At 48.5% G+C, this 72089-nt stretch overlaps 1 long non-coding RNA gene across 1 annotated transcript; it reads left to right on the top strand.

Moving 5' to 3' along the window:
• The first annotated feature begins 20121 nt into the window (after positions 1–20121).
• On the top strand, positions 20122–33479 carry LOC121830812 (uncharacterized). Its single transcript, XR_006074048.1, has 4 exons — positions 20122–20276; positions 20967–21213; positions 31778–31843; positions 33237–33479. It is a non-coding gene; the product is annotated as an uncharacterized LOC121830812 (long non-coding RNA).
• Positions 33480–72089: the final 38610 nt, after the last annotated feature.

Raw genomic sequence — 72089 nt, 5'->3', positions numbered from 1 at the left:
CTACAATCTGGGATGCCTTTGCCTACTCTGTTACCAAAAGGATGGCCTCTCATAGTTATTGATTTAAAAGACTGTTTCTTTTCAATACCCTTACAAGAAAAAGACAAAGAAAGATTTGCTTTTACAGTGCCTACTTATAATAATTCTCAACCGGTTAAAAGATTTCAATGGAGGGTCCTCCCACAGGGAATGTTGAATAGCCCAACTCTGTGCCAATATTTTGTACAACAGCCATTGGAAGTGATACGTAAAAAATTTCCTAAATCTATAATTTATCATTATATGGACGATATTTTACTAGCTGACTCAAATGCAGATACTTTAGAAATAATGTTTGAAGAAGTAAAGAAAATTTTGCCTCGCTGGGGATTACAAATTGCTCCTGAAAAGATACAAAGAGGAGATTCTATTAATTATTTAGGATATAAAATAGAGCTACAAAAAATTAGACCCCAAAAGGTGCAAATTCGGAGAGATAGACTACAGACTCTTAATGACTTTCAAAGATTATTTGGAGATATTTCTCATCTACGAACTATTGTTGGGGTAAAAAATGATGAACTGACTAATTTGTTCAAAACCTTAGAAGGTGACAAGGACTTAAATAGTCCAAGAGAATTATCACCTGAAGCTGAGAAAGAATTAGCCTTGGTAGAAAAGAAAGTGCATGAAGGACACGTGAATCGTATTGATCCAAAGCTGGATTGCATTTTGGTTATCTTACCTTCTAGGCGTTCTCCTACTGGAATATTAATGCAGAGGGAAGATATTATATTGGAATGGATATTTTTACCAAATAAACCAAATAAAAAATTAAAAACTTATGTGGAAAAAATCTCTGACTTGATTTACAAAGGAAAAATGAGACTTCGTCAATTAGCAGGCATAGACCCAGCAGAAATTGTCGTACCATTAACTAAGGAGGACATTGAAAAATTATGGACAGAAAGTGAACCTTGGCAAAGAGCTTGCAGTAATTTTTTGGGAGAAATTAACAGCAAATATCCCAAAAGCAATAGAATTGATCTTATAAAGAGAGCTGATTGGATCTTGCCTCGAATTGTACGGCAAAAACCCATATCTGGAGTTCGTACATTTTATACAGATGCCAACAAAGAAGGAAAGGCAGGTTACAAATCAGAAAATTTAAGTAAAGTGGTTCAAAGTCCGTATAATTCAGTTCAAAAATCAGAATTGTATGCTATTCTGTTGGTATTAATGGATTTTTCAGAACCTCTCAACATAGTAACTGACTCTCAGTATGCTGAAAGAGTGGTGTTACATATTGAGACTGCAGAATTTATCCCTGATGCTTCAGAATTAACTTCACTATTTATTCAATTACAAGATACAATCAGGAAAAGGAATCATCCTTTATATATAACTCACATTCGATCCCATACTGGTCTGCCAGGCCCTCTAGCACAAGGCAATGATGAAATTGATAAATTATTGATAGGAAATGTGCTGGAGGCCTCAGAATTTCATAAAAAACATCACGTTAATAGTAAAGGTTTAAAAAAGGATTTTTCCATAACCTGGCAACAAGCCAAAGAAATAGTAAAGAAATGTCCTACTTGTTCCTTCTACAATCAAACGCCATTACCAGCAGGATGTAACCCAAAGGGTACTCAGAGAAATGAGATCTGGCAGATGGACGTGTTTCACTTTGCAGAATTTGGAAAATTGAAATATGTACACCACACTATCGATACTTATTCAGGATTTCAATGGGCAACTGCTTTGAGTTCTGAAAAAGCTGATTCTGTAATCACTCATTTGCTAGAAGTTATGGCCATCATGGGTATACCTGCACAAATCAAAACTGACAATGCTCCATCATATGTCTCTGTTAAAATGAAACAGTTTTTTGATTATTACAATATAAAGCATATTACAGGCATACCACATAATCCTACAGGTCAAGCAGTTATAGAAAGATCAAACAGAACTCTAAAGGATATGCTAAATAAACAGAAATGGGTAACAAAAACCCCCAGAAATGGACTGCATAATGCTCTTCTAACTTTGAATTTTCTGAATGCCAATGAGAAAGGAACAACGGCTGCAGAGAGACATTGGATAATAGAAAAAACTACAGAATTAAATCAGCCTATATACTTTAAGGATGTGCTGACCTCAGAATGGAAACCAGGGTATGTATTACATTGGGGACGAGGTTTTGCTTTTGTTTCTACAGGAGAAGATAAGCTGTGGGTACCGTCAAAATTGATAAAGGTTCGATTTGAACAAGAGAGACCTCTTAATTGAGGAGGTGATAGTTCATCAACCAGCATGAACATCCAATTTAAACTAACTTGTATCAATAACACATGCCTTTTCATTTAATCAGATAATAACTTGTCAAAAGGAAACATCCCCAAAATTAGTCTTGGGGAAAGGTTTTTGTTTTTGTCTTTTAGGAGAATGAAGGTTAAGGAATCTGAAGAACACTGGACAAATGAGACAACTGAAGAAAAGGGACAAATCATCTATCCCAAGAAACAGAGTGAAACGGTGTATGGGTATATATTATCTAAAAAAATTTTATGTCTTCCTAAATGTTTGTTTCTGCTTTTCTCTAAAGATTTAACACTATTGGTTTTCTAATAGTCCCAGTTCAATTAAAATTTAAAGCTGACTTTGGAGTTGGAGAATGGCTCTCTCCTTCTTTAAAATCAAGCATGTTGTTAAAAGGTAAATGCAAACTCCCTGTATCATGCCAGAATAAGAGCCATCTTCTGCTATGGTACAGGACAAAAGCAAAATTAATTAAGGGACGATTCTATTACTAATCTCAACTCTTTGATTCTATTCTGATTCTTTAAACTTTTCTCAAATTATAAATTTTATATCAAAATTTACAAGATTAATATATATATACATTTTAAACTTTGTTAAGATATGAATGGTCACATAGAGTACTAATTCTAGAAAAAAGGCTAGCTGCATATATATGTTTTTGTGTTCGAGTCTCTTATCAGTTTTCTGCAGGAAATCATGGCCAGGCCTAACATCAACTGAAGTCTCCAGAAAGAAGATGGGGCCCCACAACAACAACAATTCCACGTGGACAATAATAATATCATTAAGCTGACAAACATCATCCATAGATCAGCTTTGAACTATAAGATGCTCAGAGCAATTTTGAGATGACTAGCTGAGATGATCCAGTCTCAAAGACTACTTGAATAAGGACTTGAGATAAACCCTGAACTTTGGCATTATACACAGACTGGATAATGAAGGATATAGTTACCTCTCTTAGAATTTGACAATTAACCTAAAATTTTTCTTTCAGGATAAAGAAAACTTCGCCCATACCCAGCAGGAAGCAATTTTGAGAATACGACGCCCACATTCCCAAAGAGGTGGTGTGGGGCGGGTGGTTTTTTGGTCTTTTTAATGGGTTTTGAGTCTGGGATAATTTTCAGTATTTAGGGGGGTTGGTTACAAGTTACTGTCAAGGGTTAGGAAAAAGGCTAAGCAAAGGAGATTAGATTTAAGGTTCTTGTTTAAAAAAAAAAGAAGAAAGAAAGAAAAGAAAAAGACAATTACTAGTTTTAAATACTTTACATTGGATTGGATTGTTTTATATTGTATACAAATTTGAAATTGATATTGTTAGAAAATGCTATATGTATATTTCTAATTTATACCATTCATTTAACAATGTAATGCAAATTTCTGATCCTTGAATGTTATTATTATCAACTATTAGGATATAAAGAAATGAAAGTTAGTAGTTAGACATTACAATAGAACTTGTAGTCATATTAGATATGTTTTAAAAATTGAGCAGAGATGTTTTAGACAGGTCATCTTCAAACCCTTCAGAGATCTACAGAATATGGCATTTAAAATGTTTTAATAACTCAGAACATTTTTCTTTTTTGAGACATGTCAGCTCCTGGCAGTACCAATCTACTTTAGAGAAAATATGGGCATTGAAGAAACTGCATATGGAGTCAACTTTCATTCTGGCAAAAGTTAGCCACTGGACAACAAAGTATCCTCGAATCAACAGGACAAAATGGACAGACAGATCACGAAACAAGGGACTACTGATTCTTGCCAAAACAAGTGTGGTTATGGCTTTATCAAAAGGCATCTTCTGAGGCCAGGACAATATGGCCCCATCCCTGAAGTGGCCTTCGCATCCGGAAAAGGTACGGTGCCCTTTTCTTCGAAGGCAGCTTAACAGGCAGAGGGCCGATGGATTCAGTTGTACAATGGAACAGCAGCTGAAAGCTCATGCCTCTCAAAAGTAGACTGGCATTTAATAGAGGGATGTGGAGAAGAAGGGGATGCTGAGATGAAGCCATATATACACAGCCAAGAAGAATGGACAGCTGAATTAAAAAACTGTCAACAATTTCCAGAATTTAAAATCCTGAATCATGACAGGACACTAGTGGAATTCAGGTGTTTCTGGTACGTGGACTGCTCTCACCCAATGTGAGGTTGAACTGTTGACCTTGTGTACATCCTACTTCACAAATGAGTCTGTCAGATACACTAAGCCTATAGGCTGAAGATGATGCCCCAACACTGCGGAGAAACCTCAGGTGACTGCCCAGGCAGCTGGCTGTTTCTGTCAACTCACAAAATTTTTTGGAAGTTGCTTGCATGCACTTCCTGTTTTTATTTTTGTTAGCTACTATTATTCCCTTCTTGGGTCTCTGAGGGAGTTGAAGATTAGTTAGTTATGGTTGAAGATTAGTTAGTTATAGTTGAAAATTAATTAGGATAGAAAGTGCATTAGATACATCTTGGATTTACCAAAATAGGATAGATAATGGAATTGTTTTCTCTGATTTGTCAAATACCTGTTTAGGTATTTATTACTTGTATATATTGTATATAGTTATTGTACTTTTGTATATAGTTTTTCTTTTGTTAGTTATAACCTTTTGCTTTCTTTTTCTTTTTATTAAAATAGAAAAGGGGAAATGTGGTGATAATCTAATTGTACTGAATTATTATTTTGATTGTATGTTAATAAATAAAGTTGTCTGGAAGTCAGAGCTATTAGAGCCATAGCAAGAGTGTGGCGGTGGTGGCACACGCCTTTAATCCCATAGATATCTGTGTGTTCAGGGTCAGAGCTATTAGAGCCATAGCAAGAGTGTGGCGGTGGTGGCACACGCCTTTAATCCCATAAGATCTCTGTGTGTTCAGGGATACAGCCAGCATTGGAGACATATGCCTTTAAGACCTAGGGGGCTGTACATTCAGACAGTGACGAGGCAGTCATGTGTTTGGGTTTACAACCAATGAGAAGGCAGAACAACATACTTTAAAAAAAAACGAACCGACAGGAAGGAGGGCTCTTTTCGCGAAGCTGGGACAGCAGGAGGAAGGGTGAGATTTTAGCTCTGAGCTCTGACTTCTTGGCTTTCTCTTTTACATTGTTTCTGTGTTTCTTATTTAATAAGACGGTTGGTTACATCTACAGAGAATAGTCTAATCGTTCCTCAGGGCACTTTCCCTCCTGGAGAAGTGTCTGATAATGCTCTGTGTCTTAGGATCAAATCCTGCTCTCCATTTCAGAAGCCTTGGGTCCCTGTTTTTACAGTAAGGACAGCCTAGACTCCCCCTCTTTTCCCAGAGGGGAGGCTGACGCTAGCCTACCTTGTTTGTTGGGTGAGTTCTTCCGGCTGGGGAGACAGCTTTGCAGTCTCTGGTTCTGTCCCCACACAGGGTACCACTGGCTGCAGCACCTCCTCCCTTGGGCATTCACACCCCTCCTGTGGCATATATCCCGTAAGTGACTTGAGCTCAGGGCTGGCACATGGTCAAGCTGTCACAGCTGTAGCCGCCTTGGCCATGCACCCCTACACCCCAATTAGGAGCTTTCCAGTCACTTAACTCCACCATGGGCTTGGAGCCAAAATTAAGAGTCTCTCGTGGGTCCTTAGAGCTCTCCTCCTACACCAATGCTTCGGTTGACTGTCACTCAATAGAGAAGGTAAGAGTTGGATAAATGACAGGCCCTAGACACTCCTTCCCTGCCCGCCCTTCCTCCCTCATCCCAAGTGCAGCGTGTCCCCCAGGAAGAAGCACCGTGGGCTCCGGGTGACAGGCTTTCTCGCTGGTGTCTGTGAGTGGTTACCCAGCACAGCCACAGGATACGGCCGTCAGCAAGACTCAGCTAGGAGACTCCTCAACCCGGCTAGGTCAGGTAGGCCCATCCAGGGGATGACCAGTGGCAGTCTAGCTCAGTGGTTATAAATGCCCAGTCCTTGGAGTTGAACACCCTTGGTCCTAAGTAGAGGCTTTAAAAGTAACTGTCTGGCTGTAGGTAGTTAGCACCCTCTCTGAGCCTTGGAGTCTTTAAAATAGATAAAATAATGCACTGTACCAACCATGTTGTTTGATGAGGACTTGATGAGCATGTTGATAAAAGTTAAGCGTTTACCAAGTGCTCCTTAAACAGTTGGTACTTAATAAGTGACGCTGTCATCATTATTCAGTTGGCCTGTGTGTGTTAAACAGCTTCCTATCATGGTAACAAATACCTGAGTCCATGAGCATTATACAAAACAGATTTTAATTTGACTCACAATTTGGGAGGTTTCAGTCCAAGTCAGTCGGCCCTGTGCTTTGTGGCTTATGGGAAGGTAGACTATTCTGGAAGGCGTGGATGGGAGCAAAGTTCCTCATCTCACGACCAAGAAGTGAAGTAAAGGATAAAGGAGCAGGGACCCCACATCCTCTGGAAAAGGAGGCTCGGAAGACTTCGCTGTGACAAAATGCCCAAGGAATCAACTTAGAGAGGAAGAGGTTCCATCTTGCCTCATGCTGTCAGACATCTCTGCTCAGGCCAGCGGATCTGTTGCTTTGGGGCCAGTCATGAGGCAGAATGTCATATGGGAGTGCTTACCTCAGCGTGGTGGGGGGCAGAGAGACCTGACGCTGTGACCCTTTAGTACAGTTCCTCATGTGGTGGTGACCACCCCCGCAACTGTAAAATTATTTTCGTTGCTACTTCATAACTGTGATTTTGCTACCGTTATGAATGGTAATGCAAATATCTGGTATGCGATCCCCTGATGGGGTCGTGACCCACATGTTGAGAACCACTAGCTTAAACGGAAGCAGGGTCCCAACAACAACCCCTTCAAGGATACCTCTTCATACATTCACCTTCAGAGTAGGATTTCAACGTTTCCATTCAGAAAGACCCAAACAGTCAGTCCGTAGCACATGGTGATAGTCGAGATGTAAGGAAGATGCTATGGCCCTGTCCTGAAGGGTCACGGAGGAGGAGGGGGCTGCTGTGTCACCAGGACAGAATGCGAAGGTCAAGTGTCAGGATGGGTTGAGGGAGATGCTACTGAAACTCATGGCCCACGCAGAGGCAAGCCGTGGGAAAAGAACACCAGGGCTGGGTCTGCATAAGCTGGTGAACGTGTAACGGTCTATGGAGTTGGGGGGGGGGTGGCTTTAGGGCATCACAGGAAGGGGCGTATGCTTTGCACTCTCAGGGACCAGCAAGTCACCCTTGTTCCTAGAGAGGAGTGGGTGGCTGGGGGCAGAACCAGCTCACAGAAGACCTTGTGTATGTACCCAGAAGCTAGGCCCTGGTACACAGGAGATTTTTGGTCAACACTGTGACTGATCTAAAGGATAGCACAAGCTCTGAAAGATTTAAGCCAGGGAGTCCCTCTGGATAACATGGAGAGGGTGCCCACAAGAGGATTCACCCCTAGAGGCTTGATCCAAGGTGATGGAACAAGACCTCCAGAGCTGTGGAGGAGCAGAATGCTGTGTCCTGCTCCAGGAGGTGTGGCTTTGGCTCTGACAGGCAGAGCTCTGACAGGCGAAGCCCTGCTAGCAAAACCCTCTCTGAGGTCAAGAGTTAGTTACTCATTCTGTAAAGAGGCACAGAGGTGAGGATGAAGGAGGTGGGGTGGTGGATGGGCCGCTTGTCCTCCAGCTGCTCCCTGTGAGGATAAACAGCTTGTGTGAATTCAAAGCAGCAGCTCATCTGACAGCCGGATGCTACACTTCAGGCCCCAGCCTCCAAGCAGAGGACTTCGGCCTAACAGCTCAAGGAGTGTCCTGTCCTTCCGGGGTCCCTAGGTTTCCTGTTCCCAGGAGACAGCAGCGGGAGAGGTCCTGGCTGCACCAGCCCTTCCTCCAGGTTGCTGACTGCAAAAGCATCCTTCAAGGTAGACTGTGGGGCTTCAGCCTGTGGCCCGACCCTTTGTGTCACTGTCAGGAGCCAGCATGTGGCTTCCACCCTTCCTGGGGCCAGGCAGGTGGCTGTGAACAGACAGAAGGTCCAGGTCCCAGCAGTGGGCCAGAGGGCTGGTGACCAGCAGGAGGATGACCCCCAATAAGCTTGAGTTGGGAGGAGTGAACTGCCAGGCAGAAGGGAACCAGGTTGCCCTCCTTTTCCCTCTCCCACCCTCCAGGTCACTGACCCCTTTTGGTTTCATAGAGCCTCCCAGGCATAGAGTCCCAAGATGGAGTCCCAGCAAGCCTGGTGTACCAACTCTTCCTTGTAAACACTGGTGTTCTGACAGAAATGATGGGATGGCCTCCTTTGAAGTGAAGTTGGAAGGCAGAAACCCTATTTGATACAACAAACCCTTATTCGTCCATTCATTCATTCATTCATTCATTCATTCATTCATTCATTCATTGTATTCTTAGTACCTACACATGCCTGGCCATGGTTTAGCCTCTGGATACACCTCTGGATACCTTCAGGAAGCATACAGAGAGGGTCACTGCATGCTGGGCGTGCATCTGACTCAGAGCTGAGCAGCAGGGGACCCCAACTTGTTGTAGACTTGGGCTTTCAGGAACTCACATGCCAGGATAGACAGGCTGGTCCTGGTGAGATGCGATCTGCCTGCTGGCATAGGGTCCCCAAAAACAGTGCCAGGAGTCATCAAAATCTCTATGCCCTGAAAAGGGGGCTGTCCCCTTATTCTCCCTGAAAACCCTCTCTTTTTCTAGTGCTCTTTGTACCAATATGGCTGTCCTGGTGTCTAGCCTGACCCTCTTTAGCAGCAAGGATTTTAAATTTTATTTATTTATTTGTTTATTTATTTATGTATGTATGTATTTATTTATTTAATGTGGGTGTGCACATATCCTAGTGCATGAAAAAAAAGTCAGAGGACCACTTGCAGAAGCCTGTTCTGTCCTTCTACCATGTAGATCTCAGGGAATGAACTCAGGTTGTCAGACTGGGCATTAAGTACCTTTACCTGCTGAGCCAGCTTGCTGACCCTCTAGCTGCGGTTTTTAATTTTTTATGCATGTGAATGTTTTGTCTGCATGTGTATATGTGCACCATGTACATGCCTGGTGCCCATGGAGGTTAGAAAACGGGCATTGGATCCCCAGGAAATGGATTTACAGATGGTTGTTAGCCAACGCTTGGGTGCTAGGAACGGAACCTTGGTTCTCTTTTGAGCAGCAAATGCTCTTAACCTCTGAGCCATCTCTCCAGCCCCCTTAGCTGCAGTTTTAAAACAATACCATGCTCAAGTTAGTTGCAATGACCATCTCCCCGGAAGCTTTCAGTCATGCATTTGCTATGAGAGAAGATGGCTGGAGGCTGGATGGAGTCCTGGAGCTGGGACCCCATGGATCCAACCAATGGGGTCATACTTTTATTCACCCAGCCCTCCTTCCTCCATGGGGGACAATGACATCTACTATATGCAACACGGTGTTGCGAAACCTCTTAATAGGTACGAATAGGTCACAGTAATAACAGCCAGGTCTATCTTTTATTATGAGCTTGCTGCATACCATGCTAGGTCAAAGGGTCTCGTACCTGTTATCTCTCCACTGAGCTTGGAAAGACTGACAGCTTGCCCAAGGCTACATGGATAGGCAATGACAAGGTCCAGATTTGAACCCAAGCTAAGTGCAAGGACTGCCCAGCATTGGCTGCCCCCAAAGCACCTCACAGATTTATGAGGCGAGGTGCCCACAGCCCAATACGGTAATGGCCTTCCTGCAAATACGGTCCTGCGTGGAAAGTTCTTCAAACCATGAGTCCCAAAGCTTGTGCCCTTCTTGTCTCACCTCCTTCTGCTGGGGCCCCCCTCCTCCCCCTTCTACTTCAAGAAGTGGGGTGCACAGGAAAGCCGCACTGTTGTTGCAAGATTCATTTATTTTAATAAAAGTTAAATGTCTCCGGCACCATTTCCATCCACAAACCATCAATATTTCAGGACTATTGCTCAGCCCAGGGTGGCAGAGATGGCCCCCTCCATGCCTGAACGGCAGCTTCTAGTTAAAAGTTCACCACAGAAAATTTGATGCCTAATAAATTGGAGCCTTCCCTGCTTTAAATCATTTTTAAACCACGATTGCCGCACAAAATATAATTATTACAAACTGGTCATTTGTAACAGAGAAATCTCATTAAAACGATTCCGTGCTGGAAAGGCAAGTGGGAGGGGGGAGCGAGGAGGAGGCGGCGGCGGTATGGGGAGGAGGGGGGACTGGAGGAGTGGGAGGCTGGGGGAGGGTGGGAGAGGGCTGAGGGGTGCTCTTAATTACAGATTGATTATTTCTGGTGATTGAGCATGGAATATAATCAACTCAACATCTCCAGGCTGGAACAGAAGTGAGGACAGGCAGAGGGGCGATGATGGGCAGATCCGGATTGTTTTCTATTCTCAGTCTAGCGACCAGCTAAGGAGCAGTTTGGAGGGGCACATGTCAGCCTCCCTCCACCGCCCTACTCAGCTATCTGGCAGGTCCCTGGCCTGGGGAGGTGACTGCTATGGATCAGGGGCTGTGGAGCTGGCCCTAGTCCTGCTTAGTCCCCAACAGAGGAATGACACTGAAAACATTTCATTGTTGCTAAAAGTGCTGGGTTTCTTAACAGGGAGGTAGAAGGCAGGGGTTCAAGTCCTACCTTTCGTCCTCTTCAGCTGGTACCTTGGGATTGTTTTGCCCAAAGTATATGAGCTTATGTTTCCTGATGACTGAAACAAGCTGAGTTCTGGACGGACACACACACACACACACACACACAGAGAGAGAGAGAGAGAGAGAGAGAGAGAGAGAGAGAGAGAGAGAGAGAGAGAGAGAGAGAGAGAGAGAAAGTCTGTAGACAGTGGGACCCTCACCAAATAGAAGGTATATGTATATCACAACCACTTGTACAGAGGTAGTTCTGAGAGAACTGCAGGATTAAAATTCCCCGGCAAAGTAAGAGACTCGGAAAGCAGCTATAGTAACACATGGTGAATCCTCTTCCAGGGAGGAGGTTTAACACAAGCTATCTTTCTCCCCTTGGGGAGTGTCAGGTCCTGTGGTGGGGTGGGTGTCCTTCTTCCAGGTAAGACAGGAAGGCTGTTGAGCCTCCAGAGAGCAACTGTGCTGGGTGCCTGGCCACTGCTGAGGAGCAATGGGCTCTGGGTGTGCACATGAGGTAAGCCAGCATCCTTGGTTTGTTGATTTGTCCTTTATCAGCATGGGGGATGGAGCCCAGGGCCTCACACGTGATAGACAAGTGTTGCATGACTGAGCAATCCTCACATCCCATATCAGAGTCTCCACTCTCTTCCATTGCCCATTCCGGAACTTCAAACAAATACCAGGAACATCATCCAGGATCATCCCCCATCCTCCATGGGAGGCTGTGGAGGAAATCTGCCTGCAAAGTTACTAAGAGAACTCTAAGCTTGCCTGGGCATGGTGACGCACGCCTTTAATCCCTACACTCAGGAGACACAGGCAGGCCGATCTCTGAGTTCGAGGCCAGACTGGTCTACATAGACAGTTCCAGGCCAGCCAGGCCAACACAGCGAGAGCTTGTCTCAAACAAAACACAATTCCAGGCCTGTGAACATAAGTGCCTAGAACTCCGTTGACATGCCTCCTCCCAGGTCACCGCCCTCCCACGTACTTGCTTCTGCATCCTGCACACACCGCACCACAACACCGCTCACTTTGTTTCTTCTCTCTCCACTTGCTCAGCGCAGCGCACTTCTCTCAAGTTCTGGCTCCTTGCCAGCTCTGAGGAACACCTAGTGGGAATAGCTCCTGGCCTCCAGGGCAGTGCTGGAAACCAGTTAACACAGGTGGCCTTGGTCTCCCTCGGAGGATTTTTGGGAACTGGGGAAAGCCATCCCCAGGGGCATCTACCTCTGCTGCTTCAGGTCCCAGCTGCAGACCATCAATCAACCCACAGAACAAGTACAGGCAGCCTAGACGTTTCCTGGAGGCAAGGACACGGTTGTCTCAATTCTCCCTGTTTCTGCCTTACACATAGAAAAATCAACATTCACGGGGCATAGATCTCCCCTCGGACACCCTCAAACCAACCATTGCACCACACACTGGACATGGGACCATCATGTCCAGCTGTGGCCTTGAGTAGGTCATGTACTCTCTCTGGTCCTCTCTGGTCATGGTCTGGAAGCTTCCTCTTCCATAACTTGGATATGACAACAAGAGCTGTTCTGTCTGTTTCTAGAAGACACGGTGGCACGATGGGACCATTAGGATTAACAGCATCATGACCCTTCGTCACGATGGCCCTGAGTCATGCTTGAGGGAAGAGGGCATCTTTGTTAGTGTTCTTCCCTCTAACTTCTCAATCTTCCCTTACAGACAGGGGGAGGTACTCAGGCTGCGCCCACAGTGAGCCTTCATCCCACACTTGAAGCATCTCTCTGTGATTGGCTAGCCAGCTTGGGCCCCCTGCAGGCTGGGCTAGTTCAGGGTGGGTGGACACCCGGAACCCACAGAGGAGACACCTGTGTACATGTTCACAGGATTGTGGGTGGCTGGGAAGAGCCACCCCCCTTTCCTCCCAAATAGCTGTGCAGCAGTGGGGGGGCAGTGGGGACAGGCCACTCATGTGGCTGGAGGTGGGAGCGCCTGAGGGTTGCCAGGGAAACCATGGCTGCGGGAGCCCCCAGCCATTCGCCTCTTTGCCATGGAGACAGTGAGCTGTAGGCAGCAAGGGTAACAGAACAGGTGGCCCCCACCACGGGCTCCGGGAAACCACAGTGCAGCCTCGGCCTTTTACTAGGGGAGGGAACAGTCTTGGGATCAATTTTCCGATTACAAAACCGTGTTCAAATGTCAATTTCTTCCCTCCTGCTTGTGAGTTTTCCCCTCCATTTCATCAATCCACTCCCCTCCTCTCTTGTTTCCAGGCTTGCATTTCATGTCAGTCCAACACTGGTCTTTGAAGAATGAAGTTTGGCAGCAATTGCGGGCCGGCTATGACCTCATAGTGTCTGGCATTTTCAGAAAAGATGTCTTCTAGATTGAAGGAGGGAGGCTTGGGGTGAGAGGGCTTAAAAATAGGAGCCGGGGCGTCTAGATGCAAAACGGGCGTGCTGCCCAGTGGGAGCATCTGGGTACTCCTGGTTCAACCCCTGGCTCATTGCATCTGGCCATCAACATGAGCCAACGGGCAGTTTCCTGAAAACTCCCCCAACTTGTCCCATGGCCCACCCCTTCGCTTCCAGCCCGTCCTCAGGTACAGGTAAGGGACAGGTTAAAAAAATGACTGACGTGGACTTGCAGGTAGAGGGCAACAGGGTATAGGGCTTCACGGTGCTCTGGACAAACACTGCCGCTAGCCTTCTCCATAACTCAAGCCCTGGGCACCCAGGCTCGTGAAATGGGGAGGCACTCAGACGGCTCGGGCAGGATGCCCGTCAGGGCTGCGGCTTATGGAACGGCCCCTTCCCACCCCTCTCCTTCTTGCCCTTGACCCTGACCTCACCCTTACTTTCCAGGCCCTCTGACGAAGCTAATGCGTAGATGTTGGAGTTTGTCCCTCTTTGTTGACTTGAAAGTAGAAGAGGGACTCTGAGGTGAGGAGGAAGGAGTCTAAAGGGAGATGGACGCCAGGTGTGGAGGCGTGAGCCTTTAGTTCCAATACTTCAGAGGCAGAGGTTGGTGATTTCTGTGAGTTCAAGGCCAGCCAGGCTACATAAAGACCTTGTCTAAATTAATTAATTAATTTAAGAAAATCTAGAGAGTGAAGTTGAGAACAAGAGAGAAGAGAGACAAAATGCTATTCGTCTTTTTCCTCATGGTAACTCTAGATTTAACTCTATGCCTGTCATATATGTGTGGGCAAAAGCAGAATGGGGCTGGGGGGAACCCTCAGAGTTGAGGACAGAGATGGGAGAAAGCAATGGGGGGGTGACTGTGAATAAAGTAATATTATATATGTAATATAAAAGTAATATGCATATATATATGCATGTCATAACAAAACACAGTATTCTGTACCCTGACTAGAAAAAGAATGGCAGAACAAGAGTCCTTGACTATCCCACCAGATAAGCAGAGGACTAAGAGCTAGAGACCCATAGAACCTCGGGTTCATAGGATCCAGTCCCGGCTGCTACCATGTCCACTCACACCCCCTCTGTCACTGACCAGCCCCACACCTGGCTCCTCATCCCACTGACACAGCTGCTTCCTTCTACTCTGGGTTCCAGGTCGTCATCTAGCACACCCTTCCCACTCGCCGGGCCATCTGTCCATCTGCCTGGTCGTCTAGCTTGTCTCCTGACTGTCGGATGTTCAAACCCTGGGCTGTGACAATCATATCTGATCATTAATAATGCAATAATGGAATAGTGACTGGAGAGACACTTGGCTAATCAGCTAGCACAGCCTCATTAGTGGCACAGAACAATCACAGCGATGTAATAACAGATCCCAGGAAATTTCAATTAAACCTGGAACTTTGTTAGGGTTTCATTTCGTTTTCGGCACGGTGCAGGACGGAGTAATTGCAATCAGCTAAAGCCACCGCAAATCTCTTCCAAAAGAGCCCCTTCCCCGGGGTGTGCACCGGGGAATTAAGCCGCGCTCTTCTTTAGCGCCTGCCCATCTGAATCCCGAGCTGGTTAATGAACTCCTTCTCTGCCCTGAAGAATATTCCACCCGAGTCTCTGGCTTCCCTAAGCACAGGATCACCCTGGCTTCTGGCTGTATGGCAGATGATGCTATGAATCTGAACTTTCTAGAAGCCTGAGGTGTGCTAACTGTACTAACTTCTTTATGAGAATTATTACCTTTAAACCTTGCTACAGCAGATTGAGATTCTGATTCATAGCATCAGTTCAAAGCAGGTACAAAACTGCTTTGGGTTATCCATACCTAATATTACTGGTGTAGTCAGAACACAAAGCCAGACCTGCCTAAGTCAAAGCCCATGATTACTAGCTTTTCCATTTGGCTTCTTTTCTTCCATTCTCATTATCTCATTCACTTTTTTTTTCATTCTCTCATTCATCCATTCTCTCATTCATCCATTCTCTCATTCATCCATTCTCTCATTCATTCTTTCATTCTCTTATTCTCTCATCCTTCCTCTCCCCCTCTCTCTCCTCTTCCCTGTTCCTCTCTCTCTGTATTGAGCACTGAGTGGGCCTCATAGATGCTGCAGGAAGTTGGGAAACCAGATGGTTCATGTTAGGTCCTTAGCCTTCAGTCTATGGTAGACAACTAAGGAAAGTTTTAAAGGACCACTGGGGGTGGGGGTGAGGGGGTAGATCAGTTGGCAAAGTACTTGCTGCACAACCATGAGGACCCAAGTTCAATCCCCAGAATGTACATTTTAAAACCAGTTGTGGGGCTAGAGAGATGGCTCAGAGGTTAAGAGCATTGGCTGCTCTTCCAGAGGTTCTGAGTTCAATTCCCAGCAACCACATGGTGGCTCACAACCATCTATATTAAGATCTGGTGCCCTCTTCTGGCCTGCAGGGACACATGCAGACAGAACACTGTATACATAATAAATAAATCTTTTAAAGAAAGAGAGAGAGAGAGAGAGAGAGAGAGAGAGAGAGAGAGAGAGAAAGAAAGAAAGAAAGAAAGAAAGAAAGAAAGAAAGAAAGAAAGAAAGAAAGAAAGAAAGAAAGAAAGAAAGAAATTGAGAAACTGGATTTAAAAAACTTTTAAAACAAAACAAAACAGTTGCAGTGGCATGCTCTTGTGATCTCAGTGATCAGGGAGGCTGAAGCAGGTGGATCCCTGAGGCTCACTGCCAGTTAGCCTAGCTTATTGGGCAAGCTCCAGACCAATGAGAGATGCTATTTCAAAAGCCAAGGTGAATGGCTCCTGAGACCTTATATTGACCTCTGGTCTCCACATGTGCACACATATACAGGTGTGCCCACACAAACACGTATAGAGCAGCTAGCCCAGCTCTGATCCCCAAATCAATATGCCTCTCAGAATCCCTGGGGATGGAAATTAAAAATTTTCAAAGGTCTTTTGGTAATTTTAAAGTCCACTGTCCCATTAGTTTGAGTATCCATTTGGAATAAGAAGTGGCCCACAGGTTAAAAGCACAGCTTTGGGGCTAGCCCTGCCTTGAGATTTATGTCACTCATGGTAAAGTATGAACCTATCTCAACTTCAGTTCCTTATCTCCAAGCCAGGGAAAGATTGTGTGGGGTCAAAATGTCCAGTGGACTGTAGGAGAAAGCTCCAAAAGCATGTCCCATAGTTGTTTGGGTTTTCAGTAAAAATTCTAAGATTGAGATAGACCTTGATTCAAACATCAAATCTGCACCTACCATGCATGTGACCTTTAGTGGAGCTTCACGTTCCCATTGATACGAGGGTGATAATTGTGGCCAGTCAGGCAAAGATTCCAAAGGGTGGTCCCTAACTCTCACATTCATCTGCTGCCTGTGTTTGAGCTAAGGGGCCACACACCCAGCTAGCACGCAAGGGCCCAGGCCCATAGTATTCCTGCTTCCATCGACTCTCCCCAGCCCAGGGTGACCCTTGTGAGGTGCTCCTGTGTTTCTGTGATCACTTTTACCATCCTGAGTCCAATGTCTCTGAAAGAACAGGACCAATCCCCATGCTAGATCAAGGCTGGCCACGCCCTGAGGACAATTGTCTCTGGCCATGGCGTGGGACACGTGCAGAGGTGCAGTCTGGAGAGGTATCAGCAGCTTTCCCATCTGAGCAGAGTGGAGGGAGAGTGGTGAGGTGGGGGTGGGGGTGGCACAGAAAGCACCCTCCCTCCTCCTTTTTACCCCTGTCCCTCCCAGCTCATCTGCCCCTTGTGTAGCTCTGTGCCACTCTTCAAGGGGCAGTGTGGCACTGAGGCCAGAGCTTCTCCTAGAAAGTGTGCATTTGAATTCTGTTTCTGCCGTTTCCAAGTGAACTTGGACCTGCGGCCTCGGAGCGCATCAGTGAAGGAGGCTGTTGTGAGCTTGGAAGCTGGGGCTCTGTTCTTCCTGCCTTCCTCCGCCTTGTACCCGCAGCCTCTCAGAAGCTGTAAAATCTCTCTCCTCCCTACCACCTCTGCCCACCCCTCTGCCTCTCAAGTTGGGACACCCTCGCCATCACCCACCTGAGACATGTAGAAGCGCATAGTTTCAGGCACCACAAACATCCAGCCATAACAATGCCTTCTTTGGGTTCAGGCTAGAGCACCTGTCATAGCCCTTCCTGCCATGATTAGGCAAAAAGGCCATAATTCCAATCCTAAGAAGACCCCAGTTAGAGTGAATGAATGAAGATCTGACTCCACCCTCAGAAAAGCTCTAGAGCCCAGAAAATGCCTGTCTCCTGTCTCCCCCACCAGCGTTTCTAGCCAGAGTCGCCTGTCCTTAGTGGCCTCTGCAGCGCCCTAAGCGTAATACACCTAAGAGCCTGTTTGAAGTGAAAAATCCTGCTGCAATTACCTGTAGAAACAGGAACGAGAGAGCAAGCCGTGAACAGAAAGAGGAGTTTGTTTGTTTGTTCTCTGGGCTTTGCATTAGTTTCTAAATTGTTCTGTAGATAAAGGTGTTGCTCTAGCCACTCAGCCCCAGATCTCGGCGGCTGATCTGCATCCGGTAGATGAAAATAGCCTCCAAACCAGATGGACACCCAGAGCGCGCTAGGAGCCCGGCGCCGGTTCTGAGCGCTTGAGCGGGGGTTTAAATAGAGTTGAGAAGCTTTCTTGGGATTTTTCTGGGGCAAGGTGGGTGGGTGGGTACAACAGGGATTTCCAGGAACAGATACAAACTGGAGGGAGGAAGGAAGCAGGGAAGGAAATAGCGTTTGCTCTTGGCTCTCCATGGTGATTTTCTTCTTCCCAGCCTGAGAGGGAGCCGCAGTGTCAGAGAGTCTGCAGGGCTCCAGGGCAGGGGCGTGGGGAGCAGGAGATTAAAGTTTCCATTGAGAATGTGTTTCCTAGTGAGAACCCAGGCTGGAGCAATTGTAGGCAGTGCTGTGCAGCCAGATTCTGGTGAGATCATGGGCTTCGGGGAACCCCAGCTTCAGGGTCTGCAAATGGGGCTCATGCTCCTTTATTCTCAGAGTTTGTTGACGACTGAGATAAAGAACACGAAGACCTGTGCATGGTATAGGATGGGGATTTAATTAGAGTTCCCTCGCCATCTTTGAAGCCAGGGCCTCGTACCTGCTAGGCAAACACTCCGCCACCGGCCTGCATCCCTAGCTCTCTGCCCAGTCTTGACACAAACTTCACTCTCCTAACTATCCAGACAGACCCTTCTGTGCTATCCCTGGACTGGGGGTTGCTTCGAGCTGACAAGGGACAGGTCCTCTAGGGAGATGGATGTGTCTGTTTTGCCTACCTCTGCATCCCTAGGCCTTGCACTTAGCAACCAACTCCTGATTGGAGGACTGACTGACTGACTGAATGACGTCACCCACTCCTCCCTGTGACTGGAGGAGAGGGATAGTGGTGAGCATGATCTCTGACTCTACTACTGCTGGCAACAGCTTTGGAACAAGGGAGGGGCTACTTGGTTGCATCACTAGAACCTTGGGGGCGGGGGGGGGGGGGGGGAGAGGGGCGGGGGGGGGGGGGGGGACACGGACGACCTACTCCCATCCGGCACCTCCCTTAGCCCCAGACTTGTCTGTCTCTGGCTTAGGCGTCACTCGAAAAAGAGCCCCGGCCAGACTGGCCTGTCTCAGGCAGTTTCCTCTCTAGTCATCTGCTCTCATCATGAAATCACAGGCACCTACTACGCACAGGCCCTGCATGGTCAAGGCCACCTAATACACACAGGCCCTGCATGGTCAAGGCCACCTACTACGCACAGTACAGCCCTGGGGGTGGGAGAGCTCTCCTCCGCCTAAGTGTCTTCTTGTCATCGGGGACAGGCCATTATCCCCTGGCCTCCAGTGGGCCCTTGGGAGTCCCTTGACCCTTCAGATTCCCTTGGTCTTCATGAAGGCCCTTTCTTTTTGCCTAGAATGCCCGTCTGTCTCTGTAAGTGCTCACATTTCACGTGAGCTAGGGACAATGAGAGAGGACAAATGGGATGGAAGGCAGGCGGGAACTCAGAAGGAGACGACATCGTGTGAGGAGTGGGGACCAAGAGAATAGCTGCTTTCCCCCTTCTTTTCTCCCTCCCGCCATTTCCGTCACACATCCCTCACCGCGAGCGATGCTCCTCGCCTGGGGTTGCCAGGACTAATCCATCCAGGTGCTCCCTTCCCTAGGCCAACTGCCTGATGGGGCAAGGAGAAAGGAAGTGGAAAAATCAACAGGCCCAACAGCTGCCAACCTCATTTTCTACTTTGTACTTCAGAGACCAAATCGTCTAAAATGTTGCCAATGAGTCACTTGGAAAACAAGAGCGAACACCCAGGGAAACCGAAAGGTGACCTCTAACCCAGAAATAGTTTCCGTCGTCCAGGCCCCACCGCCCTGCTGGGGACTCTCTGCTTCAGGTGGGGCACAGTCTTTGGAAGTCTGGCCTTGGGTGCCCCGTGCAGGGCCCAGCAGGGTCTGTCTGTTGGGAGGGATGGTGGGATGGTGGTGGGGAGTCTGTGAGGGAGCAGGTGCTATATCCTGTTGGTCGTGAACTAGTAGCCGATCCCACACGTGGCTGCTGCAGCCAGGCAAAAATGACTCTAGCACGGCCTGCCTGCGTTTTGACCTCCCCATCCACCTAGTCCTGATCCAACACACTGCCAAGTAGCAGGCTGCACCCCCTGCAGTGGGCAGTCCCCCAGGTCCTGGCCTGGCCTGTAATGCACATGTTTATCCTCTGGCCAGTCCCCTGGGGCAGCCTGGACTTAATGAACTGCCGAGTTGCCCGGGCAGCCTTTGATCCTCGCAGTTCAGCAGAGGAAATCAATGACATTAACGGCGAAAATCTGGGCTGTGATGTGAAGACTGAGGACAGGCCTTTGGCCCATGTGACTGCCACCTGCTGCTGATGACACTGAGAGGGTATGGCGGGAGTCTGGGCCTGTCTCCAGGGGCTGAGCCCTGATCTGGGAGCTGAGGAAGGTGATCGGGACCATTCCCAGGCCAGGATTAGGTAAGGTTTGGGGAGCTGAGAGAAGCCTGGGCAGGCAGGGATGCTGGGAACAATCATCATGCAGCATAGTCAACACAGCTTAAGATCAACCAGGGGAGGAGACACAGGGAGATGAGAAGGGGCCAGTGGGCAGCAGGAAATGGCGGGGAGCTGCAGGAAGGGTCAGAGGGAAGATCTAGCATGGAGGCAGGAGCAGCAGGTGGCACAGGAACCAGCTAGGGCAAGCTGCTTGGTGTCCCTTGGCGTCAGCAGACAGGCCCCATGCAGACAGGCCAGTCTAAAAGGCCAGCTCCAAAGAAACCCAAGAGATCCGAAGAAGGTAGAAATGTAGTAAGGAGCAGGTTGGGGTCTGCTTGGTCACCCCGTACACCCCACAATTCTGTCTTGCTTAGACTCACCCCTGTGTCTGACTCATCCCCCTTGAATGATGCATTCTGTCACAACCAAAGGGCACCCACCCACTGCCAAGGCCAGGGTAGCAACTCAGTCAATATTTACAGAAGTGCCAGCTGGTTGTGTTCCCTGGCACGGAGCTCTCTCGTCTTCAGGCTCAGTGTCTCCCCGCTCCCTTCTCAGCATGAGGGTGTAAGACCTGCAAAGAGTTCCACATTTCTACTTGATACTGAGCAGCAGGCTGGATGCAGCCCCCTCTCCACCTGGCCTCTCCACTGGACACCACTGTTTTTGCAGGTCTGGCTAGCCTACACAGCAACAGGCTCCTCCTCCATTCTGGAACCTTCCTGTGGTGCCAGCACCTGCAGATCCGCAGTCACAGGTCTCCTAGTTCCAGGCTGGCCCCAGACCCCACCCTGAGAAGGAGGGAGTCTGTGACTGCCCACTGTACAGTGGCCTGTGCTCCTGTCCCAGCTCTGCCTCACTCTCACCATGGCCGGTCAGTCACTTCACCTTCGAGTTCCTGGGTTTCCTCATCTACAAGGTAAACGTGGATCACAGCTCATGTAGAACACTGGCGTCAGAGTACATGTGTGGAAACAGCGCTGAGGGCCCAGACACACACAGAGTGAAACTTCAGAGGGGAGAGTTGGACGACCCTGATTTGAAAAGGGCATGCTGAGACTGCAAACGCCCTTGTTACCCCAGCCAGCAGCACTGAGGTATAAAGACAAAAGCAGAATCCCTTTGTCCTTCTTCAGGCCCCGGGTAATAGCGGCAGATCCTTAGGTATGGGCAGCACACTTCCCTCCGTCTGGGCCATAGTCCCATCTAGGAACACCTAGGAGGAGCCCCACCCTAGTGCACACAGTAGGCCAGCTTTCATGCCTGGCAGAGGCGAGGAAGTGCTCAAGTAGGGCACACCTCACCGCCACCACTTGAGCAAGGAGTCTGGGTCTCCTAGTGATCTCCCATCTCCGTCATCCCCAGCTGGGCCCCTGGCTAAGAAACAGGAAGCTCTGAGCCCTGCTGGGGAGGGGTGAGGCAGGTATTCTGATGCCCGCAGCCAGAGAGCTGTTGTCCCTGAAGGGGGCAGAGCAGGGATCTGACGCCAGCCAAGAGGGTGCATGCTGGTGGGACTTAGCAGAAGCAAGTCCCAGCAGGGCCGCTTGCTCAGCCATCTGAAACCAACACCCGTGGCCTCCTCCCTGGCTCTGACCTAGAAAGATGCTTCCTCCAGGGTTTTGGCCAGGCTCCTACCCCTGACCTTTCTGAGATCCAGAGCCAAGCAATGTCCACAGAGGAGCTCATTCAGCACACTCACCAGGTGTCCTCACAATGGCAAAGTGGCCTTCACGGCTCCCCCCCCCCCCCCCCCCCCCCGCTCCTGTTAGAAGGTCTTTCAGCTTCTAGCCAGGGTGTGGAGGGGCTTCTGCTGATGCTGTGTGCAGGGAACCTGCTTGACAGATCTTGCAGAATCCAGATTTCACAGTGAGAAGGCAGACGATTCCAAAGATGCCAGTTTCCCACACTTCACCACCAGAATCAGGATGAATAGGGACCCCAACCCTGGGATGATGGTCATGCCAAAGCTAGAAGGATCCTGACAGCCATCCATTGCTCATCTTCATTCATAAGCCCCAGGGACAAGAGCACATTGTTGGTGTGACCTAGAAGGGAGCCCCTCCTGTCCCAAGCCTCTTCCTTGCTCCAAATGCCTCGCCCTCTGTCCCTCAGACTCCCAGGTTGAACTTTGGAAGGAAAAAAAGGGTTGGAGGCTAAGATGGATTCTACATGACGTTTCCAGGAAATGAGATTCCCAGAGGACTGTGAAAGTCCCCTGGGGAACCAAGGACTGTGACAAGACTGGCAGAGGAAGCAGCTGGAGCCAGCACGGCCTTGCCCAGGACTTCCCAGGTCATGTTGTACCCAGGACTGCCCAGGTCATGCTGTGTCCAGGACTGCCCAGGTCATGCTTTGCCCAGGACTGCTCAGGTCATGCTGTGTCCAGAACTGCCCAGGTCATGCTTTGCCCAGGACTGCCCAGGTCATGCTTTGCCCAGGACTGCCCAGGTCATGCTTTGCCTAGGACTGCCCAGGTCATGCTTTGCCCAGGACTGCCCAGGTCATGCTGTGTCCAGAACTGCCCAGGTCATGCTTTGCCTAGGACTGCCCAGGTCATGCTTTGCCCAGGACTGCCCAGGTCATGCTTTGCCCAGGACTGCCCAGGTCATGCTGTGTCCAGAACTGCCCAGGTCATGCTGTGTCCAGAACTGCCCAGGTCATGCTGTGTCCAGAACTGCCCAGGTCATGCTGTGCTCAGGACTGCCCAGGTCATGTTGTGCCCAGGACTGCCCAGGTCATGCTGTGCCCAGGTCTGCCCAGGTCATGCTGTACCCAGGACTGCCCAGGTCATGCTTTGCCTAGGACTGCCCAGGACATGCTGTGCCCAGGACTGCCCAGGACATGCTGCTCTGTGTGATGTCAGATCTGGAGGCCAGATCTGCTGCTTATCTTCTGTGGCCCACACAGTCATGGGATCTCCCAAGACTCAGTTTCCTCATTTGGAAAATGTGTATGCTAGATACACTGCCTAGATTTGCTGTGAGAATGAGCCAGAGCTTGGTGTAACCCATGTGGCTCCTACTAGACACCTTCCATGGTTCTCTTCTCCATCTGCTTTCTCCCTTCTCTTTCTGAACTTCAATTTAGTGAATGGAAAAGGTCAGACAAGCTGTCGTGGATTCTCTCACATTTATGATCACCATTTCCAACTGCAAAGCCACTTTATAATCTCTACTAAAGTGAGGGCATACATTCTACAAAACACTCATTTATCACACATGCATGTTCACACATGCACACACACAGCATTCAGATACAACACACATGCACACACACACACCACACACACTATTCACACATACACACCACACTCCACACATATGCATATACACACATACTATTCACACACACACACATACATACACATAACATGTCACAAACACATACATAAAACATATCCCACACACATACCATACACATATATATACACATACCACAAACTGCACACACCTACCATCCACATGCATGTACACATATACGTACATACACATAAACATACATATACTACATACATACCACACACAGTCACATATGCAAACACACAACATATCACCACACCGTACACACACTCACCTCATATTTCACACACACAAACACCATACACATGCATACACCACACACACACACACACACACACACACACACACACACACACACACCACAGACCTACCAGGTATGCCGACTCAGCTTCACAAAATAGTCTCAGCCTGGATGATGTATGTCCTGTGAATACAGCATTGATGGGTTTTCGGAAGTGGTTCTGATTTACACCTGTTTGTCAGCTTAACTCTGACATTTTCAGAATGAAAGGGTTGCCAGGACAACAGGCATAAACCAGGAATGCCCTGGGAATCCTGTGAATCCTCATCCAGACCCCAGTCTCAGGTCAGAAGTTCCTGCTGTGTGTTCCTGCTGGGGATGCTCACAGTTCCTGGGCTGGCTGTCACTCTGGGGAGACCCTTGAGCTCACAGGCCAGGCTGTGCTGGGCTCTGGCTCTGACCACTTCTGTTTGTAATGACTGCTTCCCCTCTGACTGCTGCCCCGACATCGCCTCTTCACCCCCACCCTCCTCCACACACACTCATCATGAACAACCTGAAGACAGGAACCCCATCCTTGACACCACCTGGCACATATTAGATGCTCAACAAATGAGTGTGGAAAGAAAGAGCCCACGAAAGCCCTATCCTGAGAACACTGGACAGAAAGTAGGGGGTTAATGCAGCTCCTGCAGGAAGCTAAAGAAGCCAGCTTAGCAATACAGAAGAGAGCTGTTGTTTCCTGCCAGGCAAGCCTGAGCAGGCATCTTCACGCCACCCCTCCCTCCCCCGCCCACCCTCCCTGCACACTTCTTTGCAAATGGCACCTGGTGGTTGGCCAAGGAGCTGACATCTTCTTGCCTACAGGTGACAAGCCCAGAGACAGTGAATCCTTTGTTTCAAGACTGTCAGGATTGGCGAGTCTATACTCAAAAAAGGGAAGGCAGTTCAGGCCCCTGCTCAGAGTTCTCCCCTCCTTTCTTACCCAGCTGCCCCCTCCCTGGGCAAGGCACACCCCAGCCACAGCATCCAGAGTGGATCCCCTGTGCACTTCTCCCCGGCAGCCTGGGTCCCATCGCTTGTCACTTGACAATGGAGAAGGATGTTTCTCTATTTTCCAGCTCAGATGAGCTTTCGAAGATGCTATCTGGCTGTGATATAAATCCATTGAGAGAGCCCTGAAGGGAGCCCCTGCAAAGCCCTAAATTGGACACTAAAAACAGATAAAAGCCGATGGTTTAAAGGCTTTACGTGAGCTCCATTTGGGGGGAAGGAACGAAAACAGGGATTTAGTTTGTCCTCTCCCACCAACGCACTCTGGGCAGCTGTGGCTAGAGATTCTAAGTCTTTTGTGTCCCAGCTGCGGAGATGGGGACCGACCTATTAGCCAGTGTTATAGGGGAGGGTCTCACGTAGCAGACATTCTCAAGGGGCCCTGGCTCTGCTGGCACTGAGCTGTCACCCTCACTCTGATGGCCAAATGAAGGGATCTGCACTGCAAGACTGCCCACCGAATAGCTGTCTCCAGGTCCAGGTAAACGGCCCTTCCTTGCTGTGAGTAGCTCACACCCTCATCCTGCTGTGGTTGCCCTAGACCTGGTTGGTGGGTGGCATGTTGCCCACCTATCTGCCACCTTCCTTTATATCTGTCTTTCTTAGGCACTGCCCTAGAGCCACAGAAAACTTGGCATTTGGGGAGATAGACAAACATGAAAATTCCAGAAGACAAAACGTTTGCTGGGTAAACATGAGGCTCTGAGACCCCGGAACCCACATAAAAGCCAAGCACAGGCAGTGTGTGCCTATAACCTCAGCACAGAGGCAGACACAAGAAGATCCCCTGGAGCCTGCTGGCCAGCCAGTCCAGCCAACTGACTGAGCTCCAGATACAAAAAAAAAAAAAGACCCTGTCTTCTCGGTGGGTAAAGGTTCTTGCTGCCAAGCCTGATGACCTGAGTTCAATCCCCAGGATCTATTACAATGGGATGGAAGGTGGGAACCAACTCCTGCAGGTTATTCTCTGATCTCCACAAGCGTGCTGTGGTTTTACACACACACACCCCCAAATAAATGGTTTTCTTTGTTTTTTAAAGATGGATACTTGACATCAACCTCTAGCTTCCATGTGCACATAAAAGAGCACACACACATTTTTTAAGAACCATGCAGTTTGGAAGGACCCCACTATTCTTCAAAAAATGCCAATGCCCAGGCCAATTCATCAGCATATTAGTGGGTAGACATGGTCATTAGCATTTTTCAAATCTAGCTAATATTTTCCAGGTGATTACACTGTGTAGCCACAGTTGAGTCTGAAAGGCTACATCTACTAATAGAGGTGGGGTGAAGGGTGCTCATCTTTCTCAAGTTTCTTACCCAGCTATCTTCACTCCCTTTCTTTGTTTTAGACATGAAGTAGGAAGTCACAGGGATGGCCAATGAAGGATGTCAAGTTAAGGATTGACACTTCACTCCCTGCTAGACAGGGTGAGCCTGGCTCAGCTCTAGTCTGATCAGGATTAATAGGGCATGGAAGCAGCCCACAGGGGCTTTGAGGCATGCCAGATCTCGGAGGGATTTTGAAAATCATAAAATCCAGTGTCACTTCCATTCTCTACTTGTAGGAGGAGAGTGTGGGCTGCTTGGTGGAGTCTTTGATTCCTTCATTTCTTTAGCAGCTCCTTCGTGGGTCTTCTCACTCATCCACTAATGCTGGCACAGCAAGCCTTTATCTTCGGACAGCTCCTCACTGAATGCATATCCAGAGAGGAGTCATAAAGCCCTATGTTGTATACAGCCATCTACAATATTGGCTTTGCCATGTTGAAGCTCTGTGCTCTTGAAGGCTGTCTTGGCCCTTCTGGGCTTCCGTTCTTGTTTGTAAGAAGAGGGAGGATTGACTGTCTGCCACATAAGGTTGTTAAGTAATGCTTAAATGAGACAAGTGTGTAAAGTCCCAGTACTACATCATCAGTTTAGGAAGAAAGGGTTACTTTCCTCTCTTCTCTTTCTTCTTCCTCGTCTTCTGGATCTAGGTGGTACTTCCTACCCACATGACCCATGACCCCAGGAGATATGCTGACCTGCACAGTGTCTCCCCAAAGGATGGGAGGTTAGGGACTTTACTCTTTTCTCTTAGACAATCCCTTGGATTACAGTAGGCAGAGCAGGGCAAGGTCCTTCAAGTTTCATTGGTGTGTTCCCAGGAGGTCACATCTCTATGTAGAAGGTTCAGGGTTCCTAACTGGAACCCTACCCCACAGGTGGCACCTTCCATGGTCTCCATCCCAACTGGCTTGGAATTAAATGAAATAATTAGTTTTTGCAACAAGTACCAACTGAGCACCTCTTTAGTGTCATGGGTACAGGGTGAGTGTCAAGTGTGGCCCTTGCTTGCTTCCACGTGAAGACAGAGTCCAATGGCATTTCATCTGACTTTGTGTCTACCACAGCATTCACATGTTAAAACTCTGCTTCCAAGTGATGGTGTTAAGAGAATGAGCCTTTGGGAGGTGACTGTGTTCACCAGAATGGGGTTAGCATCCTTGTGAATAATAGAGGCCCTGGAGTGATCCTTTCCTCTTTCCATCCTGGGGTTGGGGTGGGGCACATAATGAGAAAAAAATAACTCTGAACCAGGCAGCAGCTCTCACCAGACACTGGATTTTCCAGCATCTTGATCTTAGGTTTCCCAATCTACGTGATGACTAGCAACGCAATAATAACACATTCATGTTGCTTAAAAGCCACCCGCTCTGTGGCATTTGGGATAGCAGCCTCAGTAGACTAGAACCAAAAAATGGGTGCCTGGCGGTGGGGTTGATGTTGTGTCAAATACCTAAAGCTATGGAAGCAGCCTGGGGATTTAGCAGTGGGTAAGAAAAGGAAGAAGGGTTTTGAGCACTTGCCAGCCAAAGCTCACACAGCCATGGAAATATCATAAAGCACAATCATAAAGAGGGCTCAGAGAAGAGGCGAGCTCTAGAGGAAATGTCAATATTCCCAGAGAATAGCTAAGTGGTCATGGAGAGAATGTTTTGAGAAATGTGCGCAGCAAGGGCCATTCTGCTAAGGCCTTAGGAATAAGGAACGTGCCCGTGGACACCAGGGGAAATGCAATTCTTGTGGTAAAATGGCAAAGGACTTGACTGAATTGTATTCTTGCCTTCGTGTTTTGTAGAAGGTAGAACTTATAAGCTATGAAATAGCATGTTTGGCTGAAGAAATGTCTAAGCAAAGTATTGAAGTCACGGCTTGAATTCTCTTGAATGGCTGTGATAGAATGTGAGATGAGAGAAATGATTTAAAGATGGAATTTCTAATCAAAAGGGAAGCAGGACTTGAGGATTCAGCCTGGGTTGTGAAAGAATAAAATAAGAAAGCAGGTCAAAAGAAAACACCCAGGGTGTGACCAAGTGTCCACTCCATGAGAAGAATAGACACTATACAGGTGTTACTTGTCGCAGCCACTGAGGAATGACCTTGAAGGTATTGTGGAGGTCATTGGAACCTGTTTCTCCTATCACAGGCTCAGAGAATCAGGCCTGTAAGCAGAACAGCTTCAAAGGAAGGGCCGCAGATAACTAAGGGGAGCAATGGTTACTGCCCAGGACCACCCTCCACATCCCTTGGCTCCAGCAGGCCCAGGAGTGGTATCGACATGGTGGCTACCACTCTGGCAAGCACCTATGTGGTGCCATCTCTGCCAGTGCACAGAGGATGGGAACCACGCACCTAAAGCCACCAGCAAGGCCACGGAGTAAGACCACCCAGAGTCCACAGGACCCAGTCTGTGGGAGACAGGGCACCAAGCCAGAGAGAGCTTTAAGATTTACCTTTGTTTACCCTGCATGGGGTTCAGACTTCCTTGGGACCTGCGACCTTTTTCTTTCCTATTTATCGCTCTTGGAATGAAAACAGCCATCCTGTGCCTGTTCCACCATAGAATTTTGGAAGCAAGTAATGTTTGATTTCACAAGTTCACAGCTGGAGAGCAATTTGCCTCAGGATGAATCATACCTTGAGTCTCATCCATATCTGATTTAGATGGTATTTAGATGTGACTCTGGGTTTCAGACTTTGGAGTCAAAGCTGGGATGAGTTAAGATTTATGGGATGGAATAAATGGCTTTGCATATGAGAGGGATGTGAGTTGGAGCGGAGGTTGGAATGGAATGCTAAGGCCTGATGCTCGTTTCCAATCCCAAATCTAAACCCCCAAACCATGGTTTTACGAGGTGGAGCTTTGGGGGGAAGTGACTAGGTAACGGGGACCAAAGACAGTGTGTTGTAGGAATTTTGATCGCACTCTGAGACTGTTAAATAAAGTTTACCTTGAATCAGGGGCAAAACTAGCGGCTGGCTGACTGCAATTGGCCACAGAGAAGCCAGCAATTCGGACAGAGAAGATGCACTGGAAGGAAAGGGAGGGGACTTGAGTTTGGCTTATCCTTTTGGTTTTGGGATAAGTGAAGAGACACATCTCTTGTTGGGTCTCTGGCCATAAAGCTAGGTCAGCTGGTTGCTTCTCAGCTTCTCTGATCTACCAGGTTTTCCCCCCAACATCTGACTTCCAAGTCTTTGTTGGTAAACCGAACAATAGAGACTTAGTTTAAGCCTTCATATCTCAGCCTCAACAAAGCAGGACTGAGGGACCGGAAGGACCTCCAGACTGAGGCCTGAGTGGCCGGTGGGGCGTTGACCGAAGGGGCCACAGACGATAATTAAAGTATCGGTAGATTCATGTGCAGCCACTAAGCTGACAGAAAATATCAGTAGTGAGTTTATAAGGAGAAAGAGAGGATACCAAAGGGGCTGAGGAGATGGCTCAGTTGGTAAAGTGCTGGCTGCACACGCAAGAGGACCTGAGTTCAATCCCCAGAACCCACATAAAAAAGACAGGTGTTGGGGCTGGAGAGATGGCTCAGAGGTTAAGAACACTGGCTGCTCTGCCAAAGGTCCAGAGTTCAATTCCCAGCAACCACATGGTGGCTGAAAACCATCTGTAATGAGATCTGGTGCCCTCTTCTGGCCTACAGTCATACATGCTGTGCTCATAATAAATAAATAATCTTAAAAAAAAAAAAAAAGACAGGTGTGGTGGTTCATGCTGGCAGTCCCAGCACTAGGGAGGCAGAGACAGGCAGATCCCTGAAGCTCACTGGCCAGCCAGCCTAGACTAACCATTGAGCTCCCAGCCAAGGGAAGATCTGTCTCAAAAATCAAAGTGGATGACACCTGAGCAACAATACCTCACCTGAGGTTTTCCTCTGGCCTCCATACTCACATGTGTGTGCACATACACCATGTGTACCTACATGCACACATGTACACATGCACCTGCATGTACACAAACTTGCACCTACATGCACACACCTGTGTACCTACATGCACACGTGGACACATGCACCTGCATGCACACATGCACATACATCTGCATGCACACACACACTTGCACCTACATGCACACACATGTGCACTTGCACGCACACAGACACATAAATAAACAAATAAATAGATCACCACGTGGAGAGAACTTGCAGAGACTTAGAAGTGGGGTTTGGAACAAACTCCCTGGAGGAGGTGACTGCTAACCAGAAAATACAAATAAGTAGGACTTGTCCATGAGAACTTTTGGGAACAAGCAGTGTTCTAAGCAAAGGGAACAACCCAGTTGGCAAAGACTAACCTCGGACTTTTGAAGATCTGACAAACCACTGTTGAGAGATACAGAGGATTGACCAGCAAGAACTCGCCTGGGAAAGATCTAGTCTGGAGGTCTCAAACTGGAATGAGCATTAGCCACCAAAGAAGACAGGACACTCCTCACCTCCAGGATTTCTGGTGCTCCACAGGTGCCAAGCCTGAGAATTTATATTTCTAGTGGCTTTCAGGTGATGCCCATCAATAGCTCAAAGCCACATTGCTCTAGACCACATTAAGTGGTGAAAATCTTTCCCTATGATGGGGGCGGGTGGTAGTGTGTGTGTGTGTGTGTGTGTGTGTGTGTGTGTGTGTGTGTGTGTGTGTGTGTGTGTATCCACACTGTTATGAATTTGCATGCATGGAGGATTCCCAGCTGGCCAGGCCAGGGTATCCCACTCATGCAGGGAGCCCTGCTGGCATGCTGGGCAGATGCAGCAGCAGGCTGGCGGGCAACCCATGCCATGAGGGAATGGTGATGGGGCACCAGGTGGACATTCACAACCCAGAGACTGCATCTGCATGGAAATAAGTTTATTATAATCGAGAGAGAAAGAGAAAGAAGAGAGAAAGAGAGAGAGGAAGAGAGGGGGGGTCGAGGGTGCACACCTTGTGAGAGGAAAAGCAGAAGAGAGACAGGAAGGGGAGGAGTTTTTCCTTAAATGAGGCTTTTACATCAGGACACAGGGCAGCGCCAAGGGGCCGGTCAGAATACTAACATTGGTTTCTAAGGGGTGGGTCAGAATATTAACACACATCTCCTGTGGTTCCCGGCTCAAGTCACAAATAGGCTCTCAGGTTCTAAAAGCTTTCTGTGGTACTTCTGGAGCTGGCCTTCCCTTGGGAGGGAATTGTCCCTAGGCCTCTTGCATTTGTGCAGCCTGCTAATTAATTGTTGGGAACTGTCTCCTCAAGGATGTTTGTACAGCCAACAGCCTTGGGAGACAGGGATGGCGTCTCTCCAAAGCAAAGGCGAAGAAGCAAAGTGCCTAGTGTTAAAAACCACATCTCTCTCTGGGGCAAGGGGCAAAAGTCAGGCCAGGTTTCTTCCCCTCAGAGGAGATTTAGGTTCCCTGATGTTTCCTCCAGGAGCACACCCCACCACGTGGGCACCTTTCATGCCCCTGTCTCCTAATCATCTTCCAGTCCCACTGTTGGAAGTGGTGCAGGGGAACCATTTTAACCTTACCCCTCTGGCTGCTTCCTTTGCTGCGTAATAACGTGCTTTGTCTCTGACCCAGGAGGCCCATGCATTCTGGCAGCATGCAGGAAATTATGGCAGGCTACTCTGTCAGCTTGCGAGTCAGGTAAGACACAAAACTCCTAACAGCTGTTCCCAGGCTTTCACTCTTGTTACATTATTCTATTTCCCTAAGTGGCCTGTCCTCAAAGCTCCTTTATTCACAAGTTGACATCGCTACAACTGCAGCAGAGTCCCCTGTGATACCCCGGAAATTAATGTAATATTTGCATCCAGGCTCTGCATTCACCTGCAGGAGGATTCTCTCGCCTCTGTTCCCTCTTCCCAGGCGTCAGTATGAGAAGGCATCGTTCTCGTGACCCCACTTGGCCCTGGACTTCTTGCCGTATTGGATCTTCCTAACCTCACTTTCCTTTCTTCTGCCAATGGGGAAACTGAGGTACAGGGATGCTGACTCAGCAGGGTCACCCCCAGGGTCTGGGCCCTTTTCACAGAGGCACAGTTGCAGCTCAGTGCTGTGTTTTCATGTCAGCCTGAGCCGAGCGAGTGAGCGAGCATGGTTTGATAGGTAAGGCTGGATGAAAGATGAAAAAGGGAGCCTGCAAAGCTAAAGAGAAATGGGAGCGGACTACATTAGCATTCGTTCTGGAGAGCAGCCCATACGTTGAAACCTTTCCGGGCTCAGCTCTCACCTAAGGCAGGAAGAAAGAGGTTCATCATTCACCCTTAAGTGGGGGGTGGGATTTCAGGTAGCAGGTTTTCTCTTTTAACTGTCTAGGTAGGAGAAAGGCTACCCAGGTGGTGGAAGTGGGGGAAGGGGGAGGTGGGGGGGGGGGAGGCTGCTGGCTCGCTCCAGGCAGCCGGGTTTGTTTTTGAATTGTAGATTGCTGGGTTTGATTGGAAAGTCAGAAGTCTAGCCAGGCCCCCTGCAGACCTATTTATGTGGAACTGGTCTCTTCTCACAGACCAAACAAACATCAGAGGCTACCCAGCCGGCCTGACAAGCCCTCTGTGTTATCAAAGCAGGTGCCCATGTCAAGCTGAACCGGAGCCATTGGAGAGAGCAGGAGGACCCTAAAGAGCAGTCCCCTCCCCCACCCCCACTAGCCCCACCAGCCCAGGGCGCTCTCAGAATTCCCCTTTCCTCTTCCAGCCCCATGAAACTTTTAGTATCTGCCTCTTCCCTTCAGCTCCTGGTAAGTCCCATCTCCTCTACCACTTCCATTTCATCTCTAACTGATCTAATATTAATGTTCTCGTCATTACAGCGTTCGCAGGCAAAGAACGCGTTTTGTCCACAGAGAGAGGGAGTCGAGAAATTAATATAATATTTGTTCAGGATTGATTTCAAGCCGTAATCCTTGCTGCCAGAGAGACCCATCTGTTTAAAACTATCAGACACTAATTACCCAGCTCGTGAACACAATAGCAGGATTGAGGAGCTGGGTCCTGATGCTCCCACACACACACTTGCAATTTAGCATTGTTATTTATTACAGGGGGGAAAATCTCCCAGTGAGGAAGAAGACGGATCTCCCATCCTCTTGACTGGCAGGGGCTCCCAGAGGACTTGAGCACAGCAGGGAAGAGGTCTCTGAATTTCATGATCAAAGAATATGAGGAATTGCATTCATGTGGCTATAAAGGTTGAGCTCATTCCAAATGCTTTCTCTCTCCCCTCTCTGACTCAGTCCAGACTCCCCACCAAATCTGCTCTTTGGTGATACTTAATAAAGATACAGTCATCCTTGGGGGGAAACAGTTGAAAGCGCTGATTCATTCTCCCGCGGTGTCTTTCCTTCATCTTCCCCGAGTAATCAGATGTCAGGCCTGGACTGTGCAGTCTCTTTTCTGCCTCTGTTCTCACAACTGACTCCCCTCCTTTCTGTTCAAACCTGATACCCAAATGTTTGGACAACGTTCCAAGCTATTGATGTCCACTTCCGGTCTCTGTTCCTCTGTAATGTCTATTCTGTTGCTTATCATGATGAGAGAAAGAGAGAGAGAGAGAGAGAGAGAGAGAGAGAGAGAGAGAGAGAGAGAGAGAGAGAGAGAGAAGAAGAAGAAGAAGGAGGAGGAGGAGGAGGAGGAGGAGGAGGAGGAGGAGGAGGGAGGAAGGAAGAGAGGAAGAGAGAGGGGACAAAAGGAGAAAGGGAGGGAAGATATGGGGGAGGGAATGGGAGGAATCAGCAGGAGGAGCTTAGCTGATTATGTAGTTCACCTGCTCAAAAATCTTCAATGGCTCCCCTTGGCCACCAACTAATTGGATATTTCACACCCTCCAAGTTCTAGCCTCCAGGCACTTCCCGCTGTCTTCGTCTTTCCATTCTGTAAGCCAATCGGCTAGGTGAGTGAGCTGCTCCGGTCTCTACATTGGCTGTACACTTTCATGCTCTCCTCAGTTCATCCTCACCACATAAAAGGTCTGGCCCTGCTCCTATGAGCCTTCCCTTTTGGAAGCCTTCCTCATCTCACAAGATCCCTCTCTTCCTCCCATGTTGGATTTGGTGGTAACTCTAACTTGCTTAATGCTTTTACATTGATCCTAGTAATCCTGAAAGCTGGTTGTATTGATGACCAGTGTTTCTGGTACTCATGTTAACAAAACAGACCTGGTCCCTTCTTTATGGAGAATGTGGCCTGGCAAGAAGACTGACCATAAGGTAATAATTGTAGCATTCAAGAGAGTCCAGAGACTGTGGAGGAGAAGTTTAAGGAGCTAATGAGACAGAAAAGACAGGGCCCGTGGTGGATCATGAGCACATCCTGTAGCACCTGTGACCCATCCCCTAAATGGACAAGTGGTACTCTGTTTGGGCTCAGAGATCTTGTAGAAGTCAGGTGGATTTCTCACCAGCTCAGCCTGTGATGAGCTCAAAAATGACCAATTCAATGAAGATGACCTCGGTCTCTATCCAGTTCCCTCCATAAGATCCCTAAGAGCCCCCGAGGCACAACAGCACTGTAGTCTTCCTCCCTGAGAGCCCCCCCCCCCCACTCTGCTCACTCCTTGTCCATATTTCCTTATCCTTCTTGGGTGTGAGACAAGAAACTCATAAGGTCACTGACTCAGGGGAGGGAGGGAGGGAGGGAGGGAGGGAGGGAGGGAGGGAGGGAGGGAGGGAGGGAGGGAGGGAATAGGGTAGAATAGTAAGACCAAAGATCAACAAATCAGTTATGGAGCTGCTGTAGTTTGGATGTGGTTTGTCGCCCAAGGATCCTTGTGGTGCAGGCTGGATCCCTGCACAAGGTTGGGAGATGGGACTTTTAAGGAGTAAGATGTCTTTTAAGGAGTGAGATGTCTTCAGGCCAGTTGGGAATGTGTCTTCAAAAGGGATCGTGGGGACTCCACCTCCCTGGTTCCCTGTAGTCCAATGCAATCTCTTGCTTTCATACATGCTCCCACCATGGCCATCTGCCATGATGTGATGCAGCCATGAGGGTCTTCACCAGAGTTGGTCCAATGCCAGGTACACCACACCCTGGAACCCCCCAAACTGTGAGCAAAATAGCTCCCTTTTCCTTATGAGCAGTTTGCCTCTGGTGTTTCATGACAGTAACAGAAGCTGACTAAGTTAGAAATAGAATGTGAGGGAACTGACCACCTCAACTAGCCTGGAGAGGAACACTCAGAGTTAAGAACTGGTAAGGGAAGAGAAGGACTAGAATTTAATTTCTGTTTGACTCGGTGGGAGAGAAAATAGTGACTCCATTTTCTGGGTTCTGAGTGATTGTAACCAACAGAGCAAGAACAAGCAGGAGGCGGATCAGAAAAGGAGTTCCCACTTGGGTAGGACCAAGCCACCAGTGAGGCACTAGAGGGAAAGTTCTAGACCTGTTATAGATGCTGCCATGTTATTTGTAAGAGCCTTATAGAGATGTGATCAGCCTATGAAAAACCATATATGAGATATAGAGTTTGATAAGTTTTGACTATAATGACAATAGTGACACAGCCATCAGCCAAGGGCCAGCAAAATGGCTCAGCAGTCAAGAGTGCTTCGATCCCTGGAACACATGTGAACGCGGAAGGGGAGAATCAACTCCACACAGGTGTCCTCAGATCACCACATGGGCAACCACGCCCACATCAAACACATGCACAATTAAAAAAAATACATCTAATAATATTTTTATTAATTCTTTGAGAATTTCAATCTCTACTCACCCCTGTCCCTCTCCCTAACTCCTCCTCGATCCACCACCACCCCCAACACACACACACACCCTCTCCCAACTTCATGCCCTCTTTATTTTATTTTTTAATAACCCACTTTCCTAGTCAGGGTCACTACTGCTGTGATGAAACACTATGGCCAAAAGCAACTCAGGGGAGAAGGTTATTTGGCTTACATGTCACAGGCTATTGGAGGGAAACCAAGGCAGGAATTCAAACCCAGCAGGAACCTGGAGGCAGGAGCTGATGCAGAGGCCACAGAGGGGTGCTGCTTACTGGCTTGCTCCTCAGGACTTGCTCAGCCTGCTGCCTTCTAGAACCCGGGACCACCAGTCCAGGGGTGGAGCCACCCACAGTGGGCTTGGCTATCACTAATTAAGAAAATGCCCTATAGGTCTGCCTATAGCTCGATCTTACAGAGGCATTTTCTCAACTGAGGCTCCTTCCTCTCAGGTGACTCTAGCTTGTGTCAAGTTGGCATCAAAGTAGTCAACACACTCAAGTCGTGTTGCACATACACTCATGGATGTGGGGTCACCCACTGGAACACGGTTGACCTACCAGGAGCCACACCCATGAAGAAAACTGACTGTCTTTTCCCCAGGAACCATCAACTGCCAATAGCTTCTTACTTGGCTAGGAGTTGGGACGCATGAATTAAATTTTTAACTAAAAGATTGTATAACTCTTTGTCAAAAAGTTCCCTCAGCCCCATAATCCATCCCTCCATGCTACCTCAGGTCTGTTCTCTGTTCTTATCACTGTAGATTATGTAATATTTCCTAAAGGTTCATAAAAATGAAAGCACACAATATAGCTTTTGTTTATTTATATTTTTTTTTTAGGGTTTCTCTGTGTAACAGTCCTAGCTATTCTAGAACTCACTTTGTAGACCAGGCTGGCCTTGAACTCATAGAGATCCACCTGCTTCTGCCTCTAGAGTGCTGGGATTAAAGGTGTGTGCCACCATTCATACACAAAATATAGATTTTCTGTAGTCTTTTTTTTTGTGCAGCTTGTCATTTGCCATAATTATTTTGGAAGTCATCCATGTTGCATATTTCTTAATTCATTCATTTTTGTTAATGGTAGAATAGTAATTCCAGGGTGCCAATAGTACTAGTCACCCACCAAGCTCTTATTTCTGATTCAGGGCTATTAATAACAAAGTTGCTATAAACATCTTTACATAAGTCTCTCCCTTGATGAAAAGCCATATGTTTTTTTCTCTCTCAGGTAGATGCACATGGTGGGATGACGGGGATTGTGGGATTGTGAATACATGGTTACAGTACCACAATGGTACTCTGGTACTGTTTGACACAGACTCCACAGATCAGGGGCATCATTTCCAACAAGGTTGTTCCCACTTCAGATGGTACCCTCACTTTTGATTAACTGGTTGCAAATGCCAGAGTCCCCACAACCTTATCAGGTTTTATGATTCTCTAGACTGATTTAGAGACTTTACAGAGTGTTATGCATATGGCCTTAAGACAAAGGATACAGGGCTGGAGAGAGGGCTCAGCGGTTAAGAGCACTGACTGCTCTTCCAGAGGTCCTGAGTTCAATTCCCAGCAACCACATGGTGGCTCTCACCTGTAATGAGACCTGGTGCCCTCCTCTGGACTTCAGGGACACACGTAGGCAGAACCCTGTATACATAATAACAAATAAATCTTTTTTTTAAAAAAAAAAAAAGACAAAGGATACAAATTGGGACCAGCCAAATGAAGGGATACTGGGTCACTACAGGCTGCCCCTGTCCTCTCTTCCTAGAACTGGGGCATATCAGCCTCCAGGTGCATCAGTGTACTGTCACCCGAGAAGCTGGGCTGGGCTCTGATATTCAGAAGTCTTCCCGGAGTCTTCTGTTTGTTTGTGGGTTTTTTTTTTTTTTTTTTTGGTGGGGGGTTGGTTTTTTGAGACAGGGTTTCCCCATGTAGCCCTAGCCATCCTGGAACTCACTCTGTTACCAGGCTGGCCTTGAATTTAGAGATCCTCTTGCCTCTGCCTCCAGAGTGCTGGGATTAAAGGTATGCACCACCACCACCTGGCCTGGAGCCTTATTATTTTGTTGTTTTTCTTTTTTTTAAGACAGGGTTTCTCTGTGTAACAGCCCTCGCTCTCCTGGAACTTGCTCTGTAGACCAGGCTGGCCTCAAACTCACAAAGATCCACCTGCCTCTGCCTCCCAAGTGCTGGGATTGAAGGTGTTTGTCACTGCTGCCAGGGGCTGGAGTCTTATTATGTAGGCATGATTGATTGAATCTTTGGCCATGGGACTGATATCAGTCTCCAGCCCCTGTCCTCCCTGGATTAGCCAAGTTGGTGTTATCTGGCTTGAAGCTGAATTTTCTAAACACATGACTGTTCTCCAGCATAAGCAGCCCCCTCCTAAGTCATTTTCTCCATATAAATTCAGATGTGATCCAGAGTACCTGTCAATAGCAAAGGCTTCCATCATGGGAAAATTCCAAGGGCTTAGAAGCTCTCTCCTAGGAAGATGAGCCGAATACTTTATTTTATAGCAGTTCTGTTTATATTCAATAAGCCTTGGTTATATACCACAGAGACTAAATTAATAAATACAGGACCACGAATAACTTGTTGATTGGCTATGACCAAAAGCAGACTCTAAGCAGAACGTGAGTTTATATATTAAAGAAGACAACTGAAGGAAGAGCTGTAGGTACCCCAACATCAGGCCTTGAGAGCTGCGTCTTCAGCTGTAGGTACCCCAACATCAGGGCTTGAGAGCTGTGTCTTCTCTCTCTCCGTCTCTATTTCATCTGCAGAAAGTCTGGGTTTTTTTTTTTTGTTCTTCCTTCTTGACAGGAAACTACTATGACTGAACTACTGAGTCATAGCTCAGCCCCCCACACACACACCTCACCCCTCAGCACAGAGTTCTTAAGGAAGAACTCTAGCCCTTTTAGGATCCTGTGCTCAGTTCTCAGGGCAGTCACCGTCCCAAGTGAAGGGACAATTGTCCAGGCCTTGAGTGCGCTGCTCTCTCTGTGGTCTTCCGTTATGATTAACAAATGAAAGAGAACAATGAAGACTGGATGAAGACTAAACATGACAAATCTTCCATGCTTCAGATCTACTTAGCGCGCTGGTTTAGGGAGGAGTGCCCGCAAGCATCGTCTTGCTTAAGTAATTATTCACAGCAGCCCTGAGAGGCAGGGGTGTATTTTACAGACAAGGACCTGAGGCTTGGTAAGAATAAATTGTCAGGTAAAAAATGTTTAAAATGACTAGGGTGGAATCTTTGAACCGTGAATCTAGTAAAAAAAAAAAATGTCTAGTTTGTACTTTAGAGCACAGGAATAACTTTTTTTCCCAGTTTTTTTGTTTCTAAATTTATTTTTCTTTGTATTACTTTTTTATTGGCATGGTAATGGATTTCTTTATGGCATTTCTTCTTTTCAAAGTGTGTGTGTGTGTGTGTGTGTGTGTGTGTGTGTGTGTGTGTGTGTTTGCACACATACCCAGAGAAGCAAGAAGAAGGCATTGGATAGCCGGAGCTGGAATTACGGAGGATTGCCAGGCCATCTGAGGCAGGTGCTGGAAACTGACCTGAGGTCCTCTAGAAGAGCAGCGATTGCTCCGGACCTCGTTACGGCTTTCTCATAACTCTGTTTCTATCCATTCTCCTCTCCTTCCCCCTTCCTCCTGTTTGTCCCTTTCTCCCCTGACTTCCCTTCTTCTTCCTTTTCTTCCACACCCCACACAATCCCCCAGACACACTCTCTCTCTCTCTCTCTCTCTCTCTCTCTCTCTCTCTCTCTCTCTCTCTCTCTCTCTCTCTCTTTCTCTCTCTCCCTCTCCTAAGATCCACATGGGAAAAACATGGCATTTGTCTTTCTGAACCTGACTTATTTCATTTAACATAATTTCCTGTTCTATCCATGTTCTGTGAGTTCCATGCTTTATTTTTCTTTATGGCTGAATAAAAGTGTGTGTGTGTGTGTGTGTGTGTGTGTGTGTGTGTGTGTGTGTGTGCATTTTCTTTACCCAGTCATCTGTTGAGGGGCATCTAAGCTGCTTCTGTTTCTTGGCTATTGTGCCCAGTGCAACAGTGAACACAGATGAGCAGATCTCTCTGTGGTAGGACCTAGAGTCCTTTGTGTATACGCCCCAAAGTAGTACAGCAGGGACAATGGTAGCTCCATTTTGAGTTTTTAGAGACCCTCCTACACCGATTGCCATAATGACTGTATCACTTTAAGCTCCTACCGGAAGTTAAGAAGCATTCTTTTGCCCCACATCCTCACCATTGTTGGCGGTCTTTTTTTTTTTTTTTTTTTTTTTTTTCTTGATGGTAGCCATTCTGCCTAGAGTTAGATGGAATCTCATATAGTTTTAATTTACAGACTTCTGACTTGAGGACTGTTAGCATCTATTCTGTAACACACGTATTGACTGGAAGATGGAGGAGAGATGTTTCATTTTGGTGGCTCTTCATACATTCTAACTATTTGCCCCTCACGCCCTCTCTGAAGCATTTACGATCCATTCACATACCGATTGTCCACCAACAATACAGCAGAGGATTCAGAGATAGAGAAGGTCCTGTTGCTGACCTTGCAGAGCTTACCCTCGAGCAGGGAAATAGAGAATGGCTTTAGTAGCAGTGGACCAAAGACAAGAGCTTCAGGGTGGGGCCCTCTGCCAGAGAAGAGGGCATCATGAGAGCTGGCCGGACGCCACCTGCCCATCCCTTGCTTCAGCTCGGTCCCAGGTGGCATTGGCTCTTGCACTCTTTAGCATCAGTGTCCTGCCCCCAGCCCACCTGGAGACACCCGGGACCTCTGGGACTCTCCACTTACGGCATGGTGAGCAAGCTAGGTCTGAAAGGTGGGGGATATGAGAACAAAAGGAAGTATGATCCAAACAGCAGCTTGAATGACTTCAGTACAACAAAGGCTGTGATTGCAGTCTCCTCTGATAGGAAAAACTTGGTTCTTTTTGGACCTAGTGAGTGTTTTCACCTGGCAGGGATGGTTTACCAGGACCCTGTGTGGTCTTTCCAGGGGCAGAGAATGTGAACTAACCGGGATCTGTTCCAGCTCTAAATCTTTGAAGCTCTGATGCAAACCAAGCCCCTTCCTGGATCCCAAAACAAAGAGAACGTAAAGAGAGCAACATTCCCGTTCCATTGGGAAGCTGGCCCAGTCTCCCTGGTAGCCAGGAAACCATGTAATACATCCATGTCAAAAGCAATGACTCCTCGGGGAGATTATCAAATTAAGATCCATCCATCGAAAAGCCTAATGCTATTGATTAAAGAGCAAACACCAACATCCACCCTCCTCTGGCCCCAGAGCTGGATGGATTTATGTTCTCCTTGTCTCTAAATCTTGAATTAGGACACATTTGGGGGCGCCTGGGAACTCAGGCTCAGACATAAGCAGTTCTCTCTGTTCTTTTCTGGGAAGATGTCTGCATCGGCGGTGAGGCATGAGGGACAGTCTTGGCTCCAGAGTCATACCTGCTAAGTTCTCTAGGTGGCTGGATGTCCCCAGCCTTTCTGAACAGGAGCCAGGACCACATGGGAAGTGCCCCAGCACACATTGGTGATTTATTAGCTAGGTTTCCTGTTCCTGTGATAAAGACCATGACCAAAAGTGACTTGGGGAGGGACAGGTTTATTTAACTTGAATGACCCTATCTCAGTCTGTCACCAAGGGAAGCTGGGGCAGAAAGTCAAGCAGGCAGGGTCCTGGAGACAGGCACTGAAGTAGAGGCCATGGAGGAGTGTGGCTTACTGATTTGCTCCTCATGGCTCACTCCGCTGGCTTTTTTAAAAAAAACAGTGCAGGACCATTGGCCCAGGGATGGCCCCACTCACAGTGTGCTGGGCCTTCCCACATCAATCGTTAATCAAGAAAATGCCCTGCAGACTTGGCTACAGGCCAATCCGATGGAGGCATTTTTCTCAATTGAAGTCCCCTCTTTCCAGACGACTCTAGCTTGTGTCAAATTGGCAGAAGCCTAACCAGCACAGTTGGCCACACTAATCACACATATCACTTGATTGAAATAACTGATGATGCATTTTATAACGTCAAATTCTGTCATTTGGTGCATGGAGACAAACCCCATAGAAAGTGACTGAAATGAACAGGGTAGTTAGTATACACCACATCAGAATGACCAGCTGGTCCATGCTGTGACATCCAATGGACTGGCTGTTTATACTACAACATCAAATGGACAAGCTAGTCCACACTCGAATATCAGAAGAGACTGGCTGGCTTACATTATAACAGAAGACAGATCAGCAAGAAAAGAAAAACCATACAAACTGAATCTATGATTTAGCTGACATAGGTATTTCCATAAGAAAATAAAAGCCTAGCAAATTAGTTAATCCAGCTGCGCATCACAGCTGGACTGATGAAGAGTGGACAGCCATGGAGAAACAGGACAGGGCAGACACTAAGATGAGCGTGGTGAGCCGGGGGAACTCTGCAAAGCTTGCCCAGTCCAAGCTCTCCAGGTTTCTTCATCGTTGAAGAAATGGGCACACCCTTCCTTGCACCTTTCCCACGATGGTGCACTGCCGTCTTTGTGGAGGAGGGACAGGGGAAGGCCAGAGTGACTGGTCTTTCTGCTTTTGCCAACTTCTTATATGCCTTCAGCAGATGATACAATGTGCCAAGGCACCATAGTTTGGGATAGGATGTCCTGATCCCACTGTTCACACTATTCTTCCTCCTCCCTACTTAAAGTAGTGTGTGTGTGTGTGTGTGTGTGTGTGTGTGTGTGTGTGTGTGTGTGTGTGTCCAAAGAGCCCGGAAGAGGGTGTCAGATCCCTGAATCCCCTGGAACTGGAATTCCAGGTGGTTGTGAGACATGGGTGCGGGAACCTGAATTCAGGCCCTCTGGAAGAGCAGCAGGGGATCTCAATCACTGAAACACCTCTCCAGCCTTCCTGTGTCCCCCAGCTTTCCCTTCGTGACAGCTGTAGAACTCCCACAGAGGCCCAGTTCTAATGTCACCTCTGTCCGACGCCTTCGCCGAAGCCCCAGGCATGGCCACTGTTCTTTGTCACATATGGGTTATCATGCAGCAATTCAGAATGCACCTGTACACGGGTTTCTCTCTCCAGACTCAAGCATTTGGGGAACAGACCCCATGTTTTCAGCACCCCAGTTTTCCCCGTGCTCTGCACAATGACTGACTGAGGCTAGGAAGTCAGAAAATATTTTCAAATGAATAATTCAGTGATGAGGAGAATGCGCAGGCCAACACCTCCCCTTGCTTTTGAAATCTCTCCGGCAGTGGAGCCCAGATCAGAACCTCAGCCTGCTTCGGTTGGTATCCTGGTCTCATCATCCTGTAAACGGTCCCCAGTGCCATGCTCTCGGAGATACTGTTGCCATTCCATTACTACTGGGGATTGTGTGAAATGAGCAAACGGGAGCTGGGGAGCCAGCTCAGTCGGCTGATACAAGCATGAACATCTGAGTGTGATTCCCCAGAACCACGAGCACACACCTGTCATCCCAGCACGGTGGAGGTGGAGAAGGGCAGATCCTTGGGGCTCACTGGTCAGCCAGTCTAAGCAAATCTGAGAGCTCGGGGCCAATGAGAGGACTTGTCTCAATAGACAGACAGATAATAAGATGAAGACTGAAGAACACCTGCCATGAACCTCCGGCCTCCATTTGCACACATCCATCTATTCTCACCCATCCACACATTTCACACACACACACACACACACACACACACACACACACACACACACACACACACACACCTGTAAAACCTGAACCAAATTCCTGAGTCAGATGGATACAATTATGAAACACACGGAGATCCTTTTAAGTGTTCAGCCAGACCAGCCTCGAAGATCAATGACCCAAGAGAACATATCCAGATCCATCTTTCTAAGGGAAGTTCATCTAAAATGACAGAGAGGAAGATTTAAGCCAGACCGACTCACTCCCCCAGAGAACATTCCAGAACTGGAGAACATGGAAGATGGATGCTAGGACTTCTCTCTCTGTGCTTCTTCAAGGAGCTGACTTCGTCCACACCACCACCCCTCCTCAATCTGTGCAGACTGGCTGTGGGCCAGTCCCGCCTGAGGCAGGAGGATAGAGGCTGGGATCTCCATCAGCCAGGGATTTGTAGGAATACCGTGGCTTTTGGTTGCCAGGATACTGGGCAGACCACCAGGGACTATGTGAAGGCTTCTCCAAGCTCCCACCCCAGACACGGAAGTACTCTGTTTTCCTGACACCAGCAGCATTGGGCCACCCCTCGGAGCAGAGCCACTGGGTACCAGCCTTTCCTCCCCAGCCCAGGAGGTACAGCCAGGAGCAAGAAGCAGTTGATTTAACAGTGTTGTGGGGCAGGAGGAGAGAAGGATGGTTGGGATACAGAGGAGGTGCTCATTCTTACAAATGGAAACTAAAGCCCCAGATGATTCCGCAGGGAGGACAGGTGAGTGTGAAGGAAATGAAATGGAAAATACTAACAAATTGGAAACCTGGCCCAGAGGTGGAGAAAAAGAATGGAAGGCTCTGGAGCAGGGAGACATGTCCCTGAAGGGTTGGTCCAGAGAGGCCCAGAGCTCCTGTAGTTCTGAACCACATTGTCAGAAAGAAAGGGCAATTCAGGGTGCTGCTGCTGCTTCCGACCTTGGAGGCCTGAGTCAAGGCCCAGCTGGAACTGTTCTTTGTAAAGACAACCTGCAGACCCAGGCGCCTCAGTAGACCAGTGGTCTCTCGCAAAGGGTGATTTCTTGATGAGGCAAAGGACTGCCTGGCCATCCTTACAAACCTCTTCTAGCTTGACCTCAGTGAAGGTGCTGGTGGCCAGACACACCTGTGTACGCTGAACAAAGATGTCTGTCCTGCAGGCATGGGCCTCCTGAAGTTCTTCCGCTAATGGCTCTCTATCCACGGAGAGTCCCCTCAGGATTCAGCCTTGTCTTTATTTGAAAGGCAAGAGGAGCAGTATGCCAAGCATTGGGACCGTATGCTGGATCTCTAACCCCTCTGACTTCCTGTTACACACACACACACACACACAAATACATGCATGCACGCACACACACGCACGCACGCGCGCGCGCACACACCACCATCTTGTGATTCACTCTTCTGCCATTATCATCACAGTGTTCTGGCTCCTCCACCTCCTTCCTCTTAGTTTTATCCTGCCCATTGACCCAGCCTCTCCTAGAAGCTTCCTTGTCTCTTCCAGCCTCCTTAGTGACTGGCACCCAGTCTTCTTTATATTCCTTGGAGGGCCATGAGAGCTAGCTTAGCTGTCTTCTCTCCTTAGCCTTTCCATAAGTCCAGGGTTTTGTGCAGAGGCAGTGATCTGGCAGCCTACTGACTACTGGAAGTCTGAATTCTACCAACTAGACAGGGTTTTCAGGGATACATGATCAATCACCTTCATAAACCAGCATACTGGGCCCCGAGATGTTCGTTTCCTGCCAAATTCCCAAGGAAGCTTGATGTGAGGTGGGTCTCCAAAGTTCCTATCCAACCCAAGGCACTTCCAAATCTGTACATGAAGGAAATAGACTTACCCATCCTTCTGGAAGAGAGATGCATATGTGTGTGCGCCAGACACCTCCTGTCATAATCCAGGCTGTGGTAGGAGAGGGATGATGGAGCAGGCTTTCTTTGGGGTCACCAACCAATCCCAAATCATGACACAGAAACTTATTATTTGTTACGAATGCTCGGCCTTAGCTTAGGCTCCTTTCTTGATAGCTCTTATAACTTGATTTAAGCTGTTTATCTTCATCTATGTTTTGCCCTGGGGCTCTTTACTTTTCTTTCATTCTGTACGTCCTATTCCATGTCTGTCTGTCTGGCAGCTGCCTGGCTGGCCCTGGGCATCTCCCTTTCTTTCTCCTTCATGTCCTCTTCTCTCTCCCTCTCTCTCCTAGATTCCTCCTCCTATTTATTCTCTCTGCCCGCCAGCCCCTCCTCTACTGCCTAGCTATTGGCCATTCAGCTTTTTATTAGACCAATCAGGTGCCTTAGGCAGGCAAAGCAATACATCTTTACACTGTTAAACAAAGGCAGCACAAACAAATGTAACACACCTTTACATAGTTAAAGTGACATTCCACGACAGGATACGATTTCACTTCATGCTTCACAAAGCATGAGCCCATGAGAATCAACCCAAGGTGCAGAACTCTGTTCAATGGAAGGAACGCTGAGGACCAGTGCAGACAGCCCTGAGCCTTGCAACATAACGAGAATCCCCTTACAAGAGGACCGCAGCTGGAATAAAGACTGTCTCCATTCCTTTTCCTGTTGCTGCGATAAAATACCTTGACAAAAGCAACCTATGGGAGAAAGAGTTTAACTGAGCTCACAGTTCAAGGGCACAGTCCATCAGACCCGGGAGGTCAAGGGAGTCCGGGCTTGAAGCGCTGGCCACCTGGCATCTGCAGTCAAGAAGTAAAGGGCGGTGAATGCAGTCTCTCAGTTTCCTTTCTCCACTTACACGCAGTCCAGGCTGCCAGCCAGGGGAGGACACCGCCGATGGCCTGCTGGTCTTCCCACCTCAATTAATATGTTCAAGATAATGCCCACAGGCATGCCCAGAGGCCAGCCTACCCGGTGATTTTTAGATTCGGTCAAGTTGACAGCTAACACTCACCATCGAGAGGACCATGTTTCAGAAAGTTAAGCTCGGAATAGGCAGAGAGGACAGCAGGGGTTGGGGGAGAGGGAGAGTGGGCCAGATGGCCTTTGAAGCCTTTTCATTTCTACAGATCCTGACATTACCAGGGAAGGGGAAGGCTTAAACAGCAAACAACATCAAACCTCCAGCAACTGCTCTCTATTCACGGCATCAGAAAGTCTGGAGAGGGTTCCATCCGTTGTTTCCTTCAACTTCCCATCCCTAGGTAACCCTGCCAGCACTGTTCATCCACTATGGCTGGTCCAGACGTTCCGACTAGAGCTCACTGGAGTTCTTAGGAAGCTGTAAGCAGCGGTGGTGGTGGGCTGTGGGGTATGGATGGCGGCGGAGAGGATGGGAGCTTTCTGGGGTGGGCATCACATTGTGAAGACATCACAGAAGGCCCCACATGTGCCGCGGGATCTCTCTCCAACGTTCTCTGTGTTGAAGGAGGAGCACTTGGTGCTGGTGAGGGAGCCCTGCTCCGCTGGAAGCCGAGGAACAAGCCCATCCACTGGTGCGCCCTCACGCCAGCTGCTGATGAGGACGGGCCTTCCAGACAGATGGAACCTATGGAGGGCTGAAAATGGCTCAGCGACAAACATGCTCACAGTTTCCTGTGCTCATGCTGTGTGAAAGGCCCCATCACATGCACCTTGAGCAAAGAGAAAGGGAGTGAGCGGAGTGCCAGCCGTGAGGGAAGTTGAGGATGCTTCCCCAGGGTTGCTGCTGCTCCCCTGCAATTCTCCTTCATTAAGAGAGCTTCCTTTTAGCCGGGCGGTGGTGGCGCATGCCTTTAATCCCAGCACTCGGGAGGCAGAGGCAGGTGGATCTCTGTGAGTTCGAGGCCAGCCTGGTCTCCAAAGCGAGTTCCAGGAAAGGCGCAAAGCTACACAGAGAAACCCTGTCTCAAAAAAAAAAAAAAAAAAAAAAAAGAGAGAGAGAGAGAGAGAGAGAGAGAGAGAGAGAGAGAGAGAGAGAGAGCTTCCTTTCAAAGTAACTGGGGAGTGGTGTGACTCAGACTGTGGTGCCTTTGCTTCCCAGGAGCAAGGAGCCAGTGGGCTCACTATAAGGCAGCTGTGGAACTCACAGCCTGAGCCAGACGGCCCCCCGCCCCCCGGGCTGCCATGTGACACTGGCCAGTACCTGCCTCTGCCATGCCAGCCCCTGATCTTTGGAAGGATCTGGTAAGCTTTTCACTCAGCACAGGTGGTTGGCATGCTGCAGGCACAGCCATAGGATCAGAATGGGAAGAGCTAAATTGTTCTCCTGGTGATGGGATGAGAAGAGGAACCGGGCTGGGATCCCATCACAGGGGTGTTTGTGATGCTGATTAACTTCTTCTCTGAAGCCCTCCATCTCAGGTGGTCCTTCCAAATTCTGAGTCAGGTGTCACCCCTGGTCCCCCCTCTGATTTCTACACTGCACAGGTACGGCTGTCTACTCACCTGGTAGATTCCAAGACTCCCACCCCGAGGATCCTCCAAAGCGTTATTCAACCTTTAAATCTGTGCTGGAGATTACAAATTGCTCATGGGCAGAGTAAGCCCGGAACCAAGGTAATCAAGAGAGGCCTCGGTATGCAAAATTCAAGGAGGGGCCATTCTCTTGGGCTCCTGTGGTGAGCCCCTGAGATACACGCCTCAGGAACATGCTTTAAATGGGCCAGCTGGCTCATTCCAGTACTGGTCCTCAGGGACAAAAAAGGAAAGAATATTAATTATTGAGGACCAACCAGGTAGAGGCGCTCTGATATTTCATTTGTCCTCACAGTAATCCAATAGAATGAGAAATGACACCCTCGTTTATTAAGCAGGAAGGAACCAAGCTTGGTTCAGTTTTGTACTGCGTGGATGATCCCAGAACCAATGCCGTAGGCCCAGCGTCAAACCCCATATCTTCCTGATGTAAGTCCTGCTCACTATGACATCTGATGGCCCCAGCAAAGAGTGCTGTTGCCATGCCAAACTAGATAAGGGGACACAGGAAAGGTAGCTCTCTGCAGGGACAGGAGCCCACCACTCTGGATGGGAACGGGGCAAGCGGTGTTCTACACAGCACGCACCCCACCACCATTTCAGCTGGACCGCTGTGACCCGAGCTTCAGGCTGTTTTTATCAAGCTCTCTAGCTCGTTCCCAGGCATCATCTGGTAGTGAAAGTGCACCTTGCAGCATCCTCCAGAATCCCTTGGATCTGCCCTGATCCCTAGGCCTTTTATTGAAAACCCCTCCCCTCATACCTCAGTCTTGATAAAGACTACAAGGGCATCCTGCCCTAGGCAGACAAGCTGCCAAGTTGCACTGATGTTACCGCTTCTTAGAAGGGACCTCAGGCAGCAGGAGCCGCCTCTGAGGGCATGTGTTCAGCCAGTTACCCCCAGGTGGCAGGAGTGGCCCTGGGAGTGACCAGGCACAACCTGGATGTCCTGCACACACTCACCGATAGCTGCGTGGTGGGCAAGGATGGGGGGTCTTGGCCAGCAGCCCTCTGAGGCCTAGATGGTTCTGTGAGCCTGGCTCCCCTCCCCAGCACCCAATTACACATTCCTACCAGCGTCATTACCAGGAGGACAGCCCAGCTGGTCCAGGGACCACTCGGGAGAACAATAGGACACAAAGGATGGCATGGAGAGAGCAGGTGCCTGGATCAGGCTGAGGGGTGCCTCTGGCCCTCCCAAGAGCAGAGCCCCTGCGGCGGCAGCGGTGGCAGAGCCAGGGGCAGCCAGGCCACCCAGTCATCTGCCATGTTTCCACAGTGGGAAGGAAAGGATCCAGCCTGGGATGCCTTCCAGGGATGAGGTCAGCAGGTGGCCCAGCTTGGAGCCGACCTGTCTTGTCTGTGAGAGACCAGAGGCACATCCAGGAAGTGAGATTTGGGGAGGATCCGGCACCTCCCCCCAGGTGCCACCCCCCTCATTACCTCAGCTTTGACCTGAGTCCTCAAGCCATAGTCCTCAGCTGACCCCCCTGGTCCCCATATTGCCTGCAGCTACTCCGTCTTCCCAGACGCACCTCTACCTACCTGAGCCAAGGACCAAGCCCTCTCTGCTATTCTGTTCTCGGGGCCCCGATTGGTTCCGGACTCCGGAGTACGCCCCGCCACTCCTTCCGCCCTCCACACCCTCCATCTCTGGCCCGCCAGTCCCACCCATCTTCCAATCTTCTCATGACTCTGTCCTTTGTCTTCCAGCTGCATCGTGATGGAGCCACTAAATCCACTTCAAACGCTGCCCCATCCTCCCCTGATCTTTGACGTCTGGAGAGCCTTCTCCTGTAGTATCAGCCTCACTCCTCATATGCCCCCACACTAATCTGTTCGGGCTCTAAGACCGAGACCATTCTGCTCACGCAGGCCTCCATACCCACAGCTCCTCCAGCACACAGACGTCACTAACAAATGCCATTCTTCCTGAGATCAGGTGCGAAACTGTTCTTAGGTTCCTCCCGATAATCTCCATAGAAAGACACTTCTGCTCCGTGTCTCGCCTCATTCCACCCTCAGTGGAGCTCATTTTCATCCCCCAGTGGAGATGGGCAGAGATGGATTGACTTCTCTGAGATCATAGCCCTTCCAAGGTTTTAACACCATTATTAAATCACCTTTGAACCACCTTCATTCTCCAAGCTAAATAACCTCAGGTCTTTGCATGTGCTGCAGAATGTAACTCCCTGCCCTGTAATTAGCTTGGCAACACTTCTGGTTCTCTCCAGAGTCTCCACATCCAGAACAAAGAAGCAAGCTGTGGGCAAAACAGAGAGAACTGCGTTGAGGGCCTACTGTGTGCAGGGGCTGCTCTTCCCCACACATCTGACGGTTCCTGGCTTCTCCTTACCCCACTGGACAGATGGCAAAGCAGACTCAGGAGGACTGAAAGAGTCCCCAACCCTCCTGACATTGAGGGCCGTCACTCTTTCACCTGGGGGAGGCGAGCGCTGTCCTAGCTACCCTGTATGGAAAGCCTAGTGGCAGCCCTGGGCTCTGGGACCTGATGCAGTGGGAAGCTCTTCCTCCTGACGACCGTGGGAACAGCAGCAACAACAAAAATGTATCCAGATATTACTGAATGTCCTCCCAGGGGAGAGGGGAGCAACCAACACCCCCCAATCGAAAACTACTTTGTTAAAGGAGTTTTCCAGAAATCGATCAACTTGTAGGTAACAGAGACAGAACTCAGATCTGTCAGCATCTAGGAATTTTCTTTCTCCTGCCCACATACAACTGCCTGAGAGAGTCTCATCTGGGAAAATAACAGGACGATCTTATTGTGTTTTCCACTTTTATCACTTCCCACCCAACATTTAATCCTCCGTATGTGCTGTTGAGATAGGCTGATAGATTGCTCTGCCCCAGGCTAACCTGCTCTGTCTACCCATCCTGAAGCTGGAAGCCTTACCTTGAGTCCAGAGGAATCCCCCAACCCCCAAACCAGTGGTTCTGTATCACTAGCTTCAGTGCAAGCAGGAGGTACAGGAAACAGATGCCTGTGTTACAGAATGCTGTCCTCCAAACCTGACCGTCACCACCATCTTCATCCCAGCAGTGGTGACTGTGACAAGAGACTGTCAAGATCAAGCCCTTCCATGTCTTCTCAGAGCAGGGGATGGGAGGGTCATCAGATTCTTACCAGAGACTCCTGGCACTCCTTACACCTCCCTCCAGTTTGCACGCGGATCTGGGGTCTTAGGTGATAGAGTATATAAAGTATGGAACTTCAGCTGAAAGGGAGACTCCGTTTATCACAGCCATGGAGCTGGGGTGAGGATTTTTGGTGCTGTGGTTGTTCAGGGTCGTGCCCCTATTACCTCTTACTCATGCTCTGTAAGCACGCCCAATAAACACCCTGGTTTGTTGGCTTCGGTGCCACTGTTATTTTGGTTTGTCACTGGTACCCTATGGTATGGGAGGAGTACACTTAAAAATCTTCCCGGGAAAAGGTAATGCAGAATCCCCACCCCACTCCTAAGCAAAGGTCTAGCCAGGGAGCTGCATCTGCACATGAGCAGTTCAGTTCTCACACTGGATGAGGGACGCACGAAGCTGTCCCCAAGCAGCTGCAGGAAAGCAGGAACGTGGAATCCGCTGAGCAGTTGCCAAGCAGTCCCTCGGAGTCGGCGGAGACCGCCTTTGGCAACTGTGAAGATGCCGCATTAAGCCAGACAGATGAATGTCATGCGCTGTAGGTTATGATGGGGACATGTGCTCTGATGGGACCCAGGGAGATAGAACCAGGTGTCTGTGTGCCGTGTCTGCTTCCCTCACACAGGCTGCCCCGGAGCCACACTTCTCTGGGGAAGGCTTCTGCTCCTGTTCTCCCTCATCTGTTCCAGGTGTCGAAGGTGGGAAACGATGCCAGGTTGGCACAAGGTGGATTTTCCCACTTGTTCTCCGGGTGTTTGTTCAAAGCCTCGTGTTCTGTCATCCCTCTCTGCCTATCAAAATCTGACTTAGTCTTTAAGTTCCATGTAAACCCTGTCTTGGCGTGCCCTCCCCTACCTCCCATTTCCTACTGGCCAATTGGTCTGTAGACCTCACCCAGACATCACAACTTCCCATCCACGTTCTCTCTCTTCATGCATTCTTTTAACTCATTTGTGCCGACACTCTACTCCAAAGCCAGCCCCGTCTTGGCATTGAAGATGCCACAGACACAAAGCAGACCCGCCTCCATCCCCTGTTCTTGGGGGAAGACACTGGTATTCTGGTTACTGTTCCCACCTGAATGCTTTGGTCTCATGCATTCCGTCTTGAACTTTAAAAGTCTCCGCCCTCTCTTCAGCCTTAGGTCGTATCTCCACTCCTCCAGGAAGCCTTCCATCTTCAATCCAAGCAGGGTAGGTCCTCATTCTAGACTGGGGCTGCCTTTGCAGTGGGAGCCCATGTGGGTGGCATGCAGCGGCTTCTGCCTTTTGTTTCTACTAGAAGATGAGGAGGGACTTGTCTCTTTCATCCCGAAGCACCCAGTCCTGTGTATCTTTCACAGAGAGACATCAGCCGCACACACGAAGAAACAAGAACGCTTCACAAGAGCTACATACATCTAAAAGCCCAGCCATTGTTCTAACTACGTATTTCGTATTTCTAAGTACCAGCTCACTTGATCCTGCCAACAAGCCTGTGGGGTGGATGGGAACTTGTGCAGGAAGCGGAAGTGCAGGAGGAGGAGGTGCTGGCGGCAAAGGTGGGCCTGGCAGAGTGGTGGCTGCAGCTCGGATGCTTTCAGTGCCAGGGGAGCAGAGCAGGTGGTGTTCCAGGGACAGCTTTGGAGAAGGACCTGTGCTGGAGTCCTGACTCCACCACTAAGCAGCTGGGCGACCTGGGGCGATTGGCTTGGCTTCCCTTGTTTTCATTCACTTTACTGTGAAGTGGGGACAGTTACTGCACCCACAGTCTCAAGTGATGTGACACCATGAGCTAACTCAACATACCTGACACAGCTGTTATTGGTGGTTTGGTTTGGTTTTAAATATACTGCATCTATCTGTCTATCTATCTATCTATCTATCTATCTATCTATCTACCTACCTACCTACCTACCTATCTATCCATCCATCCATCATCTATCTGTCAATCCATCCATCCGTCTGTCTATCCATCTATCTGTCTGTCTGTCTGTCTACCTATCTATCCATCCATCCATCTATCATCTATCTGTCTATCCATCCATCCATCCGTTCATCCATCTATCTATCATCTCTCTCTCTCTCTCTCTCTCATATATATATATATATATATCTACCTATCTATCCATCCATCATCTATCTATCCAACTATCTGTCTATCATCTATCTATCTATCTATCTACCTACCTACCTATCTATCCATCCATCCATCATCTATCTGTCTATCCATCCATCCGTCTGTCTATCCATCTATCTATCTGTCTGTCTGTCTGTCTACCTATCTATCCATCCATCCATCTATCATCTATCTGTCTATCCATCCATCCATCCGTCCATCCATCTATCTATCATCTATCTCTCTCTCTCTCTCTCTCTCTCTCTCTCTATATATATATATATATATATATATATACCTATCTATCCATCCATCATCTATCTATCCAACTATCTGTCTATCTATATCTATCTATCTATCTATCTATCTATCTATCTATCTATCTATCTATCATCTATTTATTTTTTTCTCTCTGTGAATGTGCCTGTACACTGAGCCATCTCACTGGCCATTATTCTTCATAGTCTCATGATGATATGTCGTCCCCCCCAAGATCACCCACATCCCCAGCTACACCTGCTTCCTTCAAGCAAAAGACGATCTCAGTGCATGTATTGAGAACCCATTCCAGTTTCTACATGTTTGCTTCTCCTCTAGCAAATGAACCCTGAAACAGATAGAACCCAGATATCAAAACTCCTATGGGTACCAGGCAGGGCAGGGAACCCTGCTTAGATGTTGACAGCCCACTGAGGAGTCAAAGACCAAATGCAAGAGGACAGTCCGAGAAGACAAGGCTGGTGGCCATCTCTTCTCCCCGGCCATGAGAGCAGCTAAACCCTTTCATGAGATTCTGGTGCTGCTGGAAACAACAGAAAAAATACAGAGGCTTCAAACTGTGGGCATCCAAAGATTTCCTAGGAGCAGTGTGTGTGTGTGTGTGTGTGTGTGTGTGTGTGTGTGTGTGTGTGTGTGCGCGCGCACGCGCGCGCACGCGTGCACTCTGTTGGCTAAGGGTTCATCCAGTATTTCTTTATGTTGCTTGGCTCCCAGCTCACGACATTTATTCAATACATGCATTTCAGGGGAACCTGCAATGCCAACCTCTCCATGTTTTTCCTGCTTTTCAGTGGTTGGGACCCGTGGCCACCTCCTTTCCTGTGCTTTCATCTCTACAGCCCTCATTTCTGCCTGCAGCGGTGAAGCATCAATTATACACTCCAATTATGCGATTATACATATTTTCACTAATTAATAATAATTCTTGCTACTCATTCTGTCGGCTCCCACTGGAAGACTTTGGAGGGCATTTGAGAGGATAATCACAGCTTTGTGACCCTGGAAGGAATGTTCTACCATAGAACTCCTGACATTAAAGGGAAACTGAGGCACCGTGGGGCACCACCTTGAAGTCTGTGAAAGAGAAAGCCACTGAATTGGAAGACTTGGCTTTGGCTCTGTAGAGCACTTGTTCAAGCGTATGGGCCCATTGAATGGGGACGTAGCCTAAAGAATAAAGTAGTTTAGCCCAGGGCTAGTACTTCGTGGCTGTCCAATTAACTGTCATTAAGGTTCAGAGTTCCTCTTATTTATAGAATTATTTTTTCTTTCTTTCTTTCTTTCTTTCTTTCTTTCTTTCTTTCTTTCTTTCTTTCTTTCTTTCTTTCTCTCTCTCTCTCTCTCTCTCTCTCTTCCTTCTTCCCTCCTTCCTTCCTTCCTTCCTTCCTTCCTTCCTTCCTTCCTTCCTTCCTTCCTTCCTTCCTTTTGCCACCTATCATACTGTGACCTTCTCTCTTGAGACTTTTCTTAATATGCTGTGAGGAAAGGTTACTTTGTGATCTAAACAAAAGCACTTTTCTATTCCCTAGTCAGACACCAGAGGCAGTGTTCTGTGTGGTCTAGACAATGATCTACAGAAGCCATGTTTTGCTTTGAATGAGTAAGTTTATTAGTCTATAACAAGCAAAAGTAAAAGACTAAACAGTGATAGAGCTATAGAGAAGCAGGGCATAGGTAGGAAACATCATCAAGTCAGGAGCTTGCAAATGACCAACAGAAGCTGAGGATGCTGAAGCAGGCAGCTGGGGTTCCTGGAGCAGTATGTGTGTGTGTGTCCCCCAGGTGGAGGATCCTCTCTGGCCACTCTCTTCACTGATACATTTCCTGTGGCTGAACTTCTGGCTTCCAGTTTCCATTGCAGACCCTTTTATATCATGAGATAAATGCTAGTTGGAAATAGTTTCCCTGCTAGCTGTTCTCAAGGGCACAACGTTTTCAGTACCTTTAGCTGATGGTTGTTTTCCTTCTCCTTGGCACGGAGTTAGGGAGCCAGCTTGCCCAAGGAAGATGTTTTAGAGAACACTTGAAATAAACATAATGAGTCTAAGACAGGAGGTCCCTCCTCAATCCCAGAGATCACTTTCAACAAGCTTAAAAAAAAACCACACAATTTACCAATATAATGTACATTACAGATATTACAGATGCAATTGAAGCAGTCTATCCTACTCAGCTTTTTCAGGTAGAGGCTTGAAGCCCCAAGCCCGAGAAAATGGTAAGTATACCTGAATGTGAGGTCCATTGTCAGCATTAATCCTCAGAACATTGGAGGTAACTTCCACTGGCCCTGTTAGAGAGGAGGACCAGGAGCTTAAGAGTGATTTGCCCAAGGTCTCAATGACCAAAAGTAACACATCTTTACCTAAGCCTGGATGCTAGTGCATTCCAGAGCCAACACCTCCTCCATTGTACCATGCTGATACTACAGCCTCCTGGCAGCACAGAAAACTCTAGCACTTGGATGCATGTGCCAAATCTGTGAGCCCTTGCAATCGGAGATAAGCAAGATGAACACAGAGACTAAGGTGCTCCATGTAGCCGAGACTTTGCAAAGCCAGATTTCATTTTGATCGGGGGCAGCAGACAGCAGTCCTAGTCGGGGAGAAAAGAAAAATCAATCAAAGCAGTTTTCCAACTGATCACACTGGTCAGTTGATGTACTCGGCCAGTTGAAGTCAATCGCTTATCCAGGTCAAGGGAAAGGCCTGGTGCTGGCTGCTGAGTGATGGCTGGATTATGTCCGCACACACAGCTACAGATACATCTTGCAGGATTCAACCCAGCCATCAGTGTAGGCCACTAGAGCAGCCCCTGCCTCTCTGCATGAGCCATAGCAAGCTCAGATAGCCAGGCATGCTGGGACCTCAATGAGGAGACAGGATCAGAGCCGATCCTGTATTGACTCTGCAGCGGAGGGCAGAGCTAGCTTCAGAGACAGGGGAAGTCCAGGCTGGCTCACACCTTGTGCCCAGGAACAAGGACACTGAATCAAAGGAGGTGAAGCTCTCTCCAGCTGTAGCCTGCTGTTCTGTCTGTCAGCCCTCCGCCCACAGTCACCTGCCCAGCAGGGCTGCCCACCAGAGCAGCAGCCACACTCTGTATCATCCCCATCACAGGAGCAGGGCTGAGAACCCTGCCTGTCACTTGCCCTCGCTACTTACTTCTGGGGAAATTACAGAGTCCCAGCATTCTAGCTACAGCTCAGAGATCAAGTGTGAGCTCTCTCTCTCCCATGGCTGATCAGTTCTTTTCATAGAACTGATTTACTATACTGTGCACTAATTATCTGCATAATCTTCTATTGCCTCGATTAGAGGTTGAAAGAGTTGGCATTAACATGCTATTATGCTCAGAAAGACACACAAATGGTCCATAAGTACATGAAAAGATGTTTGGTGTTGTTAGTCATCAGGGAAATGCAAATGGAAACCACAATGAGATGCCACTACACACTCATTAGAAAGGCTACAATTTAAAAGAATGAAATTGTAAGTGTTGGCAGAGAATACAGCCCGTGCTCACCCCACAGACCTGCATGGTGGACTAGAGAACAGACTCCCACAAGTTGTCCCTCTGAACTCCACATTGGCACTGGCACACGTACACACACACACACACACACACACACACACACACACACACTACATAATTATAAAAAAATGTCTTTTCAAAGAATTAAACTTTGACTATTTAGTGCTGCAAAATATAGAGCACTTCAAAATGTTTAAGAGTTAACTGATATTTTGATTTTATAATTGTTAATGATGAAAATCTTGCTTTGCATAAACATAAAAATGGCCAGCCTGATCTACACAGTCAGAGCTATACAATGAAACATTGTCTGGAGATAGATAGATATTAAAAAAAAATAACAGCACTCTGGAAGGAGAGGCAGATCTCTGTGAGTTCATGATCTTGTCTCAAAAAGAGAAAGGAAGGAAGGAAGGAAGGAAGCTGTGAGCTACATAAAGACCAGTAGAAGCATGTTCGCAATGACTTTATTTCTAACACCTCAAACTGGAAACAACCCAAATGTCCACCCTCAGCAGATGAATGGATAAACAAATACCACTGTAGCTACATAACCAGTGGAATATTGTTCTGAAAAATAAAAAAAGGAATGATATTAAATGCAACAAAATAGATAGATCCCCAAAATACAGAAAGTGAAAGGAGACAGACACAAAGGAGCATGCACTGTATGATTCCATTTATCTGAACCTCTAGAAAAGAGAAATCTAATCTCTCATGGCGAGAAGGCAGAATGGTGATTGCCTGGGACCAGGAGCGATGGGGAGATTGAGGAGGAAAGAATAACAGGAACACTCGGGGGTGATGGGAAAGTTGGTATCTTGATTGTGGCGCTGGTTTTGTGAGGGCTTCATTCATCAAAACTCACTGAGCTCTCCATGCTTCAAATAGGCCCATAAATTACACCCCAGCAATGATGGGAAGAGGCCGTGGGTGAGATAATCACAAACAGCCTTAACTTTGGATTTAAACAAGGGATTTACATTAATAACATTTAAATCCAGCCCAAACTTAAAAAAGAACAAGGGTCAAATAAAAGTTCAAAGAGGAATATACACACTATACTCATTCATATCTCTAACACACACCTACATGTATTCACACGTACACACACATACATATACTCACATGTACACACAAAGAAGCCATTATAATGGACTCTTTCCTGGTGGTCCAGAAACACATGAATAGCACCTCTAGGGAGTTCCTTAAAAAGACAAGCTGTACTTGGGAGGCAGAGGTAGGCAGATCTCTATGTGTTCAAGGCAGCCTGGTCTACATAGTGAGTTCCAGGACAGTCAAAGCTGCATAATGAGATCTTATCTCGAAAAACCAACCAACCAACCAAACAAACAAACAAACAAAAATAGGCTGTACTGGGAATGGTGGCCCACTATAAATTCAAGAATTGGGACCTGAGATGTAGTGAGGATTCTTGTGAGTTCAAGGCCAGCTGGGCTACATGGCAAGACTGACTCTGGTAAGACAAAACATGGCGGATTGTATAACATGAAGAAGGAACAAGACACAAAGTGTACTTTTGTCTCTACCAGCCTCCTGTGATCCCAAACTCCAGAGGTCCAGCTACCTAGACTGGGCTCTGTGCACGGTTCCGTTTGCTAAGTTAGGGACCTTGAACGGCATAAACTAAAGAAGCCCCCACCCTCTCTCCTGTTCCTCCTGCCCAAACTCAAGTCCCAGCACCTGCCCTTTCCTCCAAAGGCACACCCCTCCACCCCAGCTCAGAAGAAGGGGGCACTGGCCCCCCACAGGCTATCAGCCAGAGGCACTCACAGCCCAGTCGGAATCTACTGAGTCCTTACCCTAGAGCAGGGCTCACAAACTCCTGTTTCTTCCTGTCTGATGAGGAGTCATAAAGACCCAGGGGAGGTGGGCCACTGTGAGACCGGAAGAAGCTATGAGACCAGAAGAAGCTATGAGACCTGGAGTGGGCTCAAGATCATGCAAGCCTGTGTCAGAGCCAGTCCACAGCTGCCTTGTGGAATCTAGGGCTAGTATTACTAGACCTTGAGTTTGTTTGTTTGGGTTTTTTTTTTAAAGAAGACCCCAGTTTAGACTTTCATGTGAGCTTTTCAGTTTTAGATCACGGTAACAATAAAAGTCATGACAACAACAACAACGACAAAACCACTTTGAAATGCAGCGTGGGTCAAACAGAACATGTACCTAACCAAAGCAAGGAGGACTCATCAGGCTGTGACAGTGCTCTAGAGAGTAGCATGCCCTGTGTGCAGAGGCCCTGGTGGTGTCTGGGGGCTCTCCTCCCTGCTTTCACAGTTTGCTTTAGCCTCCCAGTCAAGCATAAACTCTGTATTCTACATCCTCAGGAAGTCATACCACTCATCCTTAAAATCCCTGGCAAGAGGGAGACCAGCCATGCCTTCAGGACTGGCTATTTTGTTCCCTCTCCCTGATGCAGTTGGTCTCAGGCTCCTCCAGGACTCAGCCAAGATGTACCACATCCCAGGAAGCTTACCCTGATAATATCTCCGTATTTACCTGGATACACCCCACTGCCCCCACCTCAAACTCCTCTTATCTCAGTTCTCTTCCCACCACACAATGCTGTACATCTTCCCACCAGACTGAGGGCTTCTGAGAGCCCAGCTGTGGATCCAGTGGTTAACACACACACCAGGCATGCCAGCTGGCATGTCCTGATTGAACATGACGGGAGAAAGTCCTTTCCGTTCCCTTCAGCACCCAGTAAGTATATTTTCCACTAAGTGACCAGGAGCCACAGGCTGGGTTTGAGTGTGAGCCTAGAGCTCGTACGAGGTCAGACATCCCTGATATCACCCCTTCTCTCCCTGTGCTTGACTTCCTTGTGGTGCCAAGGTGGTAGCAAGATGGCAGCCAAAGAGGGATGATCCAGAGTGCATACACATCTCAAGGGTAACCCTTTTTACAAATGAGGAAACAGGCAGGAAGGTGTGAAGTAACTTGCTTGGAATACCCAACTGTGAGGCACAGGATGCGGGGGGGATACATTAAATGTTGTCACTCTGCCCCTCACACTGTACCCCTTTTTCTTGGTCAGCTCTAGGTGTGGCCTCTTTGGGTTGGACGACTTATGTCTATAATACAGTGACTACCCCCGACCGCCACCTGTCATGTCAATTAGTGGTAGAGAGAGCAGGATAATGTCAACAAAGAATACCACCGCCACCACCCCCAAGTCCACTGCACCCACTATGCCCAAAGGCATCTAGTGGACAGGGAGGGTCTTTTTCCTTGCAGTGACTTTTAAGAGACCTCCCTTGTCTGCTGTCTTTGAAAGCCATGTTTGGAATATTCCTCTACCTGATGCTGATACAGTAGTGGAGACATGTGGGCCACTGTGGGCCGTATGTGGGCCGAGATGAGTGTCTGATCATAGGTGGTGGATCAGATGTGGGATTTTTTTTTTCTGTAGATTTCTCTCAGATCTTCAATAAGCTGTGGGGTCTGCTTCCGTCTACTCCTTGAGTTAATACTGACCCCCATCTCTCTGTAAGCCACAGGCTTTTTAAGCTCACATCCTGACCAGTGCTCAGCCATACTCCCAGGCAGCAGACCACTCCATTCCATCCTACCTCCCCAAAGATACATTCCAGATACGACCCAGATGATGGGAGGAGATGACTGAGCTCTCCGACCCCACGTGTGTCCTTTTTACTGGAGAAGGAAGCTCATCATGGAGGCCTGGGGAGAGTCTGGGGAATCCAAGCGCTTCCAGGCAGTGTGTCTTCTTCATTCAGCTTTCCACCCTTGCAGGCCTCCACATCTCTGATCCCCAGCTGTCACAGATTGCAGGTCACAGGCAGGAAGTGATTATCTCAGCAAAGCCTAAAGTAAATGTCATGTGTTTGTGAGCGAGCCCATCTCAACTTGTGCTGACTACTTCCCAGAGAAACTTACAGAAGGTCACTTCTGTTTAACAAGGAATCCAGCTTTTCCTCCCAGGGTCTGTGGGTGCTCAACACCCATCACCACCAATCATTCGCTCATCATCACCCATCACCGCTGTTGTGGGTTTGGTATTCCAGCTCCCTCCACCACCACCAGAGGTGGGGCATTTCCTCTGTCGCTCAAGTCCTTACGAGTTGGGTAGAGTTGAGTAGCGACATTCATCTTTCCCTTAAAAGTCCCAGCCACCTCAGGTAGTTCTCTCCGTCTTGTTCTCTCTGTCTCTCAGTCTCTCTGTCTTGTCCATTCTCTTTGTCTCCCGGTCTCTATCTTGTCTGCCTGTCTGTTTCTCTCTCTCTCTCTCTCTCTCTCTCTCTCTCTCTCTCTCTCTCTCTCTCTCTCATCCCCACTCCGAGAAGGCCTTTCGCTCCCCCCACCCCCCCCCCACCCCTGCTATACCAACAAACCTCTTCGTGTGATCTCTTAGTGGCTCACCGTGGACCAGCCCGCCAAAGCACCCCTCCCACCACTTTATCATTCCAACCACTGCTCATCCATTCACTACCCATCACGACCGCTCATCCAGTCCGCCGCATGTGCTCTGTCCCTCATATGTCTCTGTCCCGGATCTACCATCTACATCAGCTTTGCTCAAAGGAAACAGAACTTCCCCTAAGAGGAAAGAAATGCATCTGCTCAGAGACCTGAGATCCTTGTGCCAAAGTCCACCTCCAGGCACTGCTGGATCCAGGAGCTCAAGCAAGGTCACCCCACTGTCACTTTCCCCTAGCTCTGGGGTCTGTTGTCTTCTGTGCTTTGATTTATTCCTCCGGGTGCCCTGAAGTTGCCCATAATCCCAGGCACATACTGTGTCACAGCTCTGAGGGGAAAGGTATCCTGGCAGTTGGGATCTAAGAAATACCATAAAGTCACGCCACACAACAAACCTCATATAAGAGATTTATTGGGAAGGACACAGAGGCTGGCTGCCTCTGCTTGGGGAAGAAGCAGTGTGAAGGGGGCAGGCTTTATATAGGGGTGTGGTGGGAGAGGCTTTCCAGGGGGCCTGTGATTGGTGGAGTTTTGTGGCCTGATCTTGGGAAAAGCTCAGAGATTGGTAAGATTTTGTGACCTGATCGAGGGCTTTTTTCCCCCTATGGGGCAGAGCTTGGTAGATCTGCATCTTGAAGGGCTGGATAAGACCAGCGGAGTAGTCTGGGGGTGGGGCCTGGCCACCCACATGCCTCCAGGGGCTTACACATAGCCTCATCTCAATTCACATCTAGCAGGTTAAAGTCAGAGTTCTTCTGTGACAGACCAAACAAACAAACAAACAAACAAACAAACAAAGAACTCCCAGAATCCCCTCTCAGTGATCCAAATTTATTACATACCCACCCTTCAATGAAATACAGCGGGTCCACACAATGGCTCGGCTTACAATCTTTCTACCTCACAACAGTGGGAACGTGCTGGTGATACTGATTTGCTACAAAGCATGCTTTGAGTTTTGGACACTGATTAGCTCCCGGTCTCGAAAAAGGGGGGACGTCCTCCCTCCTGATGCCGGTCCGTGGCAGTGAGCAGAAGCAACCAAGATGGCCAGGAGAAACCACCAAGGTGCTGCGGTATGCTTTACTGCTAAGGAGGGTGTTTTGATGTCGGGTGCACTTGATGCATTTTTTTACTTACAGGATCTTCAGATCTAACAGTGTGTTTACCATAACCCATCCTAGGTCAAGGAGTATCTGTAGAGCACAATGGAGATACAGTGCTCTCATTGGCCAGATCTGATCACGTGTCCGTTTGGAGGAGGAGCCAACACTAACTGGAAGAAACCAGGTAAAGAAAAGAGCTTTTTCAGAGAGAAACTGGGTCTGGGCTACCTTTTGCAGAAGGAGTGGAGGGTGGCAACCAAACAGGAGTCTGCACTCGGATGCTCAACAAGTGTTTATCGTGTGACGGGAAAAAAAAGACAAATCTTTTCTCTTCCCACCCCCAAGAAGTCTGAGGCCGCCAACGATGCTTGATCCTGAGAAACGAGACTGCATATAAAAGAATTTTTAACTGGCTGTGTGTGGTGAATTCTCTTTCAATATCGGGTATTTAATTTGAGGCTGGAGTGCCCTGTTCCTTTCCCAAAGGATACTATTCTGACAGTCCCTTCATTCCACAAGCGTGGCCCACTCTCTGGCTGGCCTGCTGCATAACTGAGCAGAGCACACCAAGAGAGTAAACCCAGCAAGGGCAGGGAGGGGGTGCATACATCCTTCAGGGAGAGATGGAGCTGTGCGTGATGGAGCCAAAAGAGTTAACAGGCACAAGTACCCAGGGGAGGAACTTCCCGTCTTCTGTAGCCCAGTGGGGTAGCAAAGGCTGACGGCAATTAATTGGATATTTCAAATCAGTTAGCAGAGAGGATTCTGAATGTTCCCGTCACAGAGAACAAATAAACGTTTGAGGTGATGGATCTGTCAATTACCCGTTCTGATTATGACACACTGTACACATGTACTGAGATGTCACACTGCACCCCAGAAGCATGTACAATTACTGTGCGTTGTGATATTGTTTTTAAGCCTCCCGGTACCAGGTTTGGGATTCTCTTCCCAATGTCCCTGGCCACGGCACACTCTATTATCTGATATAGACTAAAACTGTCACCGGTCATGGTCCTTTTCCATACTGAGCAGTTTCTGCAAGGAAGTTAGAGGGGCAAGGAATTTAGTACAGGAGCGCCACCTGAGGGGACCAGCCAGGTGGGGGCAGTTAGCAGGGAGAGGCAACCCCAAAGGCTGGGATTTCCAGGAGTCCCAGCCCTAGCCTGATCTTGTACAGAGCTCCAAAGGGCAAATATCACGTAGGGTTTGCTGTTTTCCCCCCTACCTTGAATCAAGCCCCTTAGAGGACAGGTATTTTCTTCCCTTTAGTGATTTTGCTCCAGCAGTGACGGGCGCAGGTGAAGGGCTCATAACTCACTAGATAGACTGTGCAGAGGAAAACCAAGTGATTCCTCCCTCTACTGCCACACGGCCGGCAACACAGAAGCCCTCTGTCTGCAGGCGCCAAGCAAACCCAGTGGGTGTGGGAGGAGATGTTCCCAGAAGACCAGTCAGCTCTGGTAATATCTACCTTGCATCAACTCAGATGCCCCAGACTGGGGTTCAGTTCCCCAAGATTCCCCTGAACCCTCCTCAGGTTGGTTTTCCTGTGCTTCTGACTGGCCTGCCAAAAATCTGGGTTCTACAATCCCCTCCTCCATTTCCACTATTTGCTGAAGTACTCACAAGACTCAGGGAATCCAACTTAGCAGCTCACTTATAAAAGACCCAGAAAGGGACAGGTAGGGTAAGGTATGGAGGATGGGCGTGACCTTTCATGCCTCACCCCCCAGACTCAGCACCTTCCAGGAACCTAGCCTCCTGGGAGTTCCCCTAAACCCTGTCCACTTGCATTTATACAGAGCTTGTATGTGCATAAATGCCTGCAGACTGTGTGACCCCTCTTTGTTGAGAAAGGTTCTATGATGCCCCCACCACATCGGACAAAAGCAGATTAGGGATTTTCTTTCTTTCTTTCTTCCTTCCTTCCTTCCTTCCTTCCTTCCTTCCTTCCTTCCTTCCTTCCTTCCTTCCTTCCTCCCTTCCTCTCTCTCTCTCTCTCTCTCTCTCTCTCTCTCTCTCTCTCTCTCTCTCTCTTTCTTTCTTTCTTTTAGCAGTCTATTACCTTGACCTTAGTTACCTTATCTTTATTTCTTTTTCTTTTTTTTAATGTATATGAGTGTTTTGCCTGCATGTATACCAAGTGAATGCCTGGTGAGCACAGAGATCAGAAGAGGATGTTGGGTCCCCTAAAACCAGAGTTATGGATAGTCATGAGCCACTAAGTGGGTATTGTGAATTGAACCCATGTCCTCTGTAAGAACAGGTGCACTTACCCACTGAGGGTCTTTCCAGCCCCTGGGGAATTTCTTTGTGGCTGACTCCAGCCTTGAAAGATCAAAAAGATCAAAGTTTCTGTGCGCCACCTTGAGCATGGGACGTTCTAGTTCCTACGGGTGACCTAGGAAGGGTAATTACCTGCCAGGAACTGTGCCTGAAAACCAAGATCTACAGTAACATCCCAGCTCCCTAGCTGCAGGGTTTGGGAGCCCTGGGACAATATGCCAAGGGCTGTAGGTGGAGCCATAAGCCCTGGGCATGAAGAAGCAGAGGGCATTGCACAGGAATAGTAATGCTCAAGACAGGGGCCAAACCCACAGGGATGCTAACAGCAGTCCCGCAGGAGCATCACGGAGGGAGAAGGCTGTGCTCCTGACTTCCGGGTCATTCCCTCCAGCTCTCCTCCTCCCACCTGTGGTCTCCCTTTGGCTCTATCTTTCCAGTCTGCCCAGGCTAGATGCTGGGGCATAAACCTTCCTGGGATCCGCTGTCCCACTCTCCATCACCAGTCCGGGACACCAACAAGCAGCATCCTGATTTCCCTGGAACCTGACGCTCCGATTGCCTGCTCAACAGATGGATTATAGTGAGTTTGAGTTCCCTATCAGTCATGACACAAGTCATTAAGCTTATTGACACCGGTGGACAGCCTGTGTGCGTGCAAAGGGACGGGGTATTTTTCTGCTGCTCAGAATGGACATGCCACCCGACCTGTGTCTCACCTACTCCAAGGACCTGAAGCCAGCAGCCCATCCCTGCTCCTTAGGCCCACAGGGTGGTACAGAGGTCCTGGGGATTTGTCCTCGGCAGGCTCCTTCTCCAGGCAGCAGCTTTGACTGCTGATTCTCAGGAGCTAGAGACAGGAGGGCCATCCAGTTCTGAAGTCACGGACAGCAAAGGTTGGTTGACTGTATGGGGCATGCCTCTATGTGTGAGGCTAGGCCCTCTTTCAGGAAGCCCACAGGTGGGGCTGGGGAGATGGCTCAGTGGTGAAGGCTTTTGCCACATACACTCGGTGGCCTGAGTTAATTCTTGTAACCCACATAAAGGTGGATAGAGGGAACTAACTCCACAAAATTGTCCTTTGACCTCCACGCGCAGGATGTTGCATGCACGCCTAGATGCATATACACACACAATATTAATAATAAATGATTCTGAACTCAAAAAACAAGAAGGCTCCCAAGTACTCCAAAGCCATTTCTCCAACCCAACATCTGGGGCACTGCAGGTGTCTTCACAGTTTCTCACACGAAGCCTCACGACAGCCCCGTGTTTGTTACCGTTTTATAGAGGCCCAGAGAAGCCCGGCGGCTTACCCAGAGGCACACAGCTAAACTCCAGCAGGAGCTGAGGTCCGAACCCAAGGTTGTCTGGCTTTGTGGCCAGTCTCATTCTCACCCCACCGGCTCTGCCTGTCAGCAGAGGTTTCCCTCGCAGCCCAGAGTGCTTTCTGACATCTGAATCGGTTTCCTCGGACATGACAAGCTCCGGGCCTCTGCTCTCTTCATTTGCTCGTGGACAGATGTGTGCTTGGCCTGCTGTCTTTCCTTTGCCAGTTACAGTTTCTGTGTTTGCTTTTAACACACACAGAGGGAGAAGAGTGTAGAGAGCAGGGGTGGTCATGAGGTTGATGAAGTGCGTGCCCACCCCCAACCGAGACAGCACAGAACACTGCCAGCCCCTGTGCAAATGAAGACACACACACACACACACACACACACACACACACGCACACGCACACGCACATACACATACACACACACAGAGACCTTTTAGTCCACAACTGTGTAGCCTCAGTTGCCACTCATGCACACACACACACACACACACACATTCTCTCTCTCTCTCTCTCTCTCTCTCTCTCTCTCTCTCTCTCTCTCTCTCTCTCTCTCTCACACACACACACACATACACATTCTCTCTCTCTCTCTCACACACACACATTCTCTCTCTCTCTCACACACACACACACACACACACACACACGCACGCACGCACGCACACACATGCACACACACACACACTCCTGTGCGTGGCCACACACACACACACACACACACACACACACACGCACACACGCACACACGCACACGCACACGCGCACACACACACACACACACACACACACACGCGCATGCGCACACACACTCCTGTGCGTGGCCACATGCAGAAGATGTGCAAACAAGTCCCCGACACCTGCCGCTGTGCACAGCTGCCCCAGCTCCCCCTTTCTCATGAACCACCCTGACCTCCAGAGAGTCACCCTCATACTTGTGCGACACCCCTGCCCTGCCCCCTCTCCCGTTAGCTTCCCTTGAGTGGGTACAAGAGCAGACCCCCACTGTTCCTGAGAAGCCATGGAAGAATAACTGTGCTGTGGTTTTCAAAGGAAATTGAAATCTCCACTTTACTGCTTCCTAAATGAACCTTATCATTTTCTCCTGTCTACAACATTCCAGCACACTGTACACTCCCTGGCATGTTCTCTCTCTCTCTCTCTCTCTCTCTCTCTCTCTCTCTCTCTCTCTCTCTCTCTCTCTCCCCACTCCCGAGGGAGAACTTAGAAGATCCAGCACCAGCAGCCACTGGGGGGTGCACATACCTTTGGCAGGTCCAAGGAAGGGACTGGTCACCCCAGTGGGACCCAGAATGAGCTTCAGAGCCAGGAACCACAATCACCAGATAGTCTGTTCCTCCCCGTACTTGGTTCCACAGATGGAAGCTTCAGCCATGGAACAGTTATGCAACAGTAGGGCATCTCTCTTGAGAAATGGAGCCAGCTCCACTGAGGTTGAGTTCATCAGGGCTTGTCCCAGGTTAGACCTGCTCAGGCTGCTGGAAGGAGCAGGAGCAATGGAAGGGGGAGTAGCCAGAGAGTGGTACAGCAACTTGGAAGCAATGGAGGTGTACACTGAAGGGTGAGCGGGACACTGTGGGAGGCCGAGAACCAATGGCAGCTTTCATGGAAAAGTCACAGAAGGATCCATCAGGAAATCTTAGAGCCCAGACAGAGCAGAGAGAAGGAGCCAGATGAAGGATGGTGTGAGTCATGGGCTCAGGACCCACACCTGGAGGGTCTGGCCCAGTACCTGGTCTTTGGGGGGTGCTTATGGGACATAGTGGGAGGTCTTCCCTCAGCAGAGGCATTGAGTCCAGTCAAAGATGAGGCAGGGTCATCCCTGAGCCGAGAGGAGCCAGCCTGTTCCTAAACTGTCCAGCTTCCCTGGGGCAGTAGGCTTGGATATTGGAGCTATAAATCTACCTTCTGCTACCCCAGAGTAGGCAACGGAGACCCAAAGAGCAACAAGGACCTCATGTCTTCAAATAAGGTGCATATTGCTCCTTGGAGCTACCAAGAAGCCGTCTTGTCTCCTGACTCCTGGCTCTGGTGTGCTGTCAAGATGGAAGTATCAAGGCTGGGTAGTGCAAGGTTGACCCTCCCTTTCTGCTAGAGAGGGTACAACAGAGGAGTCGTGTGTCACTCACCAGATGGCATGTTTGTGGTGGAGGCTGCCACCCTCAGAGACAAATTTAGAGATGGGCAGAGCTGCAGGAAGGAAATTGGGAACCTCATCTGGGCAGAAGAACATGTGCTTGGGCAGCATTCCGGCTGAGTTTCTTATGTCTATCTGCACGCGAGACGAGATTAGAAATGGGAGAATAGAATGGTTGGCCACACCATTGACGTGACAAGGACAGATGAGTTTTCCTTGGATCCCGGAACACAGCAGAAGGTAGTGGCTGGTAGTCACTACTGTGGTAGCCAATAGGCAGCCTGTGAGGTGAGGGATCTTGTCCCTAAGGAAGAGGGACCAGGAGGTTATTAGGTTAGAGAGCAATGAGCTAGCCTGGAACTCCTTCATTGGAGAACTTGTAGATAATGGTGACAGCATGAGCCTGAGACTCAGGAGCACCCACTGCCTGTCAGTACATGTGTGACACACTTGTCCCCACCCTCCTCTCACATGCTGGGAACCTCTGATGGGGAAGTAACTCACCGGTTGTTCCAGACAGAGGCTAGCCCCCAGCTCTTTGTTCCTAGGGAAGGCTGGCCCCCAGGGCTTAGACTGTTCAGCCTGGAAAAAAGATGAGCTACAATCCTTCATGATTCTAGAATCTAAAATTTGATTTAGTTATTAACAGAGAAGAAGTTATCAAATCTGCTCTATGTGTTGCCAAAGAGACAGAGAAGCGTCTGACTTCAACAGCCTACAGTTGAAAACGGTGACATGAGAGAAACATTTTAAATAAATATTTGATATTAACACCCAACTGATTCTAGCGTGAATGATAGATTAATTACACAGGGACAAGCTCAAACATGTGGGAGACTGAGTAGGAAAGGGATGGGTGGAGTAGGTAAAAGAGACAGAACCCCAAGGAGAGTCTAACCTCAAGTTCAGCCTCCAGATCCCAGTGCATGAGGGATGTTGGGGAGCCAGCTTTGGAAGAATAGAACTTTGTTGTTAGGGTTCATGTCTTGGTTCTATATATGGACCTGGGAGAGCCATTAAATGCTCTGCTCCTGTATCTGTTACCTTATCTTTTATGTGTGTGGTCCCTACCTATACCATAGACAGGAGGATCAAATAAGTTGACGCAGGCTACAGAAGCACATGCTCCGGTCAAGTTCTCTGCTTCTGGCATCCTATCTACGTGGCTAAGTTGCTTCCCGAGCCTCTGTGCCTTCTCTGATTCGCTTCCTACTTCCTGCTCATGTCCTTCCTACTCTCCTGATCCTTTCCCATTCTTCCCAGCATCTCTTTCTCTTCCATGGTGGCTTATGGTGCCCAAGCCCCACGTCAAGCCTTCTTGCTCTCAGTGCAGACTTTGGCATCTGTTGCTGGGATCCCTTGTCAGAGGCAGTCTGGATTTCGAAGTTCAGTTACCCAAGAGCGAGAAACTACATGGCTCAGCCCACCCGGTGTTGAAAGGCTGTGTAATCCAGCCCCTCATACTGTCCCTGCACAGTTGTAGCTCAAGAGAGGGAAATCACATGAAATAAAACATGGTTAAACAGGCCTGTCCCTTCCCCCTGACATGCTGGGAGAGGGTATGTGTAAGTTCTATTAGAAGGCTGTGAACCAGGCAGACCTGTAGCTAGAGTTTTCCTCCAGTCCTGCTTGGCCCACGGTCAGGACAAATCTCTCTCACCAGCCAGTCCTGTAGCCGCTTAGACCCAACCGAGTAAACACACAGAGACTTATATTGCCCTCAAACTGTATGGCCATAGCAGGCTTCTTGTTATCTAGTTCTTATATCTTAAATTAACCCATTTCTATTAATCTATAAGTTGCCACATGGCTTGTGGCTTGCTGGTATCTTTTATATGTTGCTTGTCATGGTGGTGGCTGGCAGTGTCTCCCTGCCTCAGCCTTCCACTTCCCAGAAATCTCCTCTCTCCTTGTCCTGCCTATACTTCCTGCCTGGCTACTGGCCAATCAGTGTTTTATTTATTAACCAATCAGAGCAACACATTTAACATACAGAACATCCCACAGCACAGACCCATGATTCTCACCCACGTAAAGGATTCATTTATCTGTCTCCAGGCTGCAGAGAAGATTCACAGAGGGATGGAAGATGGGTTAGGAAAATTCTATCAAAAGTGTGTGGCCAGTGGGGTACTGCAGCTTGCATTTCCTAAATCCACAACACAAGTTCATACTCAGGTCCTTGCTCCTGAACTGCCACACGTCCCATTGATAGATGGGTTTCTGCTCCATGCCCACATCCTCTTCCGGAATCTACTAAGGGGCCACAGGGATGAGTCAACAGGAAGGGTGCTTGCTGCAAAATCATGAAGACCAGAGTTCAGATCCTAGCACCCACGTAACAAGCCAGGCGTCCTGTGCATGGAAAGCAGGAGCAGGAGGATTTCAGAGTCTTGCCAGCTCCCATCCTGGCTGAGAAAATTTGAGCTGAGGTTTTAGGGAAAGAACCTGCCACCAAGGGTCACTGTGACCAAAATCAGAAAGGCCAACCAACACCTGTTGTAGAATATTATTTTAAGATGTGTCACATTTGTTTATGCTGTGGAACATTTATATGATGAGGCAAAGATGTGTTGCATTCTTTTATGTTGTCTTTAACTCTGTGAAGCTGTGTTACTGTGTCTGTTTAAAACTCCTGATTGGTCTAATAAAGAGTTGAACAGCCAGCCAGGCATTGGTGGCACACACCTTTAATCTCAGCACTCGGGAGGCAGAGGCAGGTGGATCTCTGTGAGTTTGAGGCCAGCCTGGGCTACAGAGTGAGTTCCAGGAAAGGCGCAAAGCTACACAGAGAAACCATGTCTCGGGGGGGGGGGGGGGGGAAGCTGAACAGCCAATAACAAGGCAGGAGAAAGGATAGGCGGGGCTAGCAGACAGACACAATAAAGAGAAGGAGAAATCTGGGAGGAAAAAAAGAGCAAGAGAACAGGAGAGAAGGAACCTAGGGGCCAGCCACCCAGCCACAGAGTCAGCCACAGAGTAGGAGTGAAAGTATGATACAGAAGTAAGAAAAGGAGAAAGCCCAGAAGCAAAAGGTAGATGGGATCATTTAAGAAAAGCTGGCAAGAAACAAGCCAAGCTAAGGCTGGGCATGTATAATTAAGAATAAGCTTCCATGTGTGATTTATTTGGGAGCTGGGTGGTGGGCCCCCCAGCAGAGCAAAAACAACCAACAACAAACACCTGACTAATGAATGCACTGACGTTGTCTAGGAGAGTGGCATTAAGGCTTTGGAGCTGGAAGAAAGAAAAGATTTGAATAAGTAGACATAGGAAAGGGAAGACATTCTAGAGGCACAGACAAGCTGTGCGGGGCAAGGGCATGGAAAAGAGGGGATGAGATGGGGTACATGGATCTTACAAGAAGGGACATGGGTGCTCAGAGAGAACAAGGAGAGTCTGATCCTCTTTGACAAAACACCTGACGTGGACTCCTTAAAGGTAGGTAAGGCTTATTCCAACCCATAGGTGCAGAGATTTCAGTCTCTGATTGGCTGGAGCCATTGCTCAGTAGCCCTGTGATGAGGCAAAAATGACATCCTTTCTCGGACTGCCTGTCTGCATCCCTCCTCACCCCACCCCCATGCATCTCTACAGCTAGCCTC

The sequence above is a fragment of the Peromyscus maniculatus genome, chromosome 7 (genome assembly GCF_049852395.1).
Source record: "Peromyscus maniculatus bairdii isolate BWxNUB_F1_BW_parent chromosome 7, HU_Pman_BW_mat_3.1, whole genome shotgun sequence".
Taxonomy (NCBI): domain Eukaryota; kingdom Metazoa; phylum Chordata; class Mammalia; order Rodentia; family Cricetidae; genus Peromyscus; species Peromyscus maniculatus.
This window is presented reverse-complemented; position numbering and strand designations above follow the sequence as displayed.